The sequence below is a fragment of the Phoxinus phoxinus genome (assembly GCF_949152265.1).
Source record: "Phoxinus phoxinus genome assembly, chromosome: 9".
NCBI classification, from domain to species: Eukaryota; Metazoa; Chordata; class Actinopteri; order Cypriniformes; family Leuciscidae; genus Phoxinus; species Phoxinus phoxinus.
Genome location: NC_136884.1, coordinates 37,254,947 through 37,327,035, shown reverse-complemented (window position 1 = coordinate 37,327,035; position 72,089 = coordinate 37,254,947). Strand labels below are relative to the sequence as shown.

Sequence of the window (72,089 nt, the reverse complement as noted above, 5' to 3'; positions counted from 1 at the left end):
ATCTTTATAGTCCATCAGAAACAGTTCATCTTGAACCTTGTTATTTTCAGACAGTATTTGATTCCAGACATCTTCATGGGAACAGTATTTTTTTTAAACTTCAGAGATGGGAACATAAGAATAGGCTCCTATTTTGTGCCCTGAAGGGCCTCTCAGTGTGTAGTGTACAGGCTCTGTGTAGTCCATCTTAGCCTTACAGTGTTCTTTAATCATTTGCGGAGAACAAACCACCTCAAAAGCTTTATCAAATAAATCTGGTGAGTGCAAAACCTGCTGAAGTTCAGGGCACTTTGAAATATCAAAACCACTATTTTCGAGATGATAAGAAATAAAAGAATCATAGTTTTCTTTGAAAAAAGTAAAGAGAAATTTGACATCATCTGCAATGTCTTGTTGGACTGACAAATGTAGAAGCTTTTTCTCTCTGCATTTAAGAATGAATCCAAACAGATTATCTCGGAAATCTTCTAATTGTTTATCTAAAAGTGGCACAACTACTTGAGGATTAGAAGAATTTGGTTCAGTCTCAGAAGTTTGCTGATCCAGGTTCAAGCTGTGTTGCTGTACTGCTTCAATGGGACAGTCATTTGTGTCATCAGATTGTCTAAAAAGGCATCTGTGCTTCCTGTACACATGTTTTCTAAAAGAATGGAATCTTGAAAAAGTTGATTGGCAGTGATCTATACTACAAGTGATATTAAAATTTGGTTCATGGGCATGGCATGTACAACTCCAACATGTTGGATTAACTTCACAAGAGTGAATGTCCTTCGAGTGCACTTTGGGCAATGGTACAGTTGAGGCATGATGAGGATCTAATACAAAAGGTTGATCATATGGAGTAAAGTTACTGGCAGTGGCTTGTCTCCCTCTTCCACGATGTTGACAATGCGCCTCTGAAGGAAAGTCAGTGTGTTTTTCAGGGGTGGAGGATAAGCAATGTTGAAAATAAAGTACATACAGAAGGCTGTTATGAAGGCTTCATCAAGGCTGGTGCACTGGCACACATCCATTCCGTCTACATTCACCACACTAAGCCCTCTTCCAATGATCGCCGTTTTCCAGTCTTTATCCATCAGCTGTATGGTTGGAAAGGGTGAAGTAGGGTCTCCCTACATAAGAAAACAGATTTTCAAATAAACAAGTAAATTAGTTTATTGGCATTTTTATTGTAAGCACTTGTCATAGTTTTGTTACGGCCTCTTTCATGGCACAGTACAGCTACATACAGTGCAAAACTGCAAAAGCAATTAGAAGGTTAATGTGTAAAGTTCACATTATACGAGTTGTCTTCTAAACCATTAGCCTATTTTAAGATTTGTAACAAATGGGCTAAAATACAGCAGAATAAAATGTTACATGAAAATATTTGAACAAGATTACATTTTACAGTTAATCATAAGGTGGATTTATTTGGAAATTGTATTGAACATTTCACTGCCTACAATTTAAAGCAGAAACAGACTGAGCTTTCAGCATCTGTCGCTGTATTAACGGCACGTTCTCTCAGAGACGATGGATATATCCTAGCTGTTCGGATCTTAATTTACTGGCTTACTATTTATCTTGTGGACCTACATTAATGACAGTGAAAAAAATATAATATTTCTTGTTAAACAATTTTTTTTAAGCTGCTTTTGATTTTCGCAGATGGCAGATTTGTGGTGTGAGTAAATTGCCACTGCACATTTGTGGTGTGTTTGTGAACTAGACTGTTATTAGGCCTATATCATTTTAGTGATATTATTATTCATATTTTGTAATTGTATTTAAAAGGTACAATGTGCAGTTTAAGTATTTTATTAGTCAAAATCAATGTCTTTATTCATAAATATGTCCTCATTCGTGTCAAATGACCTCTGCCAATGATCGTAGTTATCTTTGTAAGCTTTAGAATATCTTCTTTATTTACATTGAACGGTTAAGTCCAAGGAGGCTTCCATGTCGTTCCGCCATATTTAAAAACTATAATAGCAGAGAGGGACAAAAAGCACTCGTTTCCACAACGCGTTTTCGTTCAGAGCCAGCTAACGGTGACTAAAACCAGCTGAAACGGACAAGGAGATCAGTCAGAGGTGCTGGCACCGCTTTGCACTCAGACCGGCAAATTTGAAAGGCTAATTCAGAAGCCTACCTCTCTCACAGTAATGTAGTGTTCAATCTTTTCTCTGAAGATGGATGGCAAGAGGATAAGCCCAGCCCTCAAATCAATTCCTGCAATATTGGAAAAATATCCTACATTCACAATCAAAAACATTTTGGAATGTGGCAAAGTAAATTACAGATATTATAGTGAGGTTCACTAGCAAGTTGACTGTCTCTACCTGGTATATCGTCAGCCAGGGCATCTTGTCTTGCTTCGGTGTAGTGTTTTGCTAGGGGGGATTTGGTCTTGGCTAGTTTCAGCACATTAGGCAGAACACTGGCAAAACCCTCTCTAAATCGATGACAGAAGCTGCTTGGTGAAGGATGTATTCGCTCAATCTCATCAAAAAACTGTAGAATATACATGAACACATGATTAACATTTTTCATTCTTATGACTGAAAGCATTAGGTTTCTGTACTGTAGCTTTTAGAAGATATTTTCAGAATTTTTTATTTTCCTTGTTTTCAGAGACAGAAGTCGAGATGTCTTCAATTTCACAATTTCCAAAATTATAATATATTGCTCCCATGTAACATTCAGGTGTTTTCACTATACTCACTCCAGCAGGCATTCTTAAGAATGGATATTTTGTGAGTACATCCTCCACAGACATTCCTGCCATGATTTCCCGGCGTCTCCAGGAGAATGTTCGTGCCATGCGGTCTTTGACAGTCAATATATCTGGATGCGTCTTCCGATACTCATTTTTTAGCACGTTCACATGGGCCTCAACAGATGTTAAATCTTCCCCAACACAAGTTTCCTTTGTCAGAACAACAGAAACAAATAATTCTTAGACTGTGACAGATGATCATGACAGAGATAGATACATGCAAAAAGTTTGCACACTCATTAAACAACAAGGTTTTTTAGATAAATAAAATATAAATGAACATTGCATGAACAAGGAGACCTAATGTTCAGTCAGTGAAAGAGTGAAGTTAGGGCTGGACAATAATTCAATATCAATATGTATCACGATATAATTTCTCAATAACGGTGATATGATTTTTAAACACATTTCTGATATACATTACAGGCATGGGCTACGCTTACGTTTTAATTTTTACTGCGTGATAAATATAAGCATCACGGCACAACGGTTATATGTTCATTGTCTCCAAATTGACTGTTCGCAAAGACCCGCCCCCTTTAGTTACTGTTGCCATGTCCAACAAGCTATAAAACGATAAGTGTTTGTCATGATATGTTCTGACAATGAAGAGTAGTTTAAAACCATAATTAACGCTCTGGTTTCTACAACTTTTACTTAGGAGAAAATCTGCCTTTAAACTTGAAAGAAATAAAGATTTGACATTTATTGTGATAATTATCGATATCGACTGATATAAAAAATATTATTGTGATCATTTTTTTTGGCCATATTACCCAGCCCTTATATATATATATATATATATATATATATATATATATATATATATATATATATATATATGTGTGTGTGTGTGTGTGTGTGTGTGTGTGTGTGTATGTATGTATATGGCAGTGGGCTTACATATGCTACACTAGCTGACTTTCGACACAAACTTGTAGATGCACTGGTGGATCTGGGCTGTTTTGAATGGCCAAACTTCTCTTTCAGCTTTCTGACTTCGCTGTCGCTGACAAGTGGTGCACGTTCTGCTTTAAATTTCCTCTTTAGGGACATGTGCCAGGTGTGCTAGTAAAAAACACATGATTTTTTGACATTTTCCAGCAAGTTAAGATTAAGTAACAATATATTGAGGATTGTGTAAACATATCAATCAATGACTTAAAAACAATGCAACTTACATAGCCATTTCCCTCCTTATCTCTCAGGAAAGGGTATTTCACAATCAGTGCCTTGGCAACTTGAATATACTCTGCATTAGTTGGATACCTAGCACAAAGGCAGAAAAAAACGAAATCAATCTTTTGGTTATGTCTAATGGTCTACATAGATTGTGAATTGATCTTAAAGGGTTGAAAACTCAAAAATGAAAACTCGTCAGTAATTAATTTCTTAATTTGTCTTCCGAAGATGAAGGAAAGTCTTACGGAGTTGGAACAACATGAGGGTGAGTAATAACTGACAAAATTTTCATTTTTGGGTGAACTAACCCTTTAAGTAGTATAGTTGTATTAGCAGATGTGGTAATAATTGATATACTTACAGGGTGTATTCTGCCATCATTTCATACAACGTTCTGATTATTTTGTTGCGTACTTTTGGAATTGTGTGACACGGTTCCTTGGTGTCAAGTCTCGCCTGCACATCTTTGGGAAAGGTTGGAATGACAGTAACAAGGGGTAGTCTCCTGTGAGCTGCTTCAACACTGCAATACAACATCAATACATCAGTTACCAATTGACCGTTCGCAAAGACCTGCCCCTTTAGTTACTGTTGCTATGTCCGACAAGCCACACCACACCAAGTTCTCACGCAGTTTTCATAAATACCATAGAAACCATAAAGTAACATGTTGCCATGATAGTGAGGGTGCTGTAGGCGATGGTTTTATCTGTGGTTATCATGATCTAAATGCATGATGCTGGATGACCAATTGTTAATTTTAATAAAACTCAAACAGTCAGAATATTAGATTTTACCAAATAAAAATTAGCACATGCAGAAACTAAGAATTTATTTTTTTCTATTAAGATATTTATTTTGTTAAGGAAAAATGACAAATGTTTGAATGTTGACGAGTGTTTGTCATGATGTGTTTGACAATAAAGAGTAGTTTAAAACCACAATTAACGCTCTGGTTTCTTTTTGCTCCTAACTTTCACTTAGGACAAAAATCTGGCTTTAAACTTGAAAGAAATAAAGATTTGACATTTGTCGTGGTAATTATCGATATCGACTGATATAAAAAAAATTATCGTGATAATTTTATTTGGCCATATCGCCCAGCCCTGCCTCCAATGTTAATCTACTAACTCTCCTGATTGCTTTGTCGGACAAAAATGGCGGATTATGATTGGTCAGATCACCTATCAATCAAACTCCCTGCAAAGGGTCAATTGTGGGTGGATCCTATTGCATAAAAAGAGATAATTCACCATCCAGCAAAAGCCCAAATGAGCAGAGAAACTCTTGTTAAACAGTTACAAATTTATCTTGTTGAATACATTTACCAAAACGGGACCCTCATAATGCTGCCCTTACCTTGGATCAGTGAATGGATGAGGCTGGAGTTCTTCCGAAGACTGAGCAACTTCGACTGGTACCGGCTCTAATACAACAGTGGTCTCAGTCTCCTTGTATTGGCGTACAAATTGTTGAAATTTTAGTTGCTTTTTGAAGGAACCATCAAACAGGTAGCCAACCATGGCTTCGGTGAGTCCACAGTCCACTGTTTCTCCATCCACGTCATTTTCTGAACAAACGCAAAATTACAACAAAATTAAATAGACTAATAAATGTAAAACACACAGAGACTTAAATAACTTGCGTGCAAATGTGTGGAAAACAAGAATCGACAGAAAATGGAGGTCTAGCTTAACGTTAACTCAACTGTGAACTGAACTGCTAAACTGAGTTAAACCAAATACGGTGCACTTATATTATTTATGAATGGGACAAAGTGCAAAATAGGGCAAGTAAGTTAACGTTAAGTCCAAATAAATACCCATCCATGACTAATGAAGTTATCTAATCATTCACTGGTGCTGCCACTGAAACTCTGGTTGCTATAGGGATCTCCCAGTCACGTGACCCCTAGCCGTGTGTCCGCCATTTTGATGGAATACAGCCGTCAGCTACTAATATTATTAGTATAATTATTTTATAATTAGCCTAAATATTGCAATACTTTGCACTACAGTATTGATATAATTGCGTGCGCAAAATATCTCGATATTGAACAGAATCTATTTTTTCCCCCACCACTATTATTAGCACAGCGGCCGTCAGCTAACTTCACGTCATGTCATCGCACTTATTAGCATCACAAAAAGATACAAGAGGAAGATAAAGAAATTAGGAATCATAGATCCATATGAAGCACCACAAGTTCTTTTTACAGGCATTAAAATGTGTAGAAAAACTTTCTGACATTGAGTTCGGTGACATTTACAGCTAACATTATTCACTTCCCATCACGCTAAGTTACACCGGAGCTTCATTAAAAGCATACAAAAGCTTAACGTTAGAAGGCTATCGGTATCACGAGTCCGGATGGGTCAGCAACTCTTTTATTTGGACGCCAGCGGGGAAGGATTTTTCAATCATCATCACCGCAAAGGGTGGTCAATGTAACGTATTTTTATCACCAAATTATAGTAACGTTAGCTGTAATAATTTTTTAACTGAGTTTACAGGGGAAAACACAAAACAAAATCACCTGTTTATTGCCACCAACCACTTGTTTCTCCGTTTTATTTCTTTTGGGATACGGTACAAAGATATTCCTTTTGTATGATCACGTATCTGATCGCATCCAACTGCACAGCATCGCTCGGGCATGATAGGAATATTTTGCGACGAGCTGTAGTATCCATAGACATGTATAGAAAGGCTAGATGGCTCAAGGCGGAGTCAGCTGTGTCGTCACTTGGCGGCCATCTTAGGTCAGGAGACTGCGCTGCTGCTCCCTGCTGCTGTGGACGGAAGGTGAGTGACATACGCCAACTAAAATGCTCGTAACTTGCTGAATTCTTGACGGATTTACAAACGGTTTGGTTTATTACAAACCTTATTAACGTGGCTATGATTTGTGCTGATGCCGAGGTTTAATAAACTCCAAGGCTATAATTTTTCACAAGTAGGCAGTTAAATAGCCGCATCCCTGACGTTTATGACACACCAAGCCGTTTGAAAATCGGTTGAAAATTGAGCAAAATATAGTTATTTCAGCACTACATGCACAATAGACTTTAATGTTATAACTGGACGAGCGGTCCTGTCCTAAGATGGCCGCCGTGTGACGTCGTCGGGTCTCATTGGCTCTCAGCGCCGGTAAGCCATCTAGCCTTTCTATACATGTCTATGGTAGTATCACCCGCGGTTTAGCATTTTCTATTCCGTCAAGATGGCTGCTCCAAATGACGGGACGTCACGCGGGACGAAATGGAGTGACGTACCTTGAAATAACGTTAGTGCTCGTAATGGGCCGTTCACACAGAATGCTGCTTTGTCTAAACGACGCGATCTTAACGTTCATAAACCTCGACCTAGTGCCGTGATTTTGTTTTGTTTTTTGAAGTAGTTCAATTAACCGACATTTTCACTCATTTCACGCACTCCTATGACTACTGGTGCATTAGAGAAATGCAACTCGCATTTATGGCGACTTGATTTCGCGCCTTCTCAATAGAAGAGCCAATCGCTGATTGGTAAAGTAATCGCGTCATCGCAGCTGCCGTTAAAAAAACCCCGGTTGCTATAGAAACGGTGTTCTTTCAAAAAACAATGATGCGAGATTGATAATCCCCTTTCAAAAAATAATACCAGTAAACGGCATGTTTAATTGTTTTTGTAAATATGCTCAAGATTCACACAAGATTGCCAGAACTAATTTACCAGTATTTTTATATGTCCTGTTCACAGGTAATTTACAGGGAGTTTACCAGTGTGTGAAATGGATTATATTCTTGGTAGTTGAATAGACCATATTATGATTGATATGGTATTTTAAATCTATCCCGTTATAATTTGCATAAAAACAATGCAAAGTAATGACTAGCTGAAAGTTATTAATGAATTATATAGGCCATACTGGTAAATAATTGTAAGGAAACTTCCCAGTAACCTTTTTACTTAAAGGAACACTTCACCCATTTGCATTAGACTTTGTATCTTTAGAAACCCAGTCACATTTTCGAATGGTCATGGTTTATTCCCTTATTTTCCCCTGAGATGGGAGAAATAAGGATTTAAGTGTTCCACTTCCTGCTTTTTATGACGCAAAAATCGTCATTTTGCGTCATAAAAAGCAGGAAGTCAAATTTCTTTGAATAAGGGTAAGACTACAAACACTAGCTCATCATTTATCCAGTAGAAGGCGCTGTTCCACATGTTTTCAACCCGCCCATAGAGGGATCTCACTCACAGAATGTACATATAGTGTCAGCCATTCTTTATTTGGAAGCTAAGCTAACAGTTTCTTATTCTGTGGAGAAAGCTGAGTAGTAGCGGTGACCATCCTCTTTTTCCCGGACATGTCCGGCCGTCGAGATGGTCCAAAATGTCCGGGATTCGGCTTTTGTGCTTTCTGCAGTCGCATTCATAGTTTACATGCACACCTTTTGTTTCAATCTAACTGAATTCATTCCGATTGGTGAATCTGAATGTAGTGTTTACATGAACGCTAAACAAGTGATCGTTTGATGTGCGTTTTAACATTGCTAGGAAAATTCCCGCTCCTCCGTGAGAGATACGAGACCGGTGCGTCTCACAGGCGCCGGCGCCCCTCATCAGTAATCACGCCACCGGCCTCGCGCCGTTCTCCCGCGGCCGTCAGTCTCGTCCAGCTCGTCACAGTAAACATGATGAATGGCGACTGAAGAACGCAAAAGCCAAATCCTGGACATTTTGGGCGACATCAAAATACTGGGCAGACTCACGGAGACTCACTAGTAGCATAGCCTTGTTGTTTACTGCGATCTCTTACCGGTAGGCGTGGCCTCCTCCTAGGGCAGCGAAGCAAGTGCATTCTGGGAGTTGTTGTCTTTCATCCCCATAAGCCAAAAATACATTTTCTGGCTTTTCTCAGTCTAGAAGGCTCCAAATTCCAAAATAATTTCACATTTCTTCTACATAAATGACCCATTTTAAATACACATTCATCTTTCCAGAGGTGAAGTGTTCCTTTAAATAAACACAACTCTCTATTTAAATTAATATTTTGTGATCTCTGATTTGCTGCATAATTTGCCTGTACCTTAAGCTTGTTAAAAGTACATTTATGTACCCTTTGCTGTCAGAACTGATTTTGTACCTTTAAATTAAAAAAAAGGTTCACATTTGTCCCCTTAAGGACCATTTTCTGTACCTCACATGGTACTTTCGTGGCAAATCTACTTAAAGGTACAGAAACAGTACCCCTATTTTTCTGTGTGTACATGCACTTAGAGACACAGACAAGACATCCACGCAAACATACCAACTACAAAACTACCAAGGAAGATGTCAATAGTGTGCCATTACCGTAAGGTTAGATTAATAACATGTTAAAAGAGCGGTATGGGAAAAAGAATGATACAGAAGATCTCTTCTATAAACGGGTAAACACACAACACAGCGGACACAGGTAAACACACAACACAGCGGACACAGGTAAACAGACAACACACAACACAGTGGACACAGGTAAACACACAACACAGCTGACACAGGTAAACACACAACACAGCGGACACAGGTAAACACACAACACAGCTGACACAGGTAAACACACAACACAGATGACACAGGTAAACACACAACACAGCGGACACAGGTAAACACACAACACAGCTGACACAGGTAAACACACAACACAGCTGACACAGGTAAACACACAACACAGCTGACACGGGTAAACACACAACACAGCGAACACAGGTAAACGCACAACACAGCGGACACAGGTAAACGCACAACACAGCGGACACAGGTAAACGCACAACATAGCGGACACAGGTAAACACACAACACAGCGGACACAGGTACACACACAACACAGCGGACACGGGTAAACACACAACACAGCGGACACAGATAAACACAACACAGCGGACACAGGTAAACACAAAGCACACAACACAGCGGACACAGGTAAACACACAACACAGCGGACACAGGTAAACACACAACACGGCTGACACAGGTACACACACAACACAGCGGACACAGGTAAACACACAACACAGTGGACACGGGTAAACACACAACACAGCGGACACAGATAAACACAACACAGCGGACACAGGTAAACACAAAGCACACAACACAGCGGACACAGGTAAACACACAACACGGCTGACACAGGTAAACACACAACACAGCTGACACAGGTAAACACACAACACAGCGGACACAGGTAAACACACAACACAGCGGACACAGGTAAACACACAACACAGCTGACACAGGTAAACACACAACACAGCGGACACAGGTAAACACACAACACAGCCGACACAGATAAACACACAACACAGCGGACACAGGTAAACCCACAACACAGCTGACATGGGTAAACACACAACACGGCTGACACAGGTAAACACACAACACAGCTGACACAGGTAAACACACAACACAGCGGACACAGGTAAACACACAACACGGCTGACACAGGTAAACACACAACACAGCTGACACAGGTAAACACACAACACAGCGGACACAGGTAAACACACAACACAGCGGACACAGGTAAACACACAACACAGCTGACACAGGTAAACACACAACACAGCGGACACAGGTAAACACACAACACAGCGGACACAGATAAACACACAACACGGCTGACACAGGTAAACACACAACACAGCTGACACAGGTAAACACACAACACAGCTGACACAGGTAAACCCACAACACAGCTGACACGGGTAAACACACAACACAGCGGACACGGGTAAACACACAACACAGCTGACACAGGTAAACACACAACACAGCGAACACAGGTAAACGCACAACACAGCGGACACAGGTAAACGCACAACACAGCGGACACAGGTAAACGCACAACATAGCGGACACAGGTAAACACACAACACAGCTGACACGGGTAAACACACAACACAGCGAACACAGGTAAACGCACAACACAGCGGACACAGGTAAACGCACAACACAGCGGACACAGGTAAACGCACAACATAGCGGACACAGGTAAACACACAACACAGCGGACACAGGTACACACACAACACAGCGGACACGGGTAAACACACAACACAGCGGACACAGATAAACACAACACAGCGGACACAGGTAAACACAAAGCACACAACACAGCGGACACAGGTAAACACACAACACGGCTGACACAGGTAAACACACAACACAGCTGACACAGGTAAACACACAACACAGCGGACACAGGTAAACACACAACACGGCTGACACAGGTACACACACAACACAGCGGACACAGGTAAACACACAACACAGCGGACACGGGTAAACACACAACACAGCGGACACAGTTAAACACAAAGCACAACACAGCGGACACAGGTAAACACACAACACGGCTGACACAGGTAAACACACAACACAGCGGACACAGGTAAACACACAACACGGCTGACACAGGTAAACACACAACACAGCGGACACAGGTAAACACACAACACGGCTGACACAGGTAAACACACAACACAGCTGACACAGGTAAACACACAACACAGCTGACACAGGTAAACCCACAACACAGCTGACACGGGTAAACACACAGCACAGCGGACACAGGTAAACACATAACACAGCTGACACAGGTAAACACACAACACAGCGGACACAGGTAAACACACAACACAGGGGACACAGGTAAACACACAACACGGCTGACACAGGTAAACACACATCACAGCGGACACAGGTAAACACACAACACGGCTGACACAGGTAAACACAACACAGCGGACACGGGTAAACACACAACACAGCGGACACAGATAAACACAACACAGCGGACACAGGTAAACACAAAGCACACAACACAGCGGACACGGGTAAACACACAACACAGCGGACACAGATAAACACAACACAGCGGACACAGGTAAACACACAACACAGCGGACACAGATAAACACAACACAGCGGACACAGGTAAACACAAAGCACACAACACGGCTGACACAGGTAAACACACAACACAGCTGACACAGGTAAACACACAACACGGCTGACACAGGTAAACACACAACACAGCTGACACAGGTAAACACACAACACAGCTGACACAGGTAAACACACAACACAGCGGACACAGGTAAACACATAACACAGCTGACACAGGTAAACACACAACACAGCGGACACAGGTAAACACACAACACGGCTGACACAGGTAAACACACAACACAGCGGACACAGGTAAACACACAACACAGCGGACACAGGTAAACACACAACACAGCGGACACAGGTAAACACACAACACAGCGGACACAGGTACACACACAACACAGCGGACACGGGTAAACACACAACACAGCGGACACAGATAAACACAACACAGGTAAACACAAAGCACACAACACAGCGGACACAGGTAAACACACAACACGGCTGACACAGGTAAACACACAACACAGCTGACACAGGTAAACACACAACACAGCGGACACAGGTAAACACACAACACGGCTGACACAGGTACACACACAACACAGCGGACACAGGTAAACACACAACACAGCGGACACGGGTAAACACACAACACAGCGGACACAGATAAACACAACACAGCGGACACAGGTAAACACAAAGCACACAACACAGCGGACACAGGTAAACACACAACACGGCTGACACAGGTAAACACACAACACAGCTGACACAGGTAAACACACAACACAGCGGACACAGGTAAACACACAACACGGCTGACACAGGTAAACACACAACACAGCTGACACAGGTAAACACACAACACAGCTGACACAGGTAAACCCACAACACAGCTGACACGGGTAAACACACAGCACAGCGGACACAGGTAAACACATAACACAGCTGACACAGGTAAACACACAACACAGCGGACACAGGTAAACACACAACACAGGGGACACAGGTAAACACACAACACGGCTGACACAGGTAAACACACATCACAGCGGACACAGGTAAACACACAACACGGCTGACACAGGTAAACACAACACAGCGGACACGGGTAAACACACAACACAGCGGACACAGATAAACACAACACAGCGGACACAGGTAAACACAAAGCACACAACACAGCGGACACGGGTAAACACACAACACAGCGGACACAGATAAACACAACACAGCGGACACAGGTAAACACAAAGCACACAACACAGCGGACACAGGTAAACACACAACACAGCGGACACAGATAAACACAACACAGCGGACACAGGTAAACACAAAGCACACAACACGGCTGACACAGGTAAACACACAACACAGCGGACACAGGTAAACACACAACACGGCTGACACAGGTAAACACACAACACAGCTGACACAGGTAAACACACAACACAGCGGACACAGGTAAACACACAACACGGCTGACACAGGTAAACACACAACACAGCTGACACAGGTAAACACACAACACAGCGGACACAGGTAAACACACAACACAGCGGACACAGGTAAACACACAACACAGCGGACACAGGTAAACACACAACACAGCGGACACAGGTAAACACACAACACAGGGGACACAGGTAAACACACAACACGGCTGACACAGGTAAACACACAACACAGCTGACACAGGTAAACACACAACACAGCGGACACAGGTAAACACACAACACGGCTGACACAGGTAAACACACAACACAGCTGACACAGGTAAACACACAACACAGCGGACACAGGTAAACACACAAGACGGCTGACACAGGTAAACACACAACACAGCTGACACAGGTAAACACACAACACAGCGGACACAGGTAAACACACAACACAGCGGACACAGGTAAACACACAACACAGCGGACACAGGTAAACACACAAGACGGCTGACACAGGTAAACACACAACACGGCTGACACAGGTAAACACACAACACAGCGGACACAGGTAAACACACAACACAGCGGACACAGGTAAACACACAACACGGCTGACACAGGTAAACACAACACGGCGGACACAGGTAAACACACAACACAGCGGACACAGGTAAACACACAACACGGCTGACACAGGTAAACACACAACACGGCTGACACAGGTAAACACACAACACGGCGGACACAGGTAAACACACAACACAGCGGACACAGGTAAACACACAACACAGCTGACACAGGTAAACACACAACACAGCTGACACAGGTAAACACACAACACAGCTGACACAGGTAAACACACAACACAGCTGACACAGGTAAACACACAACACAGCCGACACAGCAGTAATGACTTTATGAACTTCTTCACTTATAAGATCGATAATATCAGGGACAAAATTATAACTATGCAACCGTCTAATACAGTATCACATCAGGAAGTGCATTGTAGTCTCCCTGAGGGAAAATTTGATTAATTCGTTGCTATAGGAGAGGAAGAATTTTGCAAACTCGTCAAATCATCTAAATCGACAACGTGCATGTTAGACCCTATACCGACTAAGCTGCTGAAAGAGATGCTTCCAGATGTCATAGATCCTCTTCTTAATATCATTAATTCATCTTTGTCTCTAGGATACGTACCAAAAACCTTTAAGCTAGCTATGATTAAACCGCTTGTTAAAAAAACGCAACTTGATCCTACAAAACTAGTCAATTACAGGCCGATCTCTAATCTGCCATTTCTGTCAAAGATATTAGAAAAAGCAGTATCCTCACAACTGGGTTCTTTTCTTGAAAGAAATGATATCTGCGAGGATTTTCAGTCCGGATTTAGACCGTACCATAGTACCGAGACAGCTCTCGTTAAAGTCACAAATGATTTGCTCTTATCATCCGTTCGTGGTTGTATCTCTCTATTGGTGTTACTCGATCTTAGTGCTGCATTTGACACCATTGACCACAACATCCTTTTAAATAGACTCAAACATTATGTTGGCATTAGTGGAATTGCACTAGCATGGTTTAAATCATACTTATCTGACCGTTATCAGTTTGTAGCAGTAAATGAAGAGATGTCTTATCAATCACAAGTTCAGTATGGCGTACCACAAGGCTCAGTACTAGGACCGCTGCTGTTCACTCTGTACATGCTACCATTAGGAGATATCATTAGGAAACATGGAATTGGCTTCCACTGTTATGCCGACGATACTCAGCTGTATATTTCTTCAAAACCTAACGAAACCTACCAATTCACAAAATTAACGGAATGCATTGCTGTTATAAAAAATGTAATGACTAGTAATTTCCTACTACTAAATTCAGAAAAAACTGAGATTCTAATTATTGGACAAAAAACTTCCACACGTAATAACCTAGAGTACTGTCTAACACTTGATGGCTGCTCTGTTAAGTCTTCGTCGTCGGTTAGGAACCTGGGTGTGCTCTTTGATACCAATCTTTCATTTGAAAGTTCATGTGTCTAGTATCTGTAAAACCGCTTTCTTCCATCTTAAAAATATATCTAAATTACGTCATATGCTCTCAATGAATAATGCAGAACAATTAGTTCATGCGTTTATGACCTCAAGGCTAGATTATTGTAATGCTCTACTGGGTGGTTGCCCTGCACGCTTAATAAACAAACTATAGCTGGTCCAAAACGCAGCAGCTCGAGTTCTTACCAGAACCAGGAAGTATGACCATATTAGCTCCATTCTGTCAACACTGCATTGGCTGCCTATTAAACATCGTATAAATTTTTAAATATTGCTGATCACTTACAAAGCACTAAATGGTTTAGCTCCGCAGTACTTGAGCGAGCTCTTAACGCATTATAGTCCTTCACGTCTACTGCGATCTCAAAACTCCGGCCAGTTAATAATACCTAGAATATCAAAATCGACTGCTGGCGGTAGATCCTTTTCCTATTTAGCACCAAAACTTTGGAACAGTCTTCCTAACATTGTCCAGGAAGCAGACACACTCTGTTAGTTCAAATCTAGACTAAAAACACATCTCTTCGGCCTAGCATACACATAACACATTATAGACTTCTATAACTCAATGTTAGGCTGCATAGTTTAGAACAGCCGGGACCGGGAACACTTCCCGTAAATCCTGATGTACTTGGTACATCATAAGAAGGATGGCGTCTACGCTAATATTAGTCTCTCTGTCTATCCCAAGGTTTACCGCTGTCCACCGGAACCAGGCTGTATCCAGATCTGATGAAGGACCAGCGCCAGGACACGACGACGCCGCTGACCTGAAGTGTCAACCAGTCTCTCCTCCTCTTCACTCCGACTACAACTGTGAAAAGGCGTGTTGGTAAAAGGCTCCCGGCACAAGAATGATGGCTCAGCCACAATAGCACTTCAGTGCAAGGGTTCTTTATTTTGAGTCCAAATCGTCCCAAAGTGTACAAAAATACAGATACCAACAAACAAAACAAAACAAAAACAAAAATGTATAAATATATTTACACTGGGCTCTTGGCAGAATTTCCTTCTACTAAAAAGGATTTTAATAGTCTCCGACTGCACCTCAAGTTGCACTCCTTAACTTCCACACTCTCTCTGCCCTCACCTGTGTGAAAGAGCTGCCCTTTATATTTTAAAGGCCCCGCCCATTTGGGTGAAATCATTATGGTAATTATCAGGTAAGTATTCATTTTCCAACCTTCTCCAAAAAGGTAAACTGGTTATACAGACCTTCATATATATTATGTAGTAATATGTATTCATGATACTTCAGTAATAATAATGAAATATACATAGACAAATAAATAAATTATTAAAGACATTTTTCCCCCATTTCCCCCCTCCCCACACATATACACGAAAACCCGTCCAGCCGGCAGACGACTCACGCATGCGCAGCACGGGCAGGCTACGATTTAAGCGTTTTCGAATCGCCGCCGGTATTTTGACCTTTCTTACTTGCCGCGCTTACGGCAGATCAACCAGGAAAGACGCAACACGCAAGACTCTTCACAGCACGAACAAAGACACTTACAAACAAATATGCAGATAAGTAAATAAAGATGTTATAATATAACTTGTCTGGTGTGTGCGTGTGATTTTTGAAACATGATTTGATAGCGGGAATATTTGAAGTATAATGGCTATGTATGCGTGTATGCAAAACTATTGGTAGCGCAAACCCAAGTGTGCACCCGAGGGAAAGGCTATAGAGCTGAAAAATGTGTAACATAATGTGTAGTATTAGATGGGGACGGGAGTGCAAGTGCTGTCGCAGCCGGTGACAGAGAGCTCTGTCACAACAACCAACCGGAACTGGACAAATACTCTGATTCATTCTGAACTTCTGACCTGTAATGCTCCTGAATCATAATCATACACTGTTCACTCATTGGCCAGAGGAGAACTGGCCCCCGACTGAGCCTGGGTCCCAAGGTTTTTTTCTCCATTCTGTCTCCTGATGGAGTTTTGGTTCCTTGCCGCTGTTGCCTTACCTTCTGGCTTGCTTAGTTGGGGACATTTAATATTCAACAATATTATAGATCTGCCTTAAAGGTGGACGATGATGTAATTGTTTTTTTGTATTATTTTCATATTATCACTGTGAAGCTGCTTTGATACAATCTGTAATGTAAAAAGCGCTATATAAATAAAGATGACTTGACAACACAGTGGACACAGGTAAACACACAACACAGTGGACACAGGTAAACACACAACACAGCGGACACAGGTAAACACACAACACAGCGGACACAGGTAAACACACAACACAGCGGACACAGGTAAACACACAACACAGCGGACACAGGTAAACACAACACAGCGGACACAGGTAAACACACAACACAGCGGACACAGGTAAACACACAACACAGCGGACACAGGTAAACACAACACAGCTGACACAGGTAAACACACAACACAGCTGACACAGGTAAACACACAACACAGCGGACACAGGTAAACACACAACACAGCGGACACAGGTAAACACACAACACAGCGGACACAGGTAAACACACAACACGGCTGACACAGATAAACACACAACACAGCGGACACAGGTAAACACACAACACAGCGGACACAGGTAAACACACAACACAGCGGACACAGGTAAACACACAACACAGCGGACACAGGTAAACACAACACAGCGGACACAGGTAAACACAACACAGCTGACACAGGTAAACACACAACACAGCTGACACAGGTAAACACACAACACAGCAGACACAGGTAAACACACAACACAGCTGACACAGGTAAACACACAACACAGCGGACACAGGTAAACACAACACAGCTGACACAGGTAAACACACAACACAGCGGACACAGGTGAACACACAACACAGCGGACACAGGTAAACACACAACACAGCGGACACAGATAAACACACAACACAGCGGACACAGGTAAACACACAACACAGCGGACACAGATAAACACACAACACAGCGGACACAGGTAAACACACAACACAGCGGACACAGGTAAACACACAACACAGCGGACACAGGTAAACACACAACACAGCGGACACAGGTAAACACAACACAGCGGACACAGGTAAACACAACACAGCTGACACAGGTAAACACACAACACAGCGGACACAGGTGAACACACAACACAGCGGACACAGGTAAACACACAACACAGCGGACACAGATAAACGCACAACACAGTGGACACAGGTAAACACACAACACAGCGGACACAGGTAAACACACAACACAGGTAAACACAACACAGCTGACACAGGTAAACACACAACACAGCGGACACAGGTAAACACACAACACAGCGGACACAGATAAACACACAACACAGCGGACACAGGTAAACACACAACACAGCGGACACAGATAAACACACAACACAGCGGACACAGGTAAACACACAACACAGCGGACACAGGTAAACACACAACACAGCGGACACAGGTAAACACAACACAGCTGACACAGGTAAACACACAACACAGCGGACACAGGTAAACACACAACACAGCGGACACAGATAAACACACAACACAGCGGACACAGGTAAACACACAACACAGCGGACACAGATAAACACACAACACAGCGGACACAGGTAAACACACAACACAGCGGACACAGGTAAACACACAACACAGCGGACACAGGTAAACACAACACAGCGGACACAGGTAAACAACACAGCTGACACAGGTAAACACACAACACAGCGGACACAGGTATACACACAACACAGCGGACACAGGTAAACACACAACACAGTGGACACAGGTAAACACACAACACAGCGGACACAGGTAAACACACAACACAGCGGACACAGGTAAACACACAACACAGCGGACACAGGTAAACACACAACACAGCGGACACAGGTAAACACAACACAGCTGACACAGGTAAACACACAACACAGCTGACACAGGTAAACACACAACACAGCGGACACAGGTAAACACACAACACAGCGGACACAGGTAAACACACAACACAGCGGACACAGGTAAACACACAACACAGCGGACACAGGTAAACGCACAACATAGCGGACACAGGTAAACACACAACACAGCGGACACAGGTAAACGCAACACAGCTGACACAGGTAAACACACAACACAGCGGACACAGGTGAACACACAACACAGCGGACACAGGTAAACACACAACACAGCGGACACAGATAAACACACAACACAGCGGACACAGGTAAACACACAACACAGTGGACACAGATAAACACACAACACAGCGGACACAGGTAAACACACAACACAGCGGACACAGGTAAACACACAACACAGCGGACACAGGTAAACACACAACACAGCGGACACAGGTAAACACAACACAGCTGACACAGGTAAACACACAACACAGCGGACACAGGTAAACACACAACACAGCGGACACAGGTAAACACACAACACAGCGGACACAGATAAACACACAACACAGCGGACACAGGTAAACACAACACAGCGGACACAGGTAAACACACAACACAGCGGACACAGGTAAACACAACACAGCTGACACAGGTAAACACACAACACAGCGGGCACAGGTAAACACACAACACAGCGGACACAGATAAACACACAACACAGCGGACACAGGTAAACACACAACACAGCGGACACAGATAAACACACAACACAGCGGACACAGGTAAACACACAACACAGCGGACACGGGTAAACACACAACACAGCGGACACGGGTAAACACACAACACAGCGGACACAGGTAAACACACAACACAGCGGACACGGGTAAACACACAACACAGCGGACACAGGTAAACACACAACACAGCGGACAGGTAAACACAACACAGCGGACACAGGTTAACACAACACAGCAGACACAGGTAAACACACAACACAGCGGACACAGGTAAACACAACACAGCGGACAGAGGTTAACACAACACAGCAGACACAGGTAAACACACAACACAGCGGACACAACACAGCGGACACGGGTAAACACACAACACAGCGGACACAGGTAAACACAACACAGCGGACACAGGTAAACACACAACACAGCGAACACAGGTAAACGCACAACACAGCAGACACAGGTAAACGCACAACACAGCGGACACAGGTAAACAGAACACAGCGGACACAGGTAAACACACAACACAGCGGACACAGATAAACACACAACACAGCGGACACGGGTAAACACACAACACAGCGGACACAGGTAAACACACAACACAGGTAAACACACAACACAGCTGACACGGGTAAACACACCACAGCTGACACAGATAAACACAACACAGCGGACACAGGTAAACACACAACACAGCGGACACGGGTAAACACAACACAGCGGACACAGGTAAACACACAACACAGCTGACACAGATAAACACAACACAGCGGACACAGATAAACACAACACAGCGGACACAGGTAAACGCACAACACAGCGGACACAGGTAAACACACAACACATCGGACACAGGTAAACACACAACACAGCGGACACAGGTAAACACAACACAGCGGACACAGGTAAACACACAACACAGCTGACACGGGTAAACACACAACACAGCGGACACAGGTAAACACACAACACAGCGGACACAGGTAAACACACAACACAGCGGACACAGGTAAACACACAACACAGCGGACACAGGTAAACACACAACACATCGGACACAGGTAAACACACAACACAGCGGACACAGGTAAACACACAACACAGCGGACACAGGTAAACACACAACACAGCGGACACAGGTAAACACACAACACAGCTGACACAGGTAAACACAACACAGCGGACACAGGTAAACACACAACACAGCGGACACAGGTAAACACACAACACAGCGGACACGGGTAAACACACAACACAGCGGACACAGGTAAACACACAACACAGGTAAACACACAACACAGCTGACACGGGTAAACACACGTGCTAGAAGAGTTTTTGCTTGAAGACATTCTGGTCCCGCTTTGGATGCCACGATGCCATCAAGCGGTATCTCTGGTCGTAATCAGTCCTTCACTGACCAATCAGCGTTCATTAGCAGAATGCTAGCGTGTTATGGGCAACAACAACTCAACCTGTAAGAAACCGAAAGGACATAAGTACTCGTTCATTCAACTTTCGACCTATAACCCATGTTGAACTTGCCAAACCTACAATCAAATCTGAGATTTCTCAACGGCATTCGGGTAAAAGAGACAAATTTAGCCGTCTAGCCCCATAGACTCCCATTAATTTTGCACTCATGGCGATCGCCCCCAGTGGAACTCTGGTGGACCTACAACCAAAATTCGGTACAATAGGACTTAATAGGGAGTGGCCAGGCTCTCCGTAGACGGGCTGTCCCCAAACGACTTAGGCCCGTAATCCAACAATCTCTGGGCTAACAGGAAAAATCATGCTCGAATACCACAGAACACAAAATAACAGAGAGAAAAATAAATAACAGAACAATGACCTTGTCACATACTAACAATGCTATACGGCAGGGGTCGGCAAGTAACTTTGGCCCAATATTTTTTTTATCCAGTAGAGGGCGGGCCAGCTACATGGAATAGGCCTATTCGTTACGGTGAAATCACAAAATATAATGCACACAAACGTGTCCCTACTACTTGATATACAACCACTGATGAGCATAATCGGTTTTGATGAAGAAAAAAAAAAGAAAAAAAAAATATGAATGCAGATTAGAACCCAGAACCTTTTACACACTTGACGAAAGTTCTACCACTGGACCATTTAAGCACACGAGAAAGTGCCGCGGAAAATGCCGCAAATACCCCATGTACTATGTACTATTTAAATCGATTGTTGGACATGTTATTGTACATATATCTGATTTAGCATTGTATTACCAACCCCCACTCACTCACTCACTTTTTAAAACAAAGTTACATCAGTGTTAAGCAATTTATTTATCACACACACCGCGCCTGCTCATAGGCTACTTTTTTCTCTTTTTTTTTAAAAGAGACCCCCACAAAGATGAAATTATAATTCGAACCCTGGTTGTTATGTAGGCAAGTTAGCTAAGAGGTAGCTGGGATAAAATGTCTTTGTCGAAAAGTCTTAAGAGGAAAGTTGACGATGAAAATAGAGTCTTTAGAGAGGAATGGAAAGAGAGTTTTGCGTTCGTTCGTGTCTGATTTGCAAAGAAGTTGTCGCTGTTTGCAAAGAATATAACATAAGACGGCACCATGAGACAAAGCATGGCAGCTTCAAGGTTGCCTATCCACTTCAAACAGAGGCACGAAAGCGCAAAATCGAAGCGCTGGCACAAGGCTATGCTCAGGGCAGCAGGATCCTATTGCGAGGTTTCACCTCGCAACAAAAAGCGACAAGTGCGTCTCTAAAAGCGTCTTGGTTGCTCGCAAAAAACAACAAGCCTTTCACCGACGCAGAGCTTTTTAAAGAAGTCATGGTTGCAGTGTTGGAGGAATTGGCTGTTGACAAGTCCATGGATGGAATCATTGCCTCTGTCAAACAGGTGCCCCTTTCTGCAAGGTCCGCTACCCGCCACATAGAGGCGTTGTCTGATGCTGTGCAGGGAATCGTTATCAGTGATCTCAGTAAGGCTAATTACTTCTCCTTAGCGGTAGACGAGAGCACTGACAACACAGATGTTGCCCAGATGTGTGTCTTTGTCAGGTTTTTTGATGGGAAGCAGTTTAGAGAAGATTTGCTGTCTCTTATTCCTTTGGAGGGGAACACCACTGGAGATATTATATTCACTGAACTGTCAAAAGTGTTTAAACGGCTTTCATTGTCATTTGAGAAAGTCAACCTACTCGTGACAGATGGGGCCCCTGCTATGGTGGGTAAACACAGAGGTTTGGTGAGCAGGTTGAAGGAGATCGCCCCCCAAATGCATGGGCTGCATTGTCTTATCCACCAGAGTGTACTTTGTGCAAAGCTCAGTGGTGAGCTGAAGGTAGTTATGGATAAAGTGATGCGTGTCATCAATTTTGTCAGGGGTACATCAAGCACCCAGCATCGGCTTTTCCGACAGCTTGTGGCAGATTCAGAGGAGGCCACCCACGACGACGTGCACAATGACGTGCGCTGGCTAAGCAAGGGCAAAGCGTTGGAGCGCTTCTGTGCGCTACTGGGTGAGGTGAAGGCATTCCTTATATCTAGCAAGAGTAAGGCAGCAGCAGATCACCTTGCCTTTCTAGAGGACGAGAAGTTCATGTCCAATGTTGCATTTTTACCTGACATATTTGGCCATTTAAACAATCTTAACATACAGCTACAGGGAAAAGACAAAACCATCGTGGACATGGTTGAAAAGCTCAAAGCATTCACCGTCAAGCTGGGGTTGTTAGAGTCCGACATATCAACTGGCAGGCTCCTACATTTTAGTACTCTAAAAACACAGGCAAGACGAGTGACCGGACTGATGGTAGACTTCATCAAGCAATTCCGAGCCAACTTCTCTTCTAGGTTGGAGGACTTCTCCGTCCCGAATGAAGTAATTGCTTTTGTGCGTGACCCTCTCACAACCCTATCTAGCGGAGAACTCTCCTCCCTGGTCAAAACAATCGTCCCTTCCTTGGATGAGGCTAAATTTGAGATTAAGTTAATTGATTTCCAAACAACCTCTCTGATCAAAGATGCATTCAGATCTGCAGAGTCCCTGAGTGCCTTTTAAGTGGCATGCTCAGAGGAGTACAGCACAACCAAGAACCTTGCGTTTTATGTGTTGACAATGTTCCCTTCCACCTATACATGCGAGTCTGCCTTCTCATCAATGAATGCAATAAAGACGTATGAGAGGAATCGACTGACGCACACAAACCTCGAGAACTGCTTGCGGATTTCAGTGACAACTGTAACACCAGACATCCGAAGCATTGTGACGAATGCCAGGCAAGGATGCCAGTTTTCACATTAAGTGAGTAGCCTAACTCTATCGATAGCAAATTATATTTAATTGTCAGATTGCATTTTGAAATGTCACTATAATTGTTCTGAAATATTATTCCTTATGTCGTTTCAGGTGGATAGACCTGGATAATCCATGTTCCGTTTTTTTTAGGCCGAGAACAGAGAGTTCGTTCAGAGCGCGTCTCAGGTGCTGCGGTTATCACTCCGCCCAAGCAGCAGTGCTTCGCCTTCAGAGAATATAGTTCCCAGTATTTATACGGTTAAAATATGTCTGTGTCTCATGTGACTTTGTTTTTTGTACACTCTGTGACTATACAAATCACAACATGTAAATAAAAAATTTTTGCATTATTTTGTCACTTATTTGGATTAGTATGCTAGCTGCAACCATTTACATCCAGTCTTTGTGCTAAGCTAGGCTAGCGGTGGGTGCGTCAAACAGACTTATAGCACGCACGGAGATGAAAAAGGTATGTATGTGTCACGAGGTGACGAAAGCAAAGCGGAACTGAGTTCCCGCTGGAATTATGTTCCGCCCGGACCGGTGTTACGGTAACACCGGCCCACTTCCGGGTTGCGCGTTATGTCACCATAACAACCCTGATTTGACCGATTGACATCTGGTGCGGAGGATGTGATGTGGCGATCTGCGAGAGGACTATGGAGGTGGGGCAGCTCTATAAAAAGGAAGTACAGAGGCCATGGAAGGAGGCAAGGACGCAGAGAAAGGAGAGGAGAGGAGAAGGGGGTGCGGACGATTCTTCCTGTGTGCTCTCCCCTCGGAGGGGGGTGGACTCCTCCTGTGTGTTCTCCCTCTGCGTTGTGTGGTTGTTTCTTTGTCTTCCCCCGGCGATCTGGTGTGGTTCTCTCCCGTTGGGAAATGTTTGTGGAGTGTTGCAGCTGAAGGACCATCGTGAAAGAAGAGGAGTGTTGCTTGTGGGATCCGAGGGCAGTTGTGAAGAGTGGAATTCGTCGTCTGGACTGGGGAAGAGTGAGATGAGTGATTGACAAATTGAATCTCATAAACGCATGTTTTCTACACTAAATTGGATACTGGTTTGAAGTGCTTGGATCACGTTGTATACATCGCACTGAGTGAAATATACTGATTCCTTGTCGATCTCTAGCCTCCCCCTCGGCCATTGAAACCAGCGAAGTGAAGCCGCTTGTAGTGGTGAGGAAATTATTCACCGCATCTGTCCCAACTCTGACTATCATCGGCTCTTCAGATCGAGACCTCTGGGTGAGTGTTGGCCTTACTTTGCACTTGAAGAGTGGATTTGTAGTGCTGAAATTGACGTTTCCCATCACGTTGCATGTTTGGAATTGGACTGTCGTGTGTGTGTGGAAGATTTACCTTTTATCGCCGTGCACTCCCTATGTGTTATGCTGGTCTACCGTCCATCATAAGAGTCTAGCAAGATCGATTGCAGTCACCTGTTGGATGTCAGAAGGAAAAGCCTCCGTGCGCACACTACACGTGAGAACTGTTTACCTCTGTTTGAAGTTTATGCTGCCTGTCCCAGTGAGAGCCCGGCTCAGCTTATGACTTTGTCTCCTGCCACCCATGTGAGCCCTGAAACCCACCTGTATGGTGCGAAGTGCCCGCCCTTTACAACTCCTGTGAGCCTGACCCCCCCACTCACCTGTGATACCCACCTGTTCAGTATCTACCACTGCGAGTTGGCACCAGCGCCAGAAGGAAGTAAGCCTGGCTCATTTACTCACCTGTGATACCCACCTGTTCAGTACCTACCACTGCAAGTTGGCACCAGCGCCAGAAGGAAGTGAGCCTGACCCCCCACTTGCCTTGGATTCCTGGGAAGAGGAAGGAAGAGGAATTTTAGATTAGGATTTTCAAATTGTTTTATATTTAATAAAGCCTGTCATTCTTTTTATTCCTGTCTCCTGCCTCCTCCTTTGACACGCTCCTCAGGGTGATCCTGGTCTAGGGGTGGGTGCAGTCTGGCTTGGCCCACCTCGACCTGTGACATATGGACTTATCTAACTCTGGGGGATAAGGTGAATAGGCTAAAGTCCCAAAAAGTCGGAGTGTTCCTTTAATATTCCAAAAGGCACAAGCTCGTCCTTGACTGTTTTCAGTCTGTGTTTTTCGTTTTTATGGCACATAAATGGCGTTTTTTTTTTTTTTTTTTTTTTTTTTTTTTTGTCTGGACCAATGAATGCGAAGGCACTAAGGCACTCTTCTTGATAATCTTTCAAGGCACACACTAGCGTGCCATGGCATACTGGTTGAGAAACACTGCGGCTATAGGTCCCTGAACTTTCCTTTGAGAAGTAGCTCACCTACTTTTAGATTTGTTCTGAGGTTGCTACACATAATTTGTGTACATGTGCTCTGTGCTGTGTTTTCTGATCAGATATTAAAGCGAGTTAATACAAACAAACAAATTTGTTCTTATTCCCTCACCCAATGAGAATCGATAATGAATCGGAATCGTTAAATCCTTATCAATTCCCATCCCTACACATACGTGTCTTATTCGTCCAATAATTACCCCAACTTTTGAATTATCCTAGTATAGGCTATCCAATCTTTTGTCAAGCAACATTGTCTTTATTTCAGATTTAAAGGGCACCTATAATGGAATTTTGAAATGTACCTTTCATGTAGTGTGTAACATAGATCTAAGTGAACAAAAACATCCTGCAAAGTTTGAAATATGAAAGTGCACCGTATATAAAGTTATTGTCTTTCAAAAGTAAGAGTCGACTCTGAGTCATTTTTATGAATCGTTAGAAGACCGAAGCTTTTTCTCTGACTAGATGACATCAACTTGTCAAGTTATTTGAATACGATACGCCCACTTATTGCGCTCCAAGACCAGCAGGGAAACATCATGGCGACGAGACGCTGTGTTCTGAAGTGCGACTCAAAAGCAAACTTTTTCCATCTGCCCAAGGAGGAGCATTTGAAGACTAAGTGGCTACAATTCATATATACAACTATACCACAGAAGTATAGTCCGAGCCTTGTGCTTTGTTCGCGCCATTTTCAAGACGATTGCTTTACCAACTTAAATGCAATCAAGCTTGGATTCGGGAGGCGGTTGATATTGAAGGAAGGTTCAGTTCCAAGTGTATTTGCATCAGCTTCCTCCTCCGTATCACAACCTGTAAGTGTTATTAATAATTGTTGCTTTTATGTTTTATGTAGCATGCTTAATAATTATTTTGTTTGTTGAGTAAGCACCGTTTAGCTTCTAGGTCTTCAATGGCAATTGCATTGAGATAGCCTATGTGAAGTGTTTGTCGTTGTTTTCGGAGTTGTCTTAAAGAATAGAATAATACCTCGTAGTAACGTAACTGCATTTTTTTTTTTTTTTTTTTTTTTTAAACGTTATGTTTATGCATCGGGCTAACGCAAACAAAGACTGATTGTGCTTTTACAATATGAACTCTGGGCTATGCTCGCTAACATAACATTAAATTCTTTATCTTATTTTTAGTTTTTTACTACAAACTACAAAGCAGTGGACTATAATAATTATTATAACACGATTTAATTGATAAAAGCATCATTGTACCCCGTGTTAAACAATAAGTATTATCTATGTAAACACTGATGGGTCATCTGACCAATCGCAGATTAGCGTCGCGCAAAGGAGGGGTTTGAAAAATGTAAAACTGTTGTTGGGGACTCCCTAAACAACATTAGGAACATTTTAAATGTCATAATAGGTGCCCTTTAAAAGACGACATAAAAAATTGCTACAAAAATGGTTGTTCTGGTGTTTCTTTGTCTGTTTGCGCCTGCAGTAGGCCTATAATCGTGGAATATGATGTGTGTGTATCATTCGTTCATCATTCGTTCATTTTACATTCGTTTCACAATAATTTTTTCAAATAAAAAACAAAACAAATTTTTTTTTAAAAACGACTAGTTTTTCCATTATTTATTTCCTGAACTAAAATGAAAAAACGAATAACGACGGGTTTTCTGATTTTCTGGTTGTGTGCTCAGATCAAAAATAGAAAAAATGAATTACTGGATTAGTCAAATTTAAATTTAAATTTTACTTTTTAATTTAACACCTTAGTAATAAGCATGCCATATCAATGAAATCATTTTAAACAGATCAAGTACTAATGTGGTAACAGATTACAGTCATTTTAATAAAGGTGTGAATAGCAATCATGCCTCATTCGCTTACAATCCAACTTTTGTACTTTATTCCTTTTTTTTTTAATTATTATTTATTCGGGACACACATAGGCTACACACCTAAGGAGGTCTGCGCGGGACTGTTTTTTTTCGTCCCGCTCCCACAAGGTTCTATTCAGCAACCGCTTAAAATACACTCTGTGTTCACCTGCTTTAAAAATTTAGATCTCGTTTTCAGAATCTCAAATCTCAAAAACAAGTCGTTTTTTTTTTTTTTTTTGAAAACAAAAACAAAAACGATTGAACGAATGATAATATGATACACTATTTGTAAACCGCTATAGTAAAAAAAAAAAAAGGACTTCCAAAATAATCCGGCCAGTTTTGGCCCGCGGGCCGCCTGTTGCCGACCCCTAAACGGGATACTAAAGGAACATGATACTGACTTAACAAATGTATTCCCGCTTACAAGTTACATAGCTTTTAAAAACGAAAATTAAATTATCTGGAAAAAAAGTCCTGGCAAGGTCAATATTTAATTTATACGTCCGATGTATTCGCCGTGGCAATCAGATCAGAATCGCCTGAGATTTCTGTTTCAACTGGATTTAATTAAATTCACAGGGGTATTATAGTTTTTGGTGTAAGTGTGGTCGGCAGGGTTGCCAACTTCAGAAAAGAAAAATACGGGACAATTGTGGTTCTTCACAGGAAAATAAGAAGCACTCAAAATATTTGTACTGTATGACACAGTATATGTAATTTCAGGTTCGTATGTGTTTAAAAGGGTCTCAGACATAAACAGATTTGTTTTGTTTAACCTATTTATGTACAATTTAATTATAAAATGAATTTTAAGGTTATAAAAAAAGTCACATTAACACACAAACCATAGTTCAAAATAATAATTCATTTATCTGAAATTGAAAGCTTTTGTAAAATTTACACTACATTTGAAAGATAGTAATAGCCTACTTTTTATTTCAGATAAATCTCTAAATTGGGCCACATTTCCCTGACAGTGTAAACGAGGCCTATAAGAGGTTGGGTCTTGATAAATTTGGCTTTATGCAAAAATTCTGCAAGAATTAATATGTAGTTTATGATCACTATTTGTATTCTCCTCAATATTTGCAAATAATACATGATTATTTTCTAACAAAAGCACATTAATACATTTAATCCACTCAAAAACCTCCTTGACAAATATATTTACAATTAGACATGAAAAGAGAAGATGATCTGTTTTTTCAATATCTTTAGGCCTAATCACAACTAAAATGAGTAACAACTGAATATGCTATCATATTATTGCCAATAGAAACGGAATAGGTATGACTTTAATCAGTGAATTCTATTCATTTTTATTATAAACAAAATTGCTCATATAAAATAGCATTATTGCTGAAATCAATAAGATCAAAGACAGACCAGTTCTTTATAGAAGACAGATTTATCTGTTATTCCATATTATTGTGTTTTTATGATGAGTAAAATTATGTTTGCAAATCAATTTCCAGTAAACGAGTTTGTGAATCTGAAAGCTTAAGAGATGTTTAGTCACATTTTAGCACAAATTCCATACCGCCAATTTTATTAGAGATAATGAAATATAAATCAGATTGTATAGTAATTTAGAAGAAATTATTTTAACTATTTGAATTTAAGTTTTCCATCTACACATCATGTTAAACCCACCATGAGTGTGTACTTATTTACAGTCACAGCCATTTTAATATAATGCACTTTAACAAAACAAAGACAAAAATGTATTTTATATAGTCTATTGCCCCTATATTCTGTGGAGAAACTGAGATGGATATATTCATCATCATAAGGATTCAGTTTTATTTAATAAATTAAATAGTACTTATGGTTGGTATAATTATATTTAGATATAAGCCAGCGGCTTAATCTCATTGGCATTGATTGGGAATCTGCGATTTGTCGTTTGAATCAATCCTTTATCTTATCGTGGTTTTAATGTGTTTTCTGTATGTGAATTTCTGTTTCGTGTGAATGGGACTTTTATTTTGGTGTGGGGAATGTGACGTCATAAGGCTGCGCCGCGCTCCTGCATCTGATTCTGCTGAAGAGAGGTTTGTGTTTTTTAATCATTTAAAGTGTTTGAATCAAGACAACCCGTTCAGACAATAATATAGAGAACTGTGAAATGAATTATTTTTTAAATTAACATCGTAATGCATCTAATAACAGTAATGCTTATCCGTAATAACAGTAATGTTTTGTGACTAAAGCGCAGCTACACGCGAATAACAAAAGCTGCGTCTCATTTCGCTCCCTATATTGTGAATGAGTTCTTCATAAACACGCGGTTTGCTCTCTGGCAACTAATAGGCTCGTTTGAGATGAGCAAAATCTGCTAGATCTGGAGGTGCATTCCGGACATGTTCGCTTCATTAGTTTTTATGTGCTCACTATCGTGATGATATGTCGTGGATAAGTTTATCAATACATGTTAAAAGAATATGCCTTATAAAACATTATCTATCCAACCCAAATGTCTTTTAAATCCATTCGCTGGTCGTTAATTTTTTATTATAATATAATATTTGTAGCTATATTGTAATTATTGGTTACATTTATTCATTGTATGTATACTTTGTTTTCCTCTTAATTCCTTGTATCCCTACCTAACTTTCTGTATATTATTGTTACTTAATTAAAGTATATTTGTCAATACTGTAAGTGCCTGACCATGCCAGTAAAGTTGTGAGTTTATGACACTGTTTCTGTAGACTACACCAATAGTGACGACACATGAGCGTCTGTTTTCTCCCCTCGTGACCGTGACAGCACTCAAATTAAGTTCCAATAAGAGTCATATGTAAATGTAGAAATATAATATTTAAACAACAACCGGACCGTTTTCCTATTTCTGGCGTGACGATCGAGTCTATCCCAAAAATGTGCGCCCTCGTGGACTCGCGGCAAGGGCCCTATAGGTCTGCACTACATGACGGCACCAAAGTGTGGACTCTGAGGAAGTCCACGAGTCCGGAGTGTGCCATTTGGGACAGGGCCACTATCAGAATCACTGACTTGCACTTTAACCCCTTAAAGGGTTAGTTCGCCCATTTGAGACATGAGGTTGTATGCTATCTTTACCAGCACTATAGTGCATACACACTGACCCACTCTGTGGTCGCCTCCCTGGTCAGAGTTCTGGCCGCTGGAAGTTTTCCAAGAAAGTAGTCCTGGTTAGTTTCCGGGCCACAAATCTGTGCGTTTTTACGTGAAAAAATTATTTGCGTTTCAAACTTTGATTAATTTACATCACAAAAAACACGGCAGACAAAATTCATACCTCAGTTTTAATCGGCACTATTTTCTTTCCATTTCTATCAATCCGCGCTGCTGTCGACGTCAACAGAGCGTTCCATAGTGCTTACACAATCGAATGACAACGACGTACAAAGTAGAAAATGAACAATGGTGCGAACTTGTAAATTCCCAGGTTGTGACCACAAGAATGTGCCGGGATCACCGTTCAGATTCCATCGTTTTCCTGTTTCGGATATAGCTATGAGTAGGGATGGGAACCAACCGGTGCCCAGTGAATCGATTCCTTGGAACCGTTAGCATGCCTACGTATCGATTCCGCGTATCGGTTCCGCTCGTTGCAAATGTGTCATGACGTCACACACGCGCTGCGTTGTTTTGATTCAGAACGCGGAAAACATGGCAGAGGCAGAAGTTCGACGCAGAAGTATATGAGGCATTTAACGGGACGCCATGTTGCTTTCCGACCAGCCATCGCGTGCTGTCTCACACACATTCACTCGCACACATTCACTCGCACACATACGCACTCACTCACTCTCATGCGCGCGCGCACACACAAACACTCTCTCGCGCGTGCATACACACACACTCTCTCTCACTCACTCACTCACTCACTCACTCACACAAACGCACACATGCTCACTCACACACACACGCGCGCGCACATACACACTCACTCACAAGCGCTCACGCACACACTCTTGCTCACTCACTAGCGCACACACACACTCTATCGCGCTCACTCACTCACACAAACGCACACATGCTCACTCACACACACGCGCGCGCACATACACACTCACTCACAAGCGCTCACGCACACACTCTTGCTCACTCACACACTCTCTCGCGCTCACTCACTCACACAAACGCACACATGCTCACTCACACACACGCGCACGCACATACACACTCACTCACTCACTAGCGCTCACTCACTCACACACAGACGCACATATGCTCACTCACACACACACACTCACTTTGAGAAGTAGCTCACCTATCCTTTTAGATTTGTTCTGAGGTTGCTACACATAATTTGTGTATGTGCTCTGTCCTGTGTTTTCTGATCAGATATTAAAGCGAGTTAATACAAACAAACAAACAAATTTGTATTCCCTCACCCAATGAGAATCGATAAGGAATCGGATCGATAAGCAATATCGATAATGGAATCGGAATCGTTAAATCCTTATCAATTCCCATCCCTAGCTATGAGACAGTTTTGGCTGGTTGCCATCGGTTACTCTGCGGGAGCTAATATCCAGAATCAAGGATTTTCGTGTGTGCAGTGCTCGCTTCAGCGAAGACGATTACATCCCCAACCAAGGAGGAATAGAAAAAAACTAATTTTAAAGAGTTTTGCTGTACCAGTAGCACGGGTAAGCTCTATTTACTAACTTTATGATCCCATGTCTAAACTGTACGGTAAACAAGCTGATGTTTAGACTCCAGTGGAAATCACGTGAAAAGAAGTCTAATATAGTCTGTTCCGTCTGACATTGTGCTAAAATTGGTTTCATCATCAGAAGTTTCGTAGTCAGACATGTTGTCAGCGAGTCGCGCTATCAACAGCTGATCAGAGCGTGCGCACTGTTGACGTCGACAGCAGCGCGGATTGATAGAAATGGAAAGAAAATAGTGCCGATTAAAACTGAGGTATGAATTTTGTCTGCTGTGTTTTTTGTGATGTAAATTAATCAAGCTTTGAAACGCAAATAATTTTTTCACGTAAAAACGCACAGTTTTCTGGCCCCGGAAACTAACCAGGACTACTTTCTTGAAAAACTTCCAGCGGCCAGAACTCTGACCAGGAAGGCGACCACAGAGTGGGACAGTGTGTATGCATTATAGTGCAGGTAAGCATTGCATACAACCTCGTGTCTTAAATGGGCGAACTAACCCTTTAAGCGCATCCCCCTTTTTTTAATAGACATAAAAAAATGCGCATTTCGAACTTAAATGGTTGTAATTCAAGAATACTTTGGAATATAGATGTAAGATTGGTCTTGTTTTTAAGAAGACATTCGGCAGATTTTTGTAGAAGTGAAATAAATTAAAGGTAGGGTAGGTCAGAATTGTCTAAAAAAAACTTTTATTCAAATTTGTTTAAACTGTCTTTATATACCAATGCATAATTAAAATGCAAGTACTCTGAAATAGAGAGTATAAAAAACCGAGTGACTCTAGTGTATTTAAAGGGTTAGTTCATTAATGACTCACCCTCATGTCGTTCTAAGCCCGTAAGACCTCCGTTCATCTTCGGAACACAGTTTATAGGGCTGTAACGATTAATTTAAAATTCAAAATAAAAGTTTGTGTTTACATAATATATGTGTGTGTATTGTGTATAATTATTTTGTATATATAAATACATACACATGCATGTATATATTTGAGAAATATTTGCATTTATATACTGCATATATATTTTTATATGATTTATATTATATATAAATAGAACTATTTTATATATAAATAACACATTTTTATTAAATATATACATGCATGTGTGTGTATTTATATATACAAAATAATTATACACAATACACACACATATATTATGTAAACACAAACTTTTATTTTGAATTTTGATTAATCGCGATTAATCGTTACAGCCCTAATAAGATATTTTAGATTTAGTCCGAGAGCTTTCTGTCCGTCCATTGAAATAACACAAAATAAGACTTTATTCCGCATTTTATTCTCTCCCGGGTCTGTTGTGAATCTGCGTTCAGGACTCCGCAGTGACGCTGCTGACGGAAGACGCTGATGACGTGTTATCTGGTGCGCCCGAGCTTCGTTTACAGTCTGAGGGAGACGCACGCTATATTCAAGCTATTCTACATTGTTTGCGTGGATATCATTTTTTTAATGGTGCGTAAATGTGCATGTCGTGGATGAGACACTTTTACAGCGTGCGTTTCCCTCAGTCTATAAACGAAGCTCGGGCGCACCAGATAACACGTCATCAGCGCCTTACGCCATCAGCGTAACTGTGAAGGATTGACAACAGACCCGGGAGAGAATACAATGCTGAATAAAGTCTTATTTTGTGTTATTTTTGGACCAAAAAGTATTTTCGATGCTTCAAAAACTTCTAACTAACCCACTGATGTCACATGGACTACTTTGATGATGTTTTTATTACCTTTATGGACATGGACAGTATACTGTATATACAGTTTCAATGGGGGGACAGAAAGCTCTCGGACTAAATCTAAAATATCTGAAACTGTGTCCCGAAGATGAACGGAGGTCTTACGGGCTTAGAACGACATGAGGGTGAGTCATTAATGACATTATTTTCATTTTTGGGTGAACTAACCCTTTAATCTTCAATAAACACAGCTCATTAATTCCATTCACTCCCACCTAAAAACGGGTGCGCGACTGCGCGCACGTGGGCAGAGCCAGTAATAACGGCGGTAGTCATAGCGACGGAGAGTGACAGTCGCGCAAGCCAATCCTGTGATTCGTCCCGAATGGAAATAATGAGCTGTGTTTAATGAAGATTAAACGGTCTAGAGTCACTCGATTTTTATACTCTTTTTATCAGAGTACTTACATTTTAATTATGCATTGATATATATAGAAAGTTTAATCAAATTTGGTAAAAAGTTTTTATATAAATCCTACCTACCCTACCTTTAAGAAAGTTAAACAGAAAAACATAAGTTTGAGTTTATGAAAATGTACAACGTTAAAAATTTAATTTTAACATATCATATTTTATATCAAATATATATTTTCAAAACCTGGTGGACTCTAAAACTGCAAAAAAAATCAAAGCCAAAAATCTGAACAAGTTGTGTTTCAAATGTTAGGTTGATATCTCAAAAAATAAGCTTTCAGTGAGATTTAGTTTGGGCGCAGTACCACACTTCTCCACTAGTGGACATTACTGCCCATATAAGGGCACCTCAATCTCCATATGTGGTTTGAGTCTGAACCATTATTTTTACAATTTTCATACAATTTATGAAGTACACATCCTATTGAGAAGTAGTGTTGGAAGTTTGGCAGATTTTGAAATGAATTCAACCTCTAAGAAACACAGAAGATCACGTATGTGCATAATAGCTCGCTGCCACATCACTAATGCTGAATCTATTATTGTTTTACTTTTATATTGAAAACATTTTAAGACCTTTTTTTCTAAAATAATTGAATGGATGCTATCTTTTGAACTCTTGGCATGAAAACAAACTGAGGTTTCTACCATTCTTTCATGATTTTTTCATGTTCATCACTATTTCAAAATAAAGGTCTGAACACGCCTTAGGAGTATGAACATATTATTGTTGCAAATTGATAAATGCAAATTGTTTATCAATGCAAACTGTTGCAAATTGCAACAAATAGCAATCCGCCGTTATAATAGCAATCCGCCGTGGAACAAGCACGCCGGCTCTTAAAGGGAATGTGAGAGGACGCTCTGATTGGTTAATTTCACGTTACGCCCAAACCACACCTATGAGTAATGAAGCGACTTCAGACCAACACATTTTAGATTTGCGTCGGGCGCAAGAGTCGTTTATCCCGCCGGTATAATAGCAACAGAAATCCGCCCACAGAGTTTTGATACTTGCGTTTCAGATCGTTAAAATAGGCGCGCAGACACACTTGATCTCTCTGCACGCACTGTCGCTCGCGCGCAAACACGTACTCTCGGACGCACTCGGCCTCTCTCGCGCACAGACGCACTCGCTTCGCTTTTGTCCAGTCCGGCGCCTCATAGCTCTGCTCCGTGCTCAACTAAATTTTTTTTATATACTCAAACATCTCCGCGTCGCGCGACACAACAAATCGATAATGAACGTTGCCAACTATTATTTTATCGATTCGTTGTTGCAGCCCTACTACTTACACAACCATATAGCCTATGTTTTGTCAATACTGTCATGGCAATACAGCGTTGATTATATGACTTTATTTCTGTAGGCTCAAATAGCTAATAATAATTATAAATAAAGACACAATCATGAATGGATTTAAAAGGCTGTGAGATGGGATGGATAAGTGATTTCATGTAGGCCTATAATAATTTATATTCTTCCACATTCTCTAATCATTGATTGATAATAACCAACTTCATTCTAATGCTGTCATAAGCCAAGTTTCCATCCACTTGTCAATCGAATTATCTGAAGTTCGGTAAAAAAACTGATGCGAATAAAGCTGGCTAAAGTGTGTTTCCATCCAACGGCTTTAAAGCGAATAAAAACCTTTGCGTAATGACGTCACTGCTGTTTTGCGATCAAATTGGTATATCGAATTGATTTGAGACATTTTCGCACTGAATCGCACAACATTCAAGCCAACATTTGCGAACAAAGATTTGCTAGACAAAATGCAATTCATTATTTATTCTGCAAATAACGTTTCCATCAGCGTTTATCGCATAAGCTGTATATCGATCAAGATAAAATCCGATGAGACCGAACTAGAGCTGTCAAAGTTAACGCGTTAATTAAGCGTTAACGCAAAATCATATTAACGGCACTAATTTTATTAACGTTCGATTAACACAGCGCTTATTTTCTGTTTGACCCGTGGCCCAACCCCTAGTTGGAGAAATGGAGATACACAGTGTTGCCAACTTAGCGACATTGCAGACAACTTTAGCGATTTTTTTTCTCTTCAAAAAAGCGCCCAAACCTTATTTAGTTTCTGAGAATCGCCGGGTCTCTCCCAGCACACGCTCGCACCTCTCTCTCTCTCTCTCTCTCTCTCTCTCTCTCTCTCTCTCTCTCTCTCTCTCTCTCTGTTGAGAGGAGCAGCGCTTTAATTCAGTTAAACACATTATGTTGCTTCTCTAATTTTACACGATGCAAATATAGCCGAAATCACAGCACAGATATTGTCTTTATCTTATGTGTATTTGATTTCATCAGACAGCTCAATTATCAGGATTTTTAGGCAGAGATTTTTTTTCCCATTTCAGCTAAATGCACTATTTACGCGCAAATGATGCGAATTCGTGTCTACCGCGCCGCGCTAAATGCCTCATCCGCGCCGCAGGACCTCCAGACGCGTCTTCACATTGAAATCACTCGGGCCAGACGCTCTATTCGCGTTTGGTGTGAACGCAGCATACACTTGTCCGCGGTTCGTCCGACGCTGCTTCTGAATCTCTCTCCGGCCGGTGAGGTTTAGTCCATATAAAATTTTTTGTTATGTCCATATAACTTCAGCCGGTTAGCCAGTAAGCTCACTACGACGCCGTTGAAAACATACAACAGCCCGCCAGCCCCTGATGACAACGACGAAGAAGAAGATTTATATTCTTTATATTCGTTAGCTTTTATTGGCAGTTGGCAAACAAGCTGAGTGATGCGCGAGCAGCACGATGCATTACCGTCCGCCACCACGCACGGTAATACACGGGTTTCTGTGCAACGTCATCACGTAGATGCGTGCGCATCTAAGAGGCAGAAAGCAACAGTCTTTACGGCTATATCTAGCAGAAGCAGAGATGACGCGGAGCTGTTGTGTTTTTATGATTTTATACTAATGTTTTTATGATTCGCAAACTTAGTTGGACAATTTCATACTAGTCAACTAACTAACTTTTTACATAATGTTATATTAATATGCAAATGAAACAAGCAAACAGATTCAACTCTGAAATTGCAGTTTATTATTGAGTCAACAAGAATTTACAAACAATGCGAAATCTACGTTAATTACAATGTTCTTTTACAGAACTCGGCATAACATATAGCGGTCTTGCCTCTTGGATGCGCGCGCATCCGGTATTGTTTGTATACAAGAAACCTGTGTATTGAGCTTTTGTGAAATGAAACAAAGTTGAAGTTATTTTAAAAAACCTAAAACATTCGGGGCTTAAGCCCAATTAGCCGCCCCTCCGCCCCTGTATGGGTCGCGTTTCAGTCACTATTTCATTTTCATTCCGTTGTTTGACAACAGAAACAGTAAAATACCAATGAAAACAGTTTTATTGAGAATTTAGCTTCATCAAAATGGGCACACAGAGAGACAAACTAATATAATAATAAATAATAAAATGTACATTTAGCATTTTCAGAAGAGCTGCCCTGTCATGCAAAAAGCTAAGATGTTTGGTTTAGTAAATTGCTCAGTGCAAAGAAAGAGAAGTAATGGGAACCTGGTATTTCTTTATTCTTTCTTCATGTGTCGAATAGACATGAACAAGTTCTTTGATGCTCTGTGTTGACTATGGTTTCAATAATAAACATACATTTACATAAAGCATCCATATTTATCCATGCCCATAATGATTAGAGTATTACAAACTTGAAAAGTGTTAATTTAAGGTATATTTAGAACAAATAAAAAATGTGCGATTAATCGCGATTACATTTTTTAATCGATTGACAGCCCTAGACCGAACGCATTTTTATTTGAGTCGATATTCATGAAATTCAAACGAATTTTACTGTTTCCATAAGGCATTTTTCATTCGATATCACTTAATTCAGATAAAAAAAGTGTAGATGGAAACATAGCTATAGTCAACATCGTACGCAATACAATAGGCTATAATATAGATTAATATAATAATTTCTTAATTCCGCCCTTATTTTGTCATCCGTAATTAAAAATAAATATTACTATAGGTCTATCCATTTATGATAATTCCAGGTTGCTAAGGTCACACAGGTTGTTTACACATTTAACCCGTGGCCATGAGAAGAATATATCGTTTACATCTTACATATCACGTTCCCATGTGTTAATATGTCATGGTCGCATTTCACTGGTCAGTGTAGAAATGTGTTAGTCTGGACCTGTTTTTCTTTCTGTTAATTACTCTCCTCTCAAACAGGACAGTGTCCAAACACACAGAAAAACTCCTGGTGAAGCGACTGAGATCCACGTGACACTATTATAAAGATGGCGTTTATTAAAGAGGAGAGTGAAGACGTGAGGATTGAAGAAGCATTCAGAGTCAAACATGAAGATACTGAGACACAAACAAAGATGGCGTTTATTAAAGAGGAGAGTGAAAACGTGAGAGTTGAAGAAGCATTCAGAGTCAAACATGAAGATACTGAGACACAAACAAAGATGGCGTTTATTAAAGAGGAGAGTGAAAACGTGAGAGTTGAAGAAGCATTCAGAGTCAAACATGAAGATACTGAGACACAAACAAAGATGGCGTTTATTAAAGAGGAGAGTGAAAACGTGAGAGTTGAAGAAGCATTCAGAGTCAAACATGAAGATACTGAGACACAAACAAAGATGCCGTTTATTAAAGAGGAGAGTGAAGACGTGAAGATTGAAGAAACAGTCAGTGTCAAACATGAAGATACTGAGGAACAAACAAAGATGCTGTTTATTAAAGAGGAGAGTGAAAACGTGAGAGTTGAAGAAACATTCAGTGTCAAACATGAAGATACTGAGGAACAAACAAAGATGCTGTTTATTAAAGAGGAGAGTGAAAACGTGAGAGTTGAAGAAACATTCAGTGTCAAACATGAAGATACTGAGGAACAAACAAAGATGCTGTTTATTAAAGAGGAGAGTGAAGATGTGAAGATTGAAGAAACATTCAGAGTCAAACATGAAGATACTGAGGAACAAACAGGTTAGTTTCATTCTCGAAGTCTTCCTTCAGTCATTCTGTGTCATCTGTGTTCTCTCTATTGAATTTATTAAATGCAACTCGTGTCACAAATTAAATTCGAAAAACAAAGAAATGGCCAAAACAAAACACTTCCGCATGATTTGTTTTCTCCTTAAAGGGACATGCCGACTTTTTCGGACTTTAGCTTATCCCCCGTATCCCCCAGAGTTAGATAAGTCCATACATGCCCTTTTCATCTCCGTGTGTGCCGTAACTGTCTGACACACCCACCGCTAGCCTAGCTTAGCACAAAGACTGGAGGTAAATGGCTCCAGCTAGCATACTGCTCCCAATAAGTGACAAAATAACGCCAACATTTTCGTTCGTTCGTTTATTTATTTATATAGCACCTTACACCGTAGTTCCAAAGTGCTGTACATTGCAGTAAAAACCAACAGAACAAAAAGACAAAACATAAAACATACATGTACTAATTAGGGCTGTAACGATTTACGATATTAAACCGAAATCGCGACACTCAGATCCACGATCCTGTGTCGCGGTATGAGAAGGCAGATCGCGATCGACACACCCCTTCCCAGACTTATCTTTCTCGTCCAGAATAGATCCTATGGCTGTGACGGGGTCTTTTACATATTAGGTATGGGAATTTCAAGCAAAAATAATATTCGAAGATCGCTGGGTATCATTATTCAAAAATCGCGCTCTCCCCCACACGCACACACGCGCGCGCGCGAGCACACACACACACACACACACACACACACACACACACACAAGCAAACACCAGAGCAAGTGAGCAAAGCGCGCGGTGTTTGCTTGTATGTGTGTGTGTGTGTGTGTGTGTGTGGCACCGGCGCGCGCGTGAACTGGAGCTCACCTCATAAACGAATCGAAACTTAGAAAGCTTGAAATACTTTTACTTGATTTAACGTTAATTCAAAACATAAAGAAATGGCGGCTTAGGCTAATTCGTAGTGTGCATTTCTCTATATAGGCGCGTTCACTCTGTGGCAAGCGTATTCCTACGCTTGAGATGCGGGTCATGCGGAATAGGCAATATATTATTTGTGGTTTACAGCACAGACAGTAAGCCTCGGTTACCTCAGAATAATTTTTAACATGCTCGAATCATCTCCACAATGGAGTATAGTTCTGTTTGTTTTTCAAAAGTATTTTGTTACAAGAAAACAGAGTTATAGCTTTAGCTATTTATTTATTTGGCTTTTAAAATCCTTCCTCCTCGCAAGAATCGCGGTTTGTATCGAATCGTGGGTCAGAAATCGGGATACGAACCGAATCGTGGGTTTGCTGTATCGTTACAGCCCTAGTACTAATGTACTAAAAAGCCAGAGAGTACAGATAAGATTTTAAGCGATTCTTAAAAACATTTCGATTCGAGGAGGATCTAACATCCAATGGCAGATTATTCCACAATCTAGGACCAGCGACAGAGAAAGCACGATCACCTTTCATTTTAAGACGCGCACGGGGAATAGTTAGAAGAAACTTGTTTGCTGATCTTAGTCTTACGCCTAAACTGTAGGGCTTAATAAGCTCAGCCAAGTATGCTGGCGCCATTCCGTGGAGTGCTTATATCAGATTCTTATACTGTATCCTGAATTGTATTGGTACCTACTATTTTCCTATTTACATGTTGTGATTTGTTTAGTCACAGCGTGTACAAATAACAAGGTCACATGAGACACAGCCATCTTCTAACCGTATACATACTGGGAACTATATTCTCAGAAGCGAAGAACTGCTACTTCTGAGGAGTGATTTGCTTGCAGTGATTTTTTACCGAAATCAGAGAGTTGTGTTTCTGTAGCCAGGGTAGACCGAGGACAACCAGATTATGAGGGGAATGGAGGGTAAAGAGTTTTGTAAGCCTTTCTCTGCAAGCATGTCAAAAAGTAAGCCGAACATATTTCGCTCCCCTTCTGACGTAGGAAGAGGATCTTATTATAGTATGATCGCCCCTTAAAGGGATGGTTCGGAGTAAAATCAACCTAGAGTCCTTTGCACCATGACCTCGAGCCAAACACCCCAGAAGCTTTTTTTTCCTTGGTCGAACATTATGAAAGTTAGAGCTTATTTAGAGATCAGCAGAATGGCTTAGTGCAGGCACTAACGAATCCAAATTTGTATCTCGTAAATTACCCCACTAATAATGTCCAGAATAGTACCAAACTTCTACAGTAGTACAAATAGGTTCTGTACTCATAAAACGAGGCATTGGAAAGTTTGTAAGTACATCAGGAGTTTATTTAAATAACACTTGCCTGATGGCTTATGTTACCGCTAACCTGGACGTCGAGGTCACTTCTGTGATTTGGGAAAAGCAAATGTGTGCAGTGCAGTGTTCTACTGTGGGTATTTATGAGGGGGGTAGTACCTGGGATGTGTCCAAAAGAAAGTTAAGAATTAACAGTATTAACAAGAGGTTCTGACATTACAGATTACAACTTTACTCCGTTGTTTAGTGGGCATAGGATCTAGAATATGTGTTGTTGGATTGAATGGTTTAGATGTCTAAATGTTTTTAAGTCTGTTGCATTGTGCCATTAAACTAGTGTTAACTTGTTTTTGTTTCTTTTTACCCTAGACCTGATGGCTCTGAAAGAGGAGAGTCAAGAACTGAATGAAATGGAAGAGAAATGTCATGATTTCATGACTAGTGACGATACTTTTAGTAACTCACAGACTCATAAAACAGAAACTAGAAATCTCCAGATGAGAGTTCACACTGAAGAGAGGCTTTTGAGCTGCCAACAGTGTGGAAAGAATTTCAATCGAAAAGACAGCCTTAAAATCCACTTGAAAATCCATACTGGAGAGAAGCCTTTCACCTGCAAACTGTGTGGGAAGAGTTTCTTACTAAAAGGAAATCTTAAGACTCACAAGATAGTTCACACTAGAGAGAAGCCATTCACATGCTCTCAGTGTGGAAAGAGTTTTACACAGAAAAAATCCCTTACAGTCCACATGAGAATTCACACTAGAGAGAAGCCTTTTACCTGCAAACTGTGTGGGAAGAGCTTCTCACTACAAGGAAATCTTAAAACTCACATGCGAATTCACACTGGAGAGAAGCCATTTATATGCTCTCAGTGTGGAAATAGTTTTAAACATAAAAGAGACCTTAATGCCCACATGAGAAATCACTCTGGAGAGAAGCCTTACACCTGCACTCTGTGTGGGAAGACTTTCTCACTACAAGGAACTCTTAAAACTCACATGCGAATTCACACTGGAGAGAAGCCTTTCATATGCTCTCAGTGTGGACATAGTTTTAAACAGAAAAGAGACCTTAATACCCACATGAAAGTACACACTGGAGAGAAGCCTTACACCTGCAAACAGTGTGGGAAGAACTTCACACTAAAGGAAAGTTTTAAGACTCACATGACAATTCACACTGGAGAGAAGCCGTTTGTTTGTGATCAGTGTGGAAAGAGTTTCAGACGTAAAGCACACCTTAATCATCATATGAAGATTCACTCTGGAGAGAAATGTTTTATATGTCATCAGTGCGAAAGGAGTTTCACAGACAGAAATCACCTTGAGAATCATGTAAAAATTCACATCGGAGAGAAGCCTTATATGTGTCATCAATGTGGACAGAGTTTCACAAACAGAGCAAACCTGGAAGATCACATGAGAATTCACACTGGAGAGAAGCCATTCACTTGTACTCAGTGTGGAAAGAGCTTCACGATTAAAGGAGACCTTAATATTCACATGAGAGTTCATACTGGAGAGAAGCCTTACAAGTGTCTTCAGTGTGAAAAGAGTTTCACAGACAGGAATCACCTTAAGAATCATGTAAAAATTCATATCGGAGAGAAGCCTTTCATGTGCCATGACTGTGGAAAGAGTTTCACATACAGAGCACACCTCGAGTATCACATGAGAATTCACACTGGAGAGAAGCCTTTCGCCTGCCCTCAATGTGGAAGGAGCTTCACGGTTAAAGGAAACCTTAAGCTGCACATGAGAGTTCACACTGGAGAGAAGCCTTACAAGTGTCTTCAGTGTAAAAAGAGTTTCACAATTAAAGGAAACCTTAATATTCACATGAGAGTTCACACTGGAGAGAAGCCTTACAAGTGTCTTCAGTGTGACATGAGTTTCCCTTATCACATAAGCCTGAAACATCATTTACAAACTCATTCTGGAAAGAAAATGCCGCTTCCTCAGTGTGACAAGGTTAAGAAAAAGGAGCAATTTCAATAATTATCTGCACATTCACTCTGGAGAAAGACAATTCAATTGTGATCAATACAAACGTCATACTCACAAATACATAAGAAAATTCATGTAAATGTAAGACCCTGTTTTTGTTCTTTTTTAAAGAGTACGGCAGTAGAACATTTATTTCTGTTTGAAATCAAGGCTACTTTCACACTGCACCCCTTTTAACAAGGTGAATTAGAAAACTGAAGGTTCTTGAAGATGGATAAATTAACTCTTTCCATAGCTTCATTCCCCTGTTTCTTTTACGGTTTCTTTTCACTTTCCATTTTACCCATGTGTGTATGAGTGAATTGTGTGTATGTCTTTGTTTAGACTAGTTATGTGTTCGTGATTTAGTTAATAAAACTTAAACACAATACATGTGAGTATTTGATTCTGATATACTGTTTGCAAATCAAAGTCAAAACAATTCCTGATCTTGCTTCATGCTGTAGAAGTACTGTACACAGTAAGAATGTTATTTTTCAGTGGCCTTGAAAATAACCTTTCTGAGAATTGATAGACAATTAATACAGAAGGTTTGCTGGGCGAACAGGTCAATTGATTGTAACCTTGTTATAATTGATTGTAATAAGGGCTTGACATTAACTTTTTTTGGTTTTCCAAAGTTACTAACCACACAGCATTTTTACTAGCCACTTTTTTGTTGTTGTGAAATTACCTGATAAAAGTTGACTATGGCGTGCTAAAATTTACTTGAACTAGATTTACAACCCTTTTAAATGTAAAACCACTCTACACACCCAATTCAAGACTACATAAATGTATAACAATACAGGTCATTATCATTAGCTCTGATAAGGTTGTGTGTAAAGCTTCCTTTTTTAAATAAAACCATGTATTAAGATAAAGACATAAAAAAGTAGCTTCTTATTGCATAATAAAAGTGGTGCATGGATGTAGATACAAGCAATGTAGCTCGACTACGCCACCCAATTGGAGAGCTGGGACTCTATTAAATAAAATAACCTTATCTTTTACTTGCCAGTTCCTTTAGTTTGGTGGGAGCAACACAACAGATTTACCAAGACAACAATTTCAGTAAAAAAATGTTTTTATTATAATTATTTTTTCTATTACTATTCATCTTATTCCGCCCCGCCCACTTTTAACATTCCGCGCTTCCGCATTTTGTCATCTGACTTCCGCTAAACTAACACGGCACATCCGGTAGCTAGTTCAGTAGTTAGAAGATTGTTAATAGCTTGCAAAAACTTTAGCAGAATGACAAATAACGTTAATACCGTAAATGTTTTAAATTGGGAGCACGGAGAAAACTTCGTACGAAGATCAGATGGTCTCATATTGTCCCACCCATCGTCATTGTTAACGTGGGTAGACGATATGAAGAAGTGGCCAGAGGTAACCAATGGGGACATATTTAACTACTTCGCCCTGTCAGAAGGAGTTGATGGAGAAGCAATGAAAAATTATACTGAAAAAGTACTGAGGCCTATCAATATTTACATAGTGGGAAAGTGGGTCGTGTACTCTCACACAGTGAGGGTGATTTCGTCTTTTTAAAAGCAAATGTGCACCCCAGTCAGTCGAGTAGTCCGAACCTCTCTGCGTGGGTGCTAGTTAGTAAATAGGGATCAGTGGAGACTACTGGATGTTCGTGCATTTGCTGGTTTGGGAAGGTCCTGTGGCCACGCAGCCTCTATATTATGGAAGGTAAGACTATCACACACATTATTAGTATTTATTATTCTATCTTGCAACGTTTATGTTGTTAACATAAGAATGTTATAAATGTATATATTTATTTATTAACATATCTTTATAGCGAGGATTAACATATTGAGATGAAACATCTCGTTTTCAAGAGGGTCCTCCAGTACATCAAAGCAAAAAAAGAACCAAAACAGCAGAGCAAATATCACAATCAAAGACAGCACGACAAAACACAACAACACACACACACCAGCTCACAATGCTCAACCCCACCCCACCCAGCACGAACCCCACAAGTGACATGACAGAAAAACAACCACATGACTTGCATTGCACATGGTCAAGGACTAAGAGGAACACAAACAAGAACATTGATGGTGATAATAATAATAAAAAATAAAAAATGAGGACATAAAAATGAAAAATAGTAAACACATGACCAATAAAGTCCAAGGTCAAACAAGCAAAACTAGAAACAAAGACAAATGTTCCGAAGATGTTCCCCGATATCCCTTCGAAACGCTGTAAGTGAAGTTAAAAAACGGATAGAAAATGGAAGATTATTCCAATCATATGGAGCCTTAAAACAAAATGCATATTTTCCTACCTGTCTTTTAACTCTAGGAACAACAAAAAAGATCTGATCATTGTGTCGCAGGCTGTAAAGCGAATTATAAAGCACTAGGTGTTGCTTGTAGCCTGGGAAAACCCAGACCACTTCCGGCAAATTTAGGTTTGCTCTGCAAGTGGGTCTGGCAAAGAGCCCATTGAAACCCATTTCCAATCCGTCGAAATCGCACCAATCAGAAACGTTGGGGCGGGCTTTACACGATGACGACAGAGCAGAGACGGTGACGCAGATTTTGTACATTACAAAGATGGATGCCGCAGTGGAACATCACAACATCACTCGTTCGAATCAGCTATCGCGTCTGCGATTTCAAGCGATTTAAAATTGTCATTTTCGTTAACACAAACAGAGAATTGCTGAGAGTCTCGAGATGTTTCTCCGTCGCTCTGCATACGTCATGTCATTCATCGCTCTGATTGGTTTTAGATCTATCCGACGTCCGTTGGTGACGCCCCTGTGGAAATGAATTGTCTACGGAGCTTTGCCAGACCCTAACTCAGATACAACTGAGAGTGGTCTGGGTTTTCCCAGGCTATGTTGCTTGAGATAAACTGGATAATTAAAGTAAAAACTTTTTTAAATAAACTGTAACCAGTGAGACTGTCTCCTGGCAGAAGGGGCCAACCAGGACAACTGTCTGTACAACACACAGCGGTGTGTCCTAAAGGGACAGCGAAGAACAAAACGGCTAATACTGTTGTAAACCACATCAATGGAATTATGATAAATAATATCCGCATAGTCCAAAATAGGCAGGACCAAAAAATTAAAACAATTAACAGATTGATAAAGTATTTTAAACGAGAGTTGATTTTGTTTGTCATTGCTTGTACATGAGTTTTAAAAGATAAATCAGTTTCCAGCAAAACACCAAGATATTTAAAGGTCTCAGTTGACTCTAAAGGAGAGGAGTCGAGATAACAAAGATTAAGGTTGTTTTCACCTATATCCAAGGCTTTTCTATGAAACAATAAAGAGTAGGACTTTGATTTATTAAGAAGTTTATTAGCTAATAGCCACTGCTGTACAGAATTGAAGTCATGCTGTAGAGCAGGGCTATTCAATTGGCGGCCCGGAAGCAACCTCCAAATGGCCTAGCCCGTAGACCCGCCAAAAACGCACATCCCTACGTAAATTCATTCAGTAGTACAGACCACGTAGCCTAGCAACACGCAAACAATGCAGAGCGTGCAGGTAGTAGCCTAGATTTCTATCAATATGTCTTTCTCAACACTGAAACATAAAATTGCCAATGAAAACCGTCAGTTTAACCCTGCCTGGACTAACAAATACTTGTTTATTTTACCGCCACATCCAAACGCCAAACCGATGTGTTTACTTTGTAATAAGTGCGTTGCAGTACTTAAAGATTACAATGTGCGGAGGCACCACGTTGAGAAACACAGGACTTTCCGCACCAATTTTCCCGAGGGATCTCAAGAGAGGGCAGCAAAAGTGCAGAGTTTGATTGCATCTTACAACCAGAGCAGTACTACCATGGTGCGGTCATTCACAGCCCAAGAGAGAGCTACCGCAGCATCCCTTCATGTTTCCTGGATATTGGCAAAAAAGAAAAGGTCATTCACCGACTCTGAAACCGTGAAGGACTGTATGCTGGCCGTCGTGGATGAGGTGCTAAATTACGATAAAATTAAAACGAGCGTGGCATCTGCTATAAAAAACGTACCCCTGTCAGATACTTCCAACATTCATAGGGTTGAAATTCTTGCTGCAGATGTGTATGAAACGCTGTTAGGAGACCTGAGGAAAGCTGATACTATGTCTATAGCAGTAGATGAGTCCACAGACAAAACTGATACTGCTCAGTTGTGCATATATGTCAGTTTTTTTTGACAGCAAATGCTTCAGAGAGGAGCTACTCGGCCTACTGCCGTTAGAAGGACACACAACGGGCGATATAGTCTTTGGGAAAATTTCCGCTTTTTTTAAAGACAATGGTCTGGATATGACACGTGTGTGCATGCTTGTGACAGATGGGGCTCCATCCATGACAGGGAAAGTGAATGGTTTGGCAGCACGTTGGTCCGCTGTTGCACCTCAGTTGATCTTACACTGCATTGTGCATCAGGCGGTGTTGTGCGCAAAACTGAGCGGGGCGCTGAAAACGACAATGGACAACGTGATGGCTACAATTAATTTTATTCGCTCCATATCAAGCCTCCAACACCGCTTGTTCCGCATGCTGCTGTCAGAAATGTCTGCTTTTGCATAATGATGTGAGGTGGCTGTCCAAAGGCAAAGCACTGGAGCGTTTCTGTGGTCTCCGAGAGGAGATCATAACTTTCCTCCGCAGCAGCAAGCAAAAAAAGTCAGAAACGCACTTGAGTCGCATACTGGACGACAACTTCATGGCCGATGCCTGCTTTCTGAGTGACATATTCAAACACCTGAATGATCTCAATTTGGCACTACAAGGCAGAGACAAAACTGTCATCAACCTTGTGGAACAGATGCGCGCATTCTCAGTTAAACTGGACCTTTTCGCAACTGATTTGAGCACAGGCCGAATGCTGCATTTTCCGACACTCCGCAAATGCATCTCATCCCCCGCACAAATCACGGATGTGATGACAGATTTTATTGCGAGGTTGAAAATTAACTTTGCTGGTCGATTGGATGGACTTGTTCTGCCCACAGAGGTGGCCGTTTTTGTCAGAGACCCGTTCACTGTTGCAATAGAAGGGGACTTATCCGCCAGAGCAAAGCAAGTGGTTCCTTCCATTGACAAGGGGAAATTCACATTTAAACTTGTTGACATGCAGTCATCTGTAACCATGGCACAGGAGCTTTGCACTAACGGTCCTACAATGTTTTGGACTGATGTCAACGTACATCAGTTCCCTAACATTAAGAAAGTAGCGATCGTCATGCTCAGTATGTTTGGATCAACATACACATGTGAGTCAAGTTTTTCACACATGAACTCCATAAAAAGTAACTCTCGTTGCTCCCTGACTGACCGTACTCTCCACCAATGCCTTAGGATCGCATTGACAACTTACGAGCCAAAAGTCACTGCTCTCGTTAAAAACAAAAAATGTCACTTCTCCCACTAAATCAGCTGGGTAACTGTAGCCTACATCAATATAATGTTGGATGTGTAACAAAGGCATGCCTAATCACAAATGTGGTGATTTAAAATGTTCCCTCAGTATGTGCAATATGTGCAATTGTCCAGCTTGTATTCATGTGTTAGTTATAGCCTAGTTGTGAATACTGTGCACTTTTCATTTTATGCACTTTGAGATGTTCCTGGGTCAAGATGTTTATTTTGTTTCAAAGGAAAACTTAATGTTATTGCTTATCTACTACTGTGCACTATTTTGTTTTATGCACTTTGTGATCAGATAGGTCAGATATGTAGCCTAGGTAGGCCTAGGCAAGAGTTGTTTTTCTTTTTCTTTTGTAAGTGGAAAAAGTAGGGGCTACCTCAGATTCTGTTCAGTTAGCTCTTTTATTGTATTTTTATGCACCCTTTGATGTGCAAACTGACCAAAGTTAACCTGTTAGCCTTCACCAGAGCGAGGACGCTCTGAAGCGTTTTTTTTTTTTAATAGTTCAAAGTTACTATCAGATTTAATGTTATTACCTTGACAAACTATACATCATTAAAAATATATAAGTCTCACGTTTCAGTATTTGACCACTATTGTATTCTGAGAAACTTATAGTGACAGTTATGTCTTAATTTGTGTCAGGATTTATGTAATGAAAAAATGAGTCGATACCTTTAATATGAATTATGAGCGTCAGCTGCTCCATTCAGAAAAAAACTCCGGTGCTGTTGTCTTGAGAACGCGTGACAAAACAACGTTCCTCAGGGCTTTTGGCTCAAAAATGTGCAGATTTGGAGAAATATTGATATATTATCATAGGTTTACATCATATTTCTATAGACAGGAATAATATTTATTGAATTTATATCCAAATGCGTCGATGTATACATAAAGATCGCTGGATACTCTGATGTACTGTGTTTTCAATCCATACAGCAGAATGAGGGCGCTCTATGCACAGTTTTTTCCAAATATGGGAGCTCACGAAGAAGAACAATAACATGTGACCTTCCAGGACGTCACTGACATAAACACAGCTAACGTTAGCTTTCAGAGATCGCTATAACATGCAGATAAAGATGTTTTGAAGACAATAAACATGATTGCAATGATATTTGATTTACCTGTGTTCTTCGAGCCATGTCAGGTATTTTTATAATAATAGATTATATGTATAATGCAATGCTAATCGATATAGACTTTACAAACATGCAGAATACTATAAACTCATTTATTTTCTGTCTGATTTTCTTTTCTGAAGCCAAATAAGCTCATAGAAGATTATTTAAAACACTCGACTTGCGCTATAAAGTAAGTTTGGAGCATAAAACAGGGTTTTAATCTCATAAATTGTCGTGTATTGATGGTGTGCTAAGCTAACATGCTGGCTAGCTCTCTAGTTGCACCTGCCATCTAGCTGTTATTTTTTATGATTTTTTTTCTAAATCGGAATGCTTACTGAAATATTTCTTTATTTGAGAAAGGCATTTGATACAGTTTCAAATGTGAAGTGAAGATTATGAAAGAAATTAGGGGGTGAAACACCGTGATTAGCCAGTCGTTAGCGATTATAATGGAGACAAAGGAAAATAATATTTATGGCCATAAGCCGGCTGGAAAGATGTAAATGTGAGCAGGAGAGAGTGATACTGAATGGGGCTCGTTTGCACCACAAAACAATAGAGACAATAGACTGAATAGATGCTAATAGATGACAATAAACACAAGTTTGCATTTTAGAGTCAATTCAAAATAAAGTCATTTGAGATGATCTTGAAAAACATTTAACAAAATACAGAGTTTTAGACTTATCACCTTCAAATTTTAAATATAACATGGTCAGACATGTGTCTTTAGCTGGAGTGCATTTCTAGAGTGCTGACGGGCCAACTTCAATTTAATTTTCATGAAGATGTTTCATAAAAATAAATTTCTAATAACTTACACAACTTTGAAGCTATTCATAATTTTTTTTTCATTATGACAATAATTCATTCTACATTTCCAATAAAGTGCCAGGTGTCAGCTTTCAAATGAGACCATACTTGAGCTTTTAGGACGAAGGGTCAATGAATTGAATCTTTTTTAGGTTGGGTATGCAATTTCTGGGGATTTTTCAAAAGTGGCGCTGAAGGCTAACAGGTTAAAAGAGAAACAATGAATAAACTTTACATGTATTCAATAAATGTGTTTGTGTTGCTTCGCCGCTAAAATAACTGGTCCAGCTAACCTTCTTGGTTTGAAAATCTGGCCCAACTGAATTTGTAATTGAATAGCCCTGCTGTAGAGAGAGGTTTATCCCGGAGATGGTAGGTTTACTACAGTAAAAGACTGTATCATCGGCATAAAGATGAATATTACAGTCTGTACAGCATAAGGGCTTATTATTAACAAAGATAGAAAATAATAAAGGTCCCAGAGAAGAACCTTGAGGGATGCCTTTCACTATGCCTGTATAATCAGACTGACAACCCCTATAGGACACACCCTGACGACGATGATGAAAATAACAATTAAACCAGAGTAAAGATGATCTCGAGAGTCCAATAGCATGCAAATTATCCAATAGAAGATAGTGATCAACTAAATTGAACGCTTTGGAGAGATCCAGGAAAATGGCACCAGTACGCAGATTGTCATCAAAACTAGAAAATATATCATTAGAGAGTTTTGAGAGAGCAGTGGTAGTGGATAAATATTTTCTGAAACCTGATTGGCATTGAGTAAGTAAATTATTATCAGATAGATAATCAGATAATTGATTAAAAATTATTTTCTCAAAGACTTTAACCACACTATTAATTATTGATATTGGCCTATAATTGTTCAGAATTTGTAAGTCTCCACCTTTGTGCAAAGGAATAACTTTAGTACATTTCCAAGCGAGGGGCACTTCCGAGGTATCAAATGACATGTTAAAAAGCACAGCCAGTGGGGGTGCTAGTACATGCGAGGCAAGTTTAATAAACTTACCCTCAAGGCCATCAGGACCAGGACCACTGCTATTGGAAAGCTTATTAATAGCCTGTTGAACATCCGTTGATCTGACCCGTCTAAATTTGAAACTACCGCAGGGTTGGCTGTTAAGACACGGGTCCGCGTGAAAAACAGGAGACTGAACCAGCGGTGTTTGAGAAAAAAGCAAACTAAAGGCATTGGAAATCACGGCTGGATCATTAGTTTTTTCATTATTAATTATCATATTATTTGAAGTATTATTGGACTTACCAACTAGGGTGTTAACTCTCATCCAGAATTGCTTTGGGTTACTTAGATCATTTGACAGGGTATCTCGGTAATAATTGGCTTTAGCATTTCTTGTTTGAGTTGTACATAAATTTCGTAATCGTTTATATTTCTCCCAGTCATCAGGCAGTTGTGTATGTTTCTGTGTAACCCAGGCCCTATCCCTCTTTTTAAAAAGATTAATAAGATCACCATTAACCCAAGGCAGATGATGGCCTTTAACCTTAATGGATTTCCATGGAGCATGTCTGTCAATAACTAGCCCAACTTCAGTATAAAAAAAATCCCATGCAGCTTCAACATCAGGAATTAAATAAAGCCTGTCCCAATTTATCCTTCTAAGGTCATTAACAAATAGATTATTATTAAATAATTTAGTGTCCCGTACCTTGATATATTTAGGAGGAAGATGAGGAGTTGCAATTTTCCAGATACAATGGATAATGGAATGATCGCTAAAGCAGTCAGAGAGAACTCCAGAAGTCATTATTCTGTTTGGATGAGAAACAAGAATCCAGTCAATGAGAGATTTAGAGTTAGAGCCGACTCTAGTGGGCTCAGTGATGATTTGAGTCAAATTAGCACCATTAACCATATTACGTTCTGTAAATGTAGAAGAATCATTCCAATTAAAATTAAAATCCCCCAACAGAATGATTTCTCTTGAGTCTCCCAATGATGATACCGTAGCTAAAATGTTCTTAACAGACTCTAGTTTAGGAGATGTAGGTGGTCGATAAATATTGCCTATTATCAAATGTTTATTTGCATGAAGAGTTACCTTAAAGGGGTCATGACATGTTTTTTTTTATTTTATTATTATGTTCCCTTAGGTGCAATTATAGTATTACTATAGTTTTTTTTACAAAACACTTTTAAAATGTAGTGATTTATGACCTTTTCCCACCCTGTTTCTCATCCTCTGATTCAAACAGTCTGTTTGGGGGGTGTTTCCCCTTTAAGAGTTCAGTGTTAACGCCCACTGATATGATTGGCTAACGTCAGTGCCTGTGCATCAATTATTAACGCCCCCAACCAGAACATTTGCGGATTCGGCGCAACTGTTTATTAGCGGGTGATGCATGCGAAGCGATGGCTCTTGCAATGATAAAACCTTATTATGTTTGAGCCGGAATCAGAGGAAAATGAACCATCACCACAACAACGAAGACTGGATCAGCCCGTGTCCACATGGAAAGTGAAACTATTTTGAATTAATAAAAAAAAATTAACCCGAGACACTTGAAAACGGATTATTGTTGCATAATTATCCTATAGCTTAATTTGCTAACAGTTTAACATCATTTAACTAATCACATGTAGGCCTACTAGAAAGGCGACATATTTTCAAGATTCTCTTATACAAATCTGTTTATATTAGCCATGGTAAAAAGTAAGTTTGCGTCGTCGTTGTTGAGCCCAGAATAGTCGGCATGGACTTATCTTTGAGCAACAGTTTTCTGGCAAAGCCAAGCATCATATTGGGATTTTTTCCTCAAAACAGTCATCCTTAAATGTATAGAACAAACGCTTAAACTAACACTGCCGTGACTGGGACGTCCGCAAAAAATAAAGTGCATCCATTTTTCCCTGATGACTGGATCTTTCAGCGTATTTAAAAAGTAGTTTAAAGTTTTAAATACATTACTTACAGTTTGCGTCGTCGATGTTGAGCCCAGAATAGTCGGCACGGACTTATCTTTGAGCAACAGTTTTCTGGCAAAGCTCAAAACAGTCATCCTTCAGAACAAACGCTTAAACTAACACAGCCGTGACTGAGACGTCCGCAAAAAATAAAGTGCATCCATTTTTCCCTCACGACTGGATCTTTCGCAGCGTATTCAAAGATGTTGTTTGTCCACAGCCAGGAACAGCACATCTGCGGCATCGTAATTTCCCTGTACACAGACCCACTGGCTGTCCGTCGACTGAACACTTGTGAGGCGCGCAGCGCGCGGGCGCGACAACGATACGGAATGAGCGTAGTTGCCTTGCGCTTAAAGCGTAACTTTCTTCTGCTGGAGGCGGTCATTATGCAAACACTGGTACGTCACTTCGTACCGTGACGTCACTTCTTACCATGGATCCAGAACGAGCTGTATTTAGAGCTTGATTAAATAAATGATTCGTTTATAATGGGGAGGACGTCTTAAGCTATGAAACTTGCAGGACGTTTTAATGGTACAAAGACCTCTTATATACCAAAAGATCAAGGCAAATTTGGTTTCTCATGTCATGACCCCTTTAAAGGGCATATTGCAGGTTAGAGTACCCAGTGCGCCAATGTATAGAACAATAATGTAGGAACTAGATTTAAATATAAACATATACTTATAAAACGCTATTTAGGCTTCTGGAGTCGTTTTTGTGAGAAAATTTTACTTCCGCATTTGAAAACCGCCAAACCGGAACTGACGTAGCATGGGGGAGCGCGGTCAAAGTAAACAATAGGAAAGCAATGGATCGCAATGACAGTTCGGACGCTGAGGAAATTGTAGCCTAAATGTTTACTCGTATGACAGACCTCAACCATATAATTATGAGCCTGATATGAAGCCAAGAGACTCTAGACAGGCCAGGATTAGACAGAACAACGGTCAGAGGAGACACATTGAGCTGTGGTGTGAGGAGAACAGGGCAGGAGTCGGGTCTCGGTGAGAGAACAGTGTTAGCTTATAGATGTATTCACGTTAGCCGACGATATGTATAACACTATGCTCAGATCACAATATTGTAATTATGTGTCAGGCAATAGCAAAGCTAGTATTTAAAACCTTACCTGCACGTGTATGTCAGCCATTAGGAGACAGTTTCCAGAGAAAGAGGGACATTATAAAGGTTTTGAATGGCCCCACTTGGTGATAATGAATAAAAAAATAATCACAATCACAACTTTCTTACTGTATAAAATTTTTATATGTAGAAACAGCCAACACAAACATTAAAATTCGGAGTACAGATTGAAAATGAACATTATATTATATTATAATAATAATAAGTGTCGGCTGCAGACTTGCAAGACATTACAAGTTTATGGAGGATACGTTAATGAATTAAATTAAGACAAGGCACATTTTGTAAAACAAATGTACAATAAGTGATCTCTGACGGATCCGTGAGCGTCATGTTTCCCACCGGTGGCCGACCCACATGCTGACGGCGGACCGGGCGACCCGATGAAGGAGCCGGGACAGTGTGCACATATCGCCGTCATCATATAACGTAACGTTAACTCATCATATCGCCGGGATTATAATCATGCAGTCTATAGTGAACGCTACACACTACCGCGTTTTTCAAAGCAGACGCAGAAGCGAAGTCCCGTCTCTTACCCTGCACAAAACGCACACAAACACGGAAGAAAGCACCATCCTTTTTCTTGTTCGGAAACCTGTGGACTCGATGTCCTGACAGGCCATAATTCACAGTCATTTATCACGATAATGATTAATTGAAATACAATAACCACCGAAAACACACTGAATCACGACCGCTTCAACATAATACCAGCCTACTCTGCACTGAGCGAACGCAGCGCCCGGCAAACGACTCCCCATTCTGACGTAATATGACGCGGTGGTGAAAAAAAAGCGCTTTTTCAACACGGTCAAGGAAACTGTCACGTTTTCTACTAAATTTGTGCCCTTATGTCTGGCAAAACAATTTTTAATCATGCATTTACTCTTCATATGGTATTTTCATACAAGGTTATATATTAATTCTGAAAAAAAAAAAACCTGCAATATGCCCTTTAACAAAGATGCCTTCAAAAAGCTCAGGTTTCACCTCAGGAGTAATTAGCTGTGAACTCAGATTAGATGAAATATAAGTAGCGACTCCACCTCCCCTGGATCCTCTGTCTGCCCTATACATTACATAATTTTCAAGGTGAATAATAGCGTCAGTAGTACTATTAGTAAGCCATGTTTAAGATAAAGTGATTATATTGGGATTGTTATAGGACAGTCAGGCTCTAAACTGATCAATTTTAGGGAGTAAACTACGGATGTTAAGATGGATAGCATGGAGACCTTTACCCATAAAATATATATTTGTGATCAATGAAAATAGAACTAACTAACCTTGAGAGGTAAAAATCGTGAGAGTGAAGAAGAGGTGAACATGAGAGCCAACACCATATACAAACACACTCAACCATACCCGCATAAAAAATTAAAATAAAATAAAAAAAAGAACACAAAAATGCACACACAAAAGCAAGATAACAAATTAAACTAAACTGTCTTCATTCACTCCCCTGATTATAGAACCACTGAGTTACTTCCAGCAACACAACTAAGTGCTTCAAGAATTATTATAAATCCCTTAAAATTAAAGGTGGGGTGTGTGATTTGCAAAACGGCTGGCAGATTTTGAAAATACACAACTCAAATGGTCCTACCTTCTTTCCTTTAACTCCACCCATTCAAAGAACATGGACATGGATGGGGGGGAGGGGGGGGATGGTACGACCGATTGATTGACACACTTACTGTCCAATTATTCTAGGTGGTCTTGGAAATGATTGGCTGGAGTTTTTCGAGTCCTGCCCGTTCCACAGATGATTAAATTGCTTAATTTTTATTTCAGTGCTTCTAACTCAGTGGCTGTAAGTGGGTTAGGGATAGGATTTTAAGTGATTTTGAAAAAATGGCCAAAAAAGAGAAGTAAAACAAATTAATAAGCAAAAAGAAAACACACACAATACATTTTTGTTTGCTTATATTCAAGAAACCCAGTGGAGGAATAAAATAAAACGGCATATATTGAACAACTAAAAACAGCAATCTTCAGAATCATTCAAATACACAGACAAAAAAAAAAGAAAAAAGAAGACCGGTGACAAAAGACAAAAAAACCTAGGAGACGTCGTACATAACATAGGCAAGGCTACTAGATACTACTTGGATACTTGAGAAAAGCAAAAAAGCATAACATCATTATTTTTATTCTCTCTTCTATGAAAGTAAACAAAAAAAACAAAAACAAAATGAGAACAACCTTTAATCACAAGGACCCCTAATACCAGCTGAAGCAAACATCGAGCCTCTGGTTGAAACAAAATAAAATAACTCCAGGCTTAAATCCTTTTCTTTTCTTTTTCTTTCCCTTCTCACCCGTTTTTCCTTCTTTTCCCCTTTCCCCACTTTTTCTCCCTTCTCCCTTCTTCTTCCCTCTCTCTCTTTGAGAGCAAGTCTATCTGTCACCACGAAGGGACGTCAGACGTTAAATAACGAATCATGACGTACGGAAATAAACAAACAAGCATGATAGCAGTCGTGATTGATATTTTTCATAATGAGTGAGGATCAAAAGAATCTAAGTACTTGACAGCCTCACTTAAATCACCAAACTGGATTTGATCCGACCCTCGACTGAGTTTGATGACAGCAAACAGCAAAAATACAGATACAGCAAAAAAGCCTCTAACCCCAAGGTGCGAGGCCGGTTCATTACTGGGAAGCAGGGACCTCTGAGTCGAGCAGTGAAATCACTGTAGTCAGCAGTAAAGCGGATAGTTTGACCATCAACTAACACCGATGTTTTCCTTGCGAGGCCCAAAATCCTGTCTCTGTCAGTGAGGCGAAAACAATTAAAGATCATGTGCCGTGGAGAAGCACGGCAAATTTTAAACAAAATTTATTTATGTTTATGTTGCAGGCAAAATGGCTTTCAATAGTCCAACCAAAATCCCACATGCAGAAGGAGAACACTTTGTAAAGATGAGAAACCAGTTCTGTTTGTTAGCAGAACAGTATTGGGTTTTGTGCATAGTTTGATGTGGTTTAAATAGTGCTTTTAGGGTATATTTTGTGGAAGTGTTAATTAGTTCTTTTTTGTGTGTGTGTGTGTGTGTTTTTGTAGTATTCTGTGTTGGATGAGGCGGTGGGCAGAATAGTACTACATCAGGAGCTGACAGAGCTGGGAGTCAGTGTAATGAGAAAAAGTCGCTGCACTCGATGCAGAAAATTTTTGCCAGAGATGGTGTGTAATGCGATTATGCTGTAAATGGCATTGTTTTGTTGTTAGACTCTTTGATTATGCACTGTACAGATTGTAATTATTATTCTTTATGTCAGTTTTTAAAAGGTGTGTTTTTAAACTACAGATATTTTTGAACTCGATTTGGGGGATGTTGGACAAGACCGAGAAGGCGGAGACATGCCCCCAGTTGAGGAAGACTGAATAAAAACATCAGTGTAAATTATACGAATTGTATATATTCTTGTGTTGTTTAAATATTGTTGTTATTCTTATTGCTGTAGTGAGTAAAATGTGTGTGTATATATAATATGTATAAAACATTTTTTTTTAAATAAAATAATCTTTATTGTTTGTGTTTTTTGATATGCAGTATACATTCAATATATATAATTCCCGAAAGCATCGTTAGCCAACTATGGTCGCAAGTTCCGTTGTTAGTAACGCAGTCCAGCGATTTGGCGTTTCCCGAAACCATCGTTTCAACGAATATTCATGAAAGTGCGTATCTATACGACGAATGTTATTTCTCGTGCCATTTATACGATAGTATAAAATAGTTGTAGCACGCGTGCTTATGATACGCACTTTATGGCGTGTAATACGCACGCACTCCCCACCCCTACCCAAAGATTTTCAGTGCGTAGCATATGCATGCAAAAACCAATTTTGGTGTATAAATGGTAGGAGACATAACATTCGTGGTATAGATACGCACTTTCATGAGATATTGTTGCAGCTGAACATTTGCAAACAGCATCGCAAATTTGTGTGTCAGGGTGTTCAAACGGCGGACAGGTTTTATGTAACAAACCTGTCCGCCAAGCATGCAGTTGAACACAGAAGACTTTTTGAGGCAGCTTTGGAAGGCGAGGACAACAGTGCTGCTGGGGTAAAGAGAGCATGCCGTGGTGTAACGTACAAACAAAGGAAGAGGGTGAAGAAGGCATCAGAAGAAGCCTCAGAAGAAGCATCGGGGGACACATCAGCCACTCCTGAGAGTCCCGAGACCAGCCAGGTAAATATATATCCTGTAAACATACTGAGTCTATAATACTGTATTTATTGGCACAATGATGATCAATCCTTCACCATGTATTTTCTTTGGAAGGGTGAAGAGGACCTATCAAAAGGTGACGCACCAGGAGAGAGTACAGAAGGCTCAGCGGAGGAAGACCAGTCCCCTCTCCAAAGAAAACACCAATTGTTTTGATCACACCTTTACCGTCAGTAAGATGAAAATTAAGACCGCGTCGCATTTCCCCCATACAGACCGAACAGATAAAAAAAAATGGCCAAGCAGAAGAAAGTCGCAGAGAAGGTGAAGAGTGGCACAAAAAAGAGACTGGGGAAAAAATAAAGAATTTTTGCTCCCCCTTTCCCTTCCCTGACCCCGATTGACCAGTGTTGATTTTTTTTTATATATATCTTTTTTATTTTATTTATATACTATCTATATCATATTTTTATTAGTTTGTTTAATAATCTTAATATTAAAGTAATATTATTACGTTCTTAATAAATAGATACATTTAATTATTGTGTGTGTGATTTGGCTTTATAATAAAACTTGTTTGCTGTGTGAAAATTTTGTCAGTCATTTTTTTTCCTTCAATCATTGTTGGTTAAATGCATCAAAGGCTGCGTTTACACTTGGCATTAACATGCGATCACCATGATCCGATCAAGCAGATCGGATCATTAGCCAATCAGGACACCGTGCGTTTACATTTGTTCATATTAAGTAGCGCTGTATCTGGATAACCGATCGGATTTCTGTTTCCTGCTTAATATTTAAATTAGGTCTGTAGCACGACACCAATAAGAGTAAAGATTATAAAAATTAAGCAATGTCCAAATTGCTTTCACTCACTCACTTTACTTTCCTGTGCAATCTCCAGTCTTAAATCAACTTACGTTTTTTAAATGAAGGAATATATTTCCAGAGTTGATCACAAAAATAACCATGGTTAAGTCACATCATCGATCATCGGGGTTTAAGCATGCAATGACTAACAGAAAATGGGAGATTAATAAACATGCTGAAACAATAAAAACATTAAACATTTAAAACATAAAAAAATTAAAAGTGTATTCCTATTATTCCTCTGGCAAAGCAGCGCACGCTCTTCATTGAGATCTCATGATCACAGCTGTGATTGTACAGGCGATCGCCTCGTTCAGATAATGTTGCACAATTAAAATGAAAAATGACACACACAGTATCATGTAAGTCTAAATAAACTGTTTTAAATATTGACGTTTATTGTAAGGTTCAAATAAATTTAATTTCTTGTCTAAACTGCGTCTGGCCATTATTCTCTGACAGCACGTGGGGAGACTGGGGGATTTATATGACGTCCACCTGTGAATGCAGACACACACACACACACACACACATACACACACACACACATTACACTGAGATCCGATCACAATGCATCCTCGACTACCTCCGAAACTGGACACGCTGATCGGATAACATTCCCATCAGAAGCGCGTTTACACTCGTCTTTTCAATGTGTGTGTGGACAACATCCAGATACAGGTCGCATGTTAATGCCAAGTGTAAACGCAGCCATAGTCACTTATCTAGACATAAATCCCAGGTAACTTATGTGGTGAGGTAACCCAGGTAAGCTTATCTGACAAAACTGTATGATGTACTGTAAGTTTTACACTTACACTATTTTAGTAACACTTTATAATAACTTTACATTATTCATCATTAGTTAGGCATTACTAAACAGTTAAACAACCATTCATAAATCCGTAATATACATTAATGGGTGATTCTCCAACTTGGAGCACTTTTTGCATGTGAACTTATGTAAAATTCACTCTCTTAAAACGCACTAAAACAATCTTCCTAGCTTCATTCATTTGTCGTCTAACACAATATAACAGTGGGCAGGTATAGAATTCTGTGGAATATTATTATTTGTAACAGTTTTTCTGAAGAGCAGAATATATAGCATATATGAGTTGAACAATATACCTAATAGTTTTTAAGACTTCATTTATTACAAAATTTATTTTTTTATTTTTGTATACATATGGAATTTTTATGGTATGATATTATTTGATTTGACCTTAAGACACACTTAAAATTTTTAAATCGATACTTTAATATAATTTGTTAACATTCAAAGAGGGCCATTCTGTGTTGGGGACAAGAACAAAACTTTAAAAACCAATTGTTTACGGGGATTCACCGGCTGAAAGTTTCTAAGTCAGAAAAACAGCATCCAACCAGCAACTTATCTGACGGGGTCCAAATAGGCAGTCTGTGGACAGTTCATTTTTATGCACATTTTGCCCAATTCAAAAGCTGTACTGTACATGAGTGTGTTGTATTGTGTCCCCTGTGTGGCACACAACAGGTTAAACCACATGTTGAACCAAGATGGCTGCGCTCCGTGAAGGGCTGCAGGCTTAAGCATCAAAATATACGTTTTTTTCCTGACTTAAGTGTGAGTAGAAACGAAAAAAAAAAAAAAAAATTCCCCTTTGCACAGGAAAAGTCTATGATGTGCCCGAAGAAATCAGCAGTGGAGGCAAAGATGGAGAATGATTTGGAGGAAATCCGTGAGTCTCTAAATTATATGTCTGGGGAGCTAACGAAAGTGACGCAGCAGCTGATGAAGCTAGCGGAGCTTTTTGAAGAAGTGAAACAACTTAAAAATATTGTAAGAGAAAGAGACAAAACCATCGAGGAGCTTGAGAAAAGAATCGACAACCTAGAGCAGCACACCAGAATGGAAGATGTAACAATTACAGGTCTTACGATCAAGATAACGCTAGAGCAGCTATGGATTTAAGTGAGGATGCACATGTCGAGGATTTACAAACGCTGGAAGAGCAAGTTGTGAACTTCCTGGTAGAGAAGGATGTTTACCTGGATCCGAACGCCATCTCGGCATGCCACACTTTGCCGCGGAAGGACAAGGCTAATCCAGCTATCATCTTGCGTTTTGTAAATCGCAAACATAAGACTGAACTCATGCACCAAGGGAAGAAGTTAAAGGGAACATCAGTGTATCTGAACGACCATCTCACAAAGAAAGCGGCTGGTATTGCCAGAGAAGCGCGTATCCTGAAAAAAAATGGGAAGATCAAAGCAACATGGACGAGGAATTGTAAGATATTTATCCAGCTAAATGGGCCGGAACAAGCTAAAGTCATATTGGTAAGAGAAATTAAAGATCTTGACCAATTTAAATAATGTTGAGAATTCCACTGAGTATTATTCTTATATATACTTGAGTATTATTCTTGATACAACTCGAGAGAAGACAAGCCCTAGTGTCTATGTTTCCAGGATGAATAATTTAACACGAAGTAGTCAATGGAACAATGGATATTTTTTTGTTAGACTGAGGATATATCGTAACGCTGCAAATGGACAGAGTGTGTTCGTCTTGCGTTGGATGGAGGACTTAAGTTTTGGGATTTTTTCTCAAGGGATATAATGACAGTGAGTCTCTTTCCTATTAGTGGTTGTTCCAATGGTATTCAGTGGAGTCGACAAGTGGATATCAATATTTCTAACATTCGGGCTTTGGATTTGGGAGGACTGGGAATTGTACGGGACATCTCCAAATGGACTGTAGTTTTATGTGTGTCTGATTGTGTGCGCGCGTGTGTGTGATTATTAGTGTGTTGACCGGGCATAAATCTGGATCGGTGTGCTGTCTGTGTGTGTGTCTGTGAAACAGTAGAAATATTGAAAACAGGAAGTGTGTTATAACTTCTTCATTCATTAACTGATCTTGATGAAACTTCAGCATTGTGTTCGATGTAAGAGGCCGATCACATGGATGTGACTATTGTGAGTCAAAGTTATAGCGCCACCACCTGGCAGCAGGAAGTGTGTCACTTTCAAAATGCTTTGAAATCACCCTCTTATTTTTACTTGATTGTCTTCAAACTTCATCTGTATAATGTGAACACACGGCAGATGTAGACCTGTGAAAGGATTTTTGATATCTTTAATACTGTCGCCATGGCAACGCTTTAAACTTTTATATTCTTTTTGGATGCATTTGAGGCTCTTAACATGCTTCAAATTGCATGAAACTCAACATGCATATCACATTTATTAGGTAGTACACTTGTGCGAAGTTTCAGAAACGGGCGTGGTAAGGGGCTCAGTAGCGCCACCTTTACTCAAAAATTGGGTATTCGTTTTATCTACAGTAACCAAACTTGGTACGTATATTCTTCTCTTCGTTCCGGACAACTTTCTAATTTACAGTCATTAGCTCGGACCAACATGAAGTCAGATATTTTGGTTTGAATGTGATTTTTGGAGAGAAAATCTGAGAATTTTGCCTGCTCTCTCTGTGTCTGTGAGGAGGGGGGCTTTATGTTAACTCTTTCTCTGCTGTGTGAGACTTCTCGGGCACTTTTGGGGCCCTTAACGTGCTCGAAAACTCTTGAAACTTTGCACACGGGTCAGAACCCACGGCCATCAGGGCCGGGTTGAATGTGGTACCTGGGCGTGGCAGGGGGGCTTGACAGCGTCCCCTGGAATGGGATTCGAACACTTGTCCATATATCAAACACGCTTGCATGAATTAGTATGAAACTCGGTACACATTTAGATATCATCGGGCCGAACAACTTTCGTGCTCTAAGTTTTACGCCAGCCCAACAGGAAGTCGGCTATTATGGGTCGTTTGGAGAACGCTTGCTCTGAAATTGTATATAGTCCTCCTAGGCAATTCATTAAATTGCCACCAAACTCAGTCAGCATGAAGAGGATGCTAAATTGCGGACGGATTTTTGATATCTCGAACGATTTGGCCGTGGCGAGGAAACAAATTCATAGGCGAGAATTGTGGACAGAATCGTTGGTGTCTGTCTGTCTGTCTGTCTGTGTGTGTGTGTGGGGAGGGGGGCAGAAAGAGTCTATTAAAAATAGTTATATTGTGCCATCAAGTGTTTTATACTATGTATACATGTGTTTTTTCTTTTAAACAGTGTTTTAAAGTACACTAATTTCAATTAATTCAATGCTGCATTTTTATGTATATTTAAACATTATCAAAGACTACTTTCTGTCAAAGTTAGGAGTTTTTTTTTTAGTTTCAAAAGTTCTCTGTCTCTGGCTCCCTCTGTCTGTCCTTCCCAGTCACTCCCACAGTATCTCTCTCTTTCTCTCTCTCTCTCTGTGTGTGTGTGTGTGTGTGTGTGTGTGTGGCTGGCTGTCTGTTAAAGTGACAAGAGTTTAAACCTTTCATTGCTGTGTGATTTTTCCTATATTAAAGGATAAAGAAATCTCTAAGGCCTTGTCTTTTTGCATTACAATTTTTGGATATATGAATAATATATATATTTTTTTTTTCCAAATATGCATAGAACCCATATATTTTAAATGTATAGTTTGCTATAAATAAAGTTAAGATTGTATTGGTTATTGAAGCTGAATGAATTTAAAATGAATGTGTTATTTATTAGATCAATATATTCGTTTTCCTTACAATTTTAATCAACACTAACTTATACTCCTCTGAATTATATTTAAAAAAATTCTGTATCAAATAATATTAGCATTAAAAAAAGTTTTCTTTCTTTTCCAATCAATGTATTATGTGTACCTTAAAAATAAGCAGATTAGACCGATATGTCCCTTTATAATATAGTATTACTAAAAGAGGGTTTAGGGGTTGATGAATCAGATAAATAACATTGGCCTATATTTTGTTATAAAAACATTTGGTTAAAAAAATCAAGTCACATTCGGCTATACTGCCCTCTTGTGTTCAAAAACAAGTAGTTTTCTCTCTCTCTCTCTTTCTCTCTCTATCTCACTCTCTGGGTTAAATGAAAATAAATGTCTTAAGCCTTGTATTTTTTAAATAAGTTGTATTAATAAAGTAAAGGCATAGAACCAGTTTATTTGTAGTGCATTGGCAATAGTTGTAGCTATATAATAGTTTATATTTATAATAGCTATAATGTACCATAGTTTATTAATTAAATTAATAAAAAGACAAAAAGAGATCAATATATTTGTTTTCCTAACATTTTTAAATAACACTAACTTATGAGATTGTTTTAAATATAAGGTAATTAATAATCGTTAGAAAGAATGATAGTTTTAAACGGAACACTAAACCACCAATAGTTGGCCCAACATAGAAGTTGCTCGCCATAGAAAAGCACCTCTTTGGCAAATAAATCTTCTAAAGAGGTGCTTTTTTTATGTGCAATGAGCGAATCAGAAGCTGCTATTGTTCCGGTAAGAAGACCAACAAGAAGCTGAGCTGGTGAGGCACTGTCAAAAGCTGTTATAATTTTATATTTGATATAAGCGAAAATTATATTTTATATAGTGTTCATCCAAACCATCACTTAATTTGTGTACATATTTTTCTTTTTTAAATTAAACGTTTCAGTTCTGGTCTATTATTTTCTCTAACTGTTATATGATTCTATGACATTACAAACTTAAATTATTCCATTCCACATTTTTTCAATGTAAAAATAAAAAAATCTTTCTGTTTTTATATATTTAAACCTTTACAAAAAAACTGGCATCTAACCTTAAATATATATAAAAAATTGTTTGAGAAAAACAAACCAAATCAAAAAAGTTTGAGAACCACTGCTTTGCATGTTTTGGATTGGTGGTCAGCACAGAAAACAGTGCACGATTCTTGAATGGTTTGAAAGTTATATTAAAATGCTTACAAAGGAATGGATAAGAGGAATCACACATTTTTTTTCAAAACAAGTAATCCGAAGCCTGATATCAAGTAAGGTGAGGAACAACGAATTTCACACACTTGGAAAAATGCTCTTTAATTGAATGAGTGAATGTGGCTCTTAAAAGAGCCATTGTTACTTCCCTTAAAAGGACATTTGGTAGCTTCATCTTCTGAGTTCCACCTGCAGAGCTTCTCGGAGGTTGCCCAGCAGAAGCTGGTTTCCCTCTGGTCTCAGGTGGACTCCGTCTCTGGAAAGATGGAACAAGCCGATGTTTCTGTGGTGAATGCAGCGCATCTGCCTCTCTGCCAAGAAGCCAGACATGGCGCCGTTGATCCACCGCCGGCTTTGTTCAATGCCATAGCCAGTCCTGCCAGTCTGACCTCTCCAATTCAGACGGGGTAAAATAGCAGAAAACACCAGCCTGGTTCTGGGAAACATTTGTTTCGGTCAGGTCACTCTTTATTTCCCGAAGAAAATCGAGGCGGGTGCGGCCCACCCGACACAAACTGTTCCCTCCCAGATCAATAATGATAATATCTGGAGCAGGAGCTTTGGCCCTGAGAGAGAGCGCAAAGCTGGAAACAGCTGCTCCCAGAGTCTGCCGCCTCTGCCGTCCCAGGTTATCTCACACTGAAGTCCAAGGTTTCCATCCAGGCGCAGCTCACAGATGTGAGTATGCAGTCTGCGGATGATGGAACTGCCGACGATCCAGACACGTGATGCCATCTCAAAGAAGAGAATGTGATTTACCACGTGATGCCATCTCAAAGAAGAGAATGTGATTTACCACCGGTATTTATGAGTGTTGCACGTTTGGTTACTAAAGGGCGGCGCTCTTACAGGCCTCACCCAACAGCGCTTCAGGGGTGCGTTTCCCGTACAACTGCGTAACTCGCTGCTTCACTATCATAGTACGATGCGTTGAAGAAATCAACTAGCTAGTCACGACTGTTTCCCGAAACCATATTGTAGCAAAGTGGTCTTTCAACCACGTTGGTTTATGACGTCACGCACTTGGTGGAGTAACTACCTTTAATGAATCTCATCAGCTGTAGCCTACTTGTGTGAAGAGCTAAACGAAACACTGGTGCATTTATTTTGGTCTTGCCCACAAACCAATAAACTTATATAATATATAGTTGTGATATACTGTAATATTTGCACATGTATTCATTAGTAACTACAACATTTTCAATGTTTTCCAGGACCAAGAGTGGGTAAACAGAAAAGAGCTGGGAGACAGGGTCGTGGTGGGTGTACGGGGGGATAGAGCCTCAAGTATGAGAATAGCTCTGACCAAAGAGGAGGAAGCTGTAAGTTTAATTTGATGCAAACAGTAGATCTCTTACCACCATCCTTTTACATTTAATAACTTGTTTGTCCTTTTTTGTAGTTATTGAAGCTTTACTTTGTAAAGATCAGGCCTGAGAACCTGCATCCTCAGAAAAAAACAAACAGTTTTTTTGTTTCCTCTGACAGCAACGCAGTTCACTGTGTATCACGGGACATGAACCGCCTCCATGAATTGTAAGTACATACACAGATTCATGTGCATGTGTGTTATTGGATCCACATTTTGTCAGTCACACCACAATTAACATTTCCTTTTTCATTTTCTTTCTGCAGGTATAAGATGGCCCCCATTACCAGCCAGTGTGTGAGGAGGGCTGTGGAAACAGCTGCCAAGAAACTCCCAGCTGAACAAAAGGGGGCCCTTCTTCACTACATGGGTCTCAGTGCTGGTGTTTTCCAGCTCCAGGATGTCTCGGACGCAGCTCTGCTTCTGGAATCATTGGCCAGGTATGTCTCTTCATCCAAACAAGACATAACTCATCACAGCACATATTTTTCAGAGCAGATTAGCAAGTTTTCATTCATATTTTTTGTGCATATTATAAACCTTGTATTCCTCACTTACACAGCAGGTCTGCGGACGAGACATCATTGGATACACGTGGCGCAGCTGGAGGACCACGGAGAGACTTTCTGGTGTTCGTAGACAGTTTTCCGGTGATGCTGGAGGGTGTGCCGCCATCCAAAAAGAAAAGGATGGAACTGTCCGAGGCCAGAGGACATCGTGTGCCTATGGAAACCAGCCCCAAATAAAGTTCTGGAAAGTGATGATTTTGTCATTCGGTGTGTGTCCGAGCAGACCTGGACGGGGCTGGCCATAAAGGATTTTGGCGCACCGGAAGGTCTAGCTAAGAAAACATTTCATTTATCTTGTCAGGGCAGAAAAAAAACAATAATTTAAAATGTACATTTCAACAACAATGAACTACATGTAATGTTTTTTTCACTAACTAAAAATTGTAATGTTCTCTTTATTATAGGGGTCATCGCAACCCGACACTTTGCCAAAGACGATATCCTGTGTGACTACCATGGCAAGGTAGTCACAGCTGCGGAAGGGAGGGCCAATGTGGAGAGCCAGCACAATGAGCCCGGATATGTGTATTTTTTTAAAGCCGATGGAAAAGAACTATGCATAGATGCACAGACCTCCAACTGCTCGTGTCACCCTCACACAAAAACCTTTGGAAGACTGATCAACCATTCTCGGAAGAACCCTAACCTCAAGTCAATCCACTGCAAAATGAATGTACATGGGCAGGACCAGGATGTCATCCTGTTCAAGGCTAACAGGGACATTAGCGTGGGGACTCAAATATGATTATGGAGTCAGGAAACATTCCTTCAATGGAGAGGCCATGGCCTTTGAATGGCTGGACGAATAGGCCATTCCAAATAGTGTTTTTTTTTTTTTTTTGCCATATTTTTTTTTTACCACACAGTTTTTTTATTACTCAGTTTTTTTATTACTCATTTAATAATTTATTCTTTACTTGTTTAAGTTTTTTTATATTTATGTTGATTGTAAATAGTTTTGTACAGTTGTATTTTCTTCGAATTCATAATAAAATTTGTTGTCATGAAAAAAAGTTGCAAAAGTTGTCAAGTTTAATCATTACATTATATGCTTTTATTGGGTAAGACCTAATCCAAACCACACAGTAATTGCAATATAAACACACTGATGTGCATTACAGCTAATAATTATGAATCATTATTTTTGAAATGAACAGTATACAGACTGCTCACTATCAGATAAGTACATATGCAGCATATCTGTCCCAGTCTAATAGGTTGCTTATGGACTTAATAATTTAAGATTATGTGTGCTTACTACATAGATAGAGACAATGGTATCAGTAATTTAACTGGGTTTATATCCATCTTAACCAATCAGATCGCAGCATCTCACAAGCCCCCAAGTCAACTTACCAAACGGACAATACACACAAGCCACCTGTACAGGAAGACACAGAGCAGGCTGTACTTCATGAGGAGACTGCGCTCTTTTAACATCTGCAGCAAACTGCTGTGCATGTTTTACCAGTCTGTGGTCACCAGTGTCCTCTTCTACACTGTGGTGTGCTGGGGGGGCAGCATATCCAAGAAGGACACCCACAGGCTGGATAAACTGATCAGGCGGGCCGGTTCTGTGATCGATATGAAGCTGAATACACTGGTGATGGTGGCAGAGAGGAAGACACTGGACAAACTGTTGGACATTATAGACAATGCCACCCACCCTCTGCACACCATCATCAGCACTCAGAGGAGCCGGTTCAGTGGAAGGCTGCTCCTTCCCAAGTGCCGGACTAACAGACTCAAGGACTCCTTTGTCCCTCATGCCATCAGACTCTACAACTCCTCACTTGGGGGGAGGAGGAAATAGGGCAGAGAGGACAATACATATACATACATACACACACACACATATATACACACTATATCACTATAACACTGGACTCAACACTGACACTTTTAAAAATAATTTATGGTTATGAAATGTTATATGTATGTAAAATGTTATTTTGCTTTTTTTTTGTACTGTCTTTCTCTTCTTCTCTACTATTCTCTTTCCTCATTGCTAAAACTACAGCTGGAAATTTAAATTTCCTTGCGGGAGTCATCCCAAAGGATTAATAAAGAGAAGTCTAAGTCTAAATTAAGAAATCATTATAATGCAGTCAAAAATAATTTACAGGGAACATAAATAATTACTTTACCTTCCGGGTCTTTCGTTCATTTGGCACGTGACAGGCGCAATGAATGGATTCATGAACGACTCATCACTAACGTTAAATCAAAACAAAAAGCAGTATGTAGGCATCGTATGATCATTTAAATGAGTTTTATGACAAGGTCGGTAAGGATGGGACAAATCTGACGCATAGCTTCAGTGTTAAAACTGATAAAATATTGCTGTCTGTGGTTTTATATGGGCTGTGGCAATCATTTTGAAAAATAATAGCTTGCAGCAACATATGGAAAAAAATAACTATGAACTATTCATTTTTGGAACTGTGAACTTAGTTACATTTTTTGAAGTTTGAACTATGAACTGAACTAGTTCATTTTAAAATTTGTGAACTGAACTTTGAAATAGTTCATGTAGAAAGTGAACTTTCCCAACACTGCCAATGGGTGCTAATTTACTGGAAAACAAAGAAAAGGGAAGTGAAAGCAGACAGCCAGTTCCCTTTCGAGAGTACTCTCGTATTGCGTAAGCTAGCTTACGCTGCGGGAAAACTCCTTTCTTGAGAATATTGAAGCCAAAAATGATCCTTCATTTTTCTTTAATGTAAAATGCAGGGCCAGTGGCGGCTCCAGAGATTTTCTGTTGCAGGTGCTATGGGGGTGCTCAACACTTAAAGGGTAACTAAACACTAAACCAACTTTTTTTAGTTAATGATCTGTAAGAATGGAGCTTCATAAATGCTGTTCATTGATCCGAGTACTTTTTTTAACATTTGAGTATAAAGTGTTTTAATTTTCAAATATATGGTATAAAAACGTCTGAGTGCTGCCCTCTTCAGGTTAAACGGAATCTCCTGAAGTAGGGGTACTCTCTGACGTAGGGTACTCTGTGACGCTGCGAGCTCACCACGCCCCTGGCAGCCGCTGGTATAAAAGCATCTGGTTCCGTCAACACCAGAGCGAGTTAGGAGCTGGAAATTACGAGTATTGAAAACGATCAGGATAGCGAATTTTAGCATCTAGTTAGCATAGCATTTATATAGTTATTTAGATTATTTCATGTAGCCTAGGTAGTTATTTAGCATAGTTGTTAATGTTGTTAGAAGCATAGTTAGTTAGTAGCATAGTATTGCATCAGTTAGGATAGTGTAGATTTTTAGCAGTA

General features: G+C 40.2%; 3 protein-coding genes across 6 annotated transcripts; 2 read left to right on the top strand and 1 right to left on the bottom strand.

Moving 5' to 3' along the window:
• Window positions 1-815: 815 nt before the first annotated feature.
• Window positions 816-6,594, bottom strand: LOC307004564 (sterile alpha motif domain-containing protein 3-like; the record flags this gene model as incomplete). The annotated part of the gene is made up of 9 exons (XM_079623880.1): window positions 6,480-6,594; window positions 5,303-5,513; window positions 4,305-4,466; window positions 3,943-4,030; window positions 3,665-3,829; window positions 2,708-2,911; window positions 2,325-2,496; window positions 2,135-2,214; window positions 816-1,112 (listed from the first exon to the last, which is right to left on the bottom strand). Exons 2-9 carry the CDS (start codon window positions 5,464-5,466, stop codon window positions 816-818), a joined length of 1,332 nt encoding a protein of 443 aa, XP_079480006.1. The 5' UTR covers window positions 5,467-5,513; window positions 6,480-6,594.
• Window positions 6,595-30,453: 23,859 nt separating this feature from the next.
• LOC307004155 (uncharacterized protein) lies at window positions 30,454-45,312 on the top strand. Of its 2 annotated transcripts, none has more exons than XM_079623139.1 (3): window positions 30,454-30,509; window positions 39,530-40,291; window positions 42,900-45,312. In XM_079623139.1, exons 2-3 carry the CDS (start codon window positions 39,598-39,600, stop codon window positions 44,528-44,530), a joined length of 2,325 nt encoding a protein of 774 aa, XP_079479265.1. In that variant the 5' UTR covers window positions 30,454-30,509; window positions 39,530-39,597; the 3' UTR covers window positions 44,531-45,312. The 2 variants fall into 2 exon arrangements, with proteins under 2 accessions (XP_079479265.1, XP_079479264.1); XM_079623138.1 differs by lacking the exon at window positions 30,454-30,509 and adding an exon at window positions 32,936-33,098.
• Window positions 45,313-68,144: 22,832 nt separating this feature from the next.
• Window positions 68,145-69,527, top strand: LOC307004494 (uncharacterized protein). 3 transcript variants are annotated; one of them, XR_013799059.1, is made up of 5 exons: window positions 68,145-68,190; window positions 68,357-68,404; window positions 68,504-68,677; window positions 68,800-69,072; window positions 69,211-69,527. XR_013799059.1 is itself a non-coding variant. In XM_079623813.1 (4 exons), exons 2-4 carry the CDS (start codon window positions 68,385-68,387, stop codon window positions 68,981-68,983), a joined length of 378 nt encoding a protein of 125 aa, XP_079479939.1. In that variant the 5' UTR covers window positions 68,145-68,190; window positions 68,357-68,384; the 3' UTR covers window positions 68,984-69,527. The 3 variants fall into 3 exon arrangements, 2 of the variants coding, with proteins under 2 accessions (XP_079479939.1, XP_079479940.1); XM_079623813.1 differs by having other exon boundaries at window positions 68,800-69,527; XM_079623814.1 differs by lacking the exon at window positions 68,145-68,190 and having other exon boundaries at window positions 68,328-68,404; window positions 68,800-69,527.
• The last annotated feature ends 2,562 nt before the right edge of the window (window positions 69,528-72,089 follow it).

Excerpts from the sequence above, each read along its gene's own strand:
- LOC307004155 (XM_079623139.1), top strand. The coding sequence starts at position 39,598 with ATGGCGTTTATTAAAGAGGAGAGTGAAGACGTGAGGATTGAAGAAGCA. Across the intron at positions 40,292-42,899 it reads AGATACTGAGGAACAAACAG|ACCTGATGGCTCTGAAAGAG; the intron begins GTTAGTTTCATT and ends TTTTTACCCTAG.
- LOC307004494 (XM_079623813.1), top strand. The coding sequence starts at position 68,385 with ATGAACCGCCTCCATGAATT. Across the intron at positions 68,405-68,503 it reads ATGAACCGCCTCCATGAATT|GTATAAGATGGCCCCCATTA; the intron begins GTAAGTACATAC and ends TTCTTTCTGCAG. Across the intron at positions 68,678-68,799 it reads CTTCTGGAATCATTGGCCAG|CAGGTCTGCGGACGAGACAT; the intron begins GTATGTCTCTTC and ends TCACTTACACAG.